At 51.6% G+C, this 71,423-nt stretch overlaps 1 long non-coding RNA gene and 1 other non-coding gene across 2 annotated transcripts; both read left to right on the plus strand.

Moving 5' to 3' along the window:
• Window positions 1-30,601: 30,601 nt before the first annotated feature.
• TRNAS-CGA lies at window positions 30,602-30,683 on the plus strand. Its single transcript has one exon. It is a non-coding gene; the product is annotated as a tRNA-Ser (tRNA).
• Window positions 30,684-33,127: 2,444 nt separating this feature from the next.
• Window positions 33,128-45,113, plus strand: LOC123378325. Its single transcript, XR_006582559.1, has 3 exons — window positions 33,128-33,191; window positions 44,221-44,309; window positions 44,875-45,113. It is a non-coding gene; the product is annotated as an uncharacterized LOC123378325 (long non-coding RNA).
• Window positions 45,114-71,423: the final 26,310 nt, after the last annotated feature.

Below are 71,423 nucleotides of genomic sequence, written 5' to 3' on the forward strand. Positions count from 1 at the left end.
ATGATAATAGTGGTGGCTAACGAATCAGGCGGGCAGGATTCCAAGCTATGACATTAGCTGACCCAGCATGGTGCAAATGGGAGAGTTAGAGCAGTGCCTAGCTTACAACGCTGCACACCTTCCTACTTAAAGCTTTGGTGCAGAATAAAGCAGGTTTGGCTTTAATTGTCTGGGAGAGGTTTTCATTTAATCTATTACCTTCTGTTACAATCCATTTTTTTTCCTCCTCATATTCAGGTAGGGATTCTTGGATAATTAACTTTATAGCAGAACTTAGCCTGTATAAAAGTTTTTCTTGTAGGACTATCACTGCAGATGTTGGGCCAGGTATTCAGCTGGTGTAAATTCAGTGTAGGTCCATTGAAGCTACACTGGTTTATGCTAGCTAATGATTTGATCCCAATTATTACTCTCGATAAATGAAAATTCTTCGGTTCTGGATTTCCTTGCAAAATTGCTAACAGTGATGAGTGCCATGCTCTGAAGACAGCTAATGAGGGACTAAGGGATAGATGTAATCATGCACAAGGCTTCCTATGTATAGATCTGATAAAATATAAACATAGAAATAAAAACCTTATTTCCCCATCAAAAATTCTGAACAAGAAAAATTTCATCTGAAATTTTTCATTTTTTTTTTTGTAAAACCCAATGAAATTTCCTTTGGTCCGAGTCAACTCAAAATGTTCATTTCATTTAGTTTCAAAGTGAAATGCTGGTTTCAATTTTCACAATCTGAAAAATGTTGGCACTTCGAAAAATGAAACTGTCTCTTCATCTCCTTTCAAAAAGTTGCACAGTGGTAAAAAGAAAAATGATGAAAAGAAAGATACGCATCATGACCTCATTCCCAAACTTTAAACATAATGAATATTAAGAATTTAAGGATGTCTATACTGGATCAGACCAATGGTCCATCTAGCCCAGTATCCTGTCTTCTGACAGTGGCCAATGCCAGATGCTTCAGTGGGACTAAAGGGAACAGGGCAATTATTAAGTGATACACCCCTGTCATCCAGTCCCAGCTTCCGGCAGTCAGAGATTTAGGGACACCCAGAGGACTGGGTGGCATCCCTGACCATCTTGGCTAATAAGTAATCATTGCATTTAATGGCATCATTAATAATCATTGAATTTAATGGCAAAAAAGGGAAGGGAACAAAAATTTGGAAAGTTTTTGGTTGTCCGAATCTGAAATTTCAGTTCAAAACTAAACAATTTTTGTTTCTTTTTTAAATTTACCAAAAAAGGGGGGAAAAGTAACTGAAAACCTTTTCCTCCTGAAAAGTTCAATTTTTCACAAAACCCCATTTTACGGTGGTAGAAAATTTCGGCTGAAAAATTTCAACCAGCTCTGTTTCTTAATCTGTGCATCATGCACCTGCTGTAAACCATGGGAGTTTGTTAGTACAGGAGGATGTACTAGAGGATTAGGTACTCTGTGGTTGAATGAGCTGTGGAGTCCCTGAACAATGATTTGCTCTGTTGTGGGGTCTCTCTCCTAAGTTCACTGCAGTTTCTCCATAACAGGGGCTGGCTTTATTTTTCTGGGTCAGATTATCCACTACACCTCTTATATGTATAATAAGTAAAGTACAATAAGGTAGGTGGATCCTAAACACACCAGTTTGCCCAGGCACTGTCCCACTTTGCCTCTTAAACTCTCAAGAGCACATTGTTTCTTTCAGTGTCTACTGAGTGTCTTTGGGTGGTTAACTTCACACTAGAGTCACCTCTATCTGTTTAGAACCTCAGAAAAATCCCATCTACTATGAAGGATGGGCAAGACTTAAGCCTGCTTGTTTTATGTGAACCAGATTATTTACCCTTAATTCGCACCATTGATTTAGATGTCTGTGCTGTTAGCTGCTGAAGTGCAAAGTTAGAACAAGGGCCAGCGCTTGCTACAGGTCTGAATTTGGCCCAGAATCCTGAATGTAGGGGCTGGCAGATTAGAGAAGAAGGAATTGCTTTTCAAATGTTTTGTTTTAAACTATGAGTATTCTCCATAGGTAAGTCTGCAGATACATTCTGTTCCTGATTTGGAATCTGAAGCAATTGTCTTTGTTTTAAAACTGTTCATTTCACCTTTAAAGGCTATCAAAGCTTTGTTATTACAAAGAGGCTGTCAGCAGCAGAATTTACTTGAAACAACAACTGAGGATTTGACAAGGGTGGCAGAGATGTTGATAAAAACTAATCTGATCTGGGTCAGTATCACATTAAGAAACTGGGTGACATTTGTTGGTTCTTGTACATTAAACAAAACTGTAGGGACATAAAATATCCTGAAGGACTGGGTTTGGGAATAAAGGATGCGTGTTGACTGTGTACTGTGAACGTTTCTCTCAAGTGGAAATGTGTGTTGATGCCTACTTCTGACTGGCAAATTGCTTTAAGCTTGATCTTTTTTATCCCTCTAAAATATTTATATTCATATCCTTACGCATGGTGTACGTTTTTAATAGTATCAGATTTTAGAGCCATCTCCTCAGTGCATCAGTCAATGAACAAATGGAAGCACCAACAAATGAGCAAGAAAATGTAACTCCTGGTGCAGCAAGATAGTGTGTTTCGGCTTGTAAATTATCATTGACTAAATGTCAATGCTGGTTTATGCCATCCCAAGTTAATGAAATTTCAGTGGAGTGTCGGTCGACACAGCATTTGGCCCGATCTGACAGCCATTGAAGTCAGAAGCGTTTACTGTTCACGTCAATTATAGCATGATAAGGATCATAATGACCCCGAAATTTCCACTGAACAATCAGAGCTCGATTCGGAAAGGCTCTTACATAGGTGCATAAGGGTTGGGGGTGTATACTGGGAGCCTGTGCACCCTGGTTCACCTCTGGCAAAAGAGCAGTACCTGTTCTGGGGAGAGCACTGGGACAGCTCTCTCCATACACCCCTGAAGTTGCACCCGGCCCCAGAGGAGGTTGTGCGGAGGTAGAGCCGTGTCCCTTCCCGTGTTCTGGCTCATGTGACTGGCATGTAGTGGGGAGTGTGTTGTGCTCCATGAAGGGGTAGCCATAGGTGCATACCTCCTGCACCCTGTGGAGCTCTGGGAGGCATTCTGAGCCACTCTCACTGCCGGCCTGTGCCTCCTTGACAGATAGAAGGCCCTCGTTGTTATAGTATCAAAGCTCCTAAGTATCATAAAAGAATTCAGAAATCCATCACAAACACATTTCCTACTCAGGGGACTTTTTGACTCTGATTGGGATTGGATTTAGAATTTGGATTGTGTGGAATTATGGGATCCCAGTGGGATGTTTGTTACAATCTTCTGCATGAACTTTAGAATATTATTGCAAAGCTCTGTATTTATTATTATTATTATTATTATTATTTTGTATTCCAGTAGCAAGTAGAGGCCACCAATTAAGGATCAGGACTCCACTGTATGAGGCACTTGTACAAACAGATGAGAAAACATTTCCTACCTGAAAAAGAGATGACAATCTACATAAGAGTATGGATTTATTTTCCCCCAGGATCCTCCTCCTTTTTCTTTTTCTAGCATAGCAAGTCATCTTTAAATGGCTTAGCAGTTTCACACTGTTTTGAAATAATTTTACAATTTTCTGTACAACAATGGATGTTAATGGCCGGACTTTGGGACATCATTTACTGTTCTCACTCAATAATTCCCCCGCCTTCCCCTGTAGGTATGAGTGGCATACACAACGAAATAACAATGGTAACACAAGATGATTAACAGTGAGTACTTGCTATAAAGAGGATGATAATGGGTAAACTTATTTTGCCTATTTGACCACACATGTGAACATCATGGGCTAAATCCTCAAGTGAGACAGATCCTGGGCATAGTGGAGACTGGTGTGTCCTCCAGCATAATTTAGGGGAGCCTTGGGGCTGCTTTAAATTGTAGTAGCCTCCTACACTATGCTGGTATGGATCTCCACCATTCAAAGTGTTTCTGTCACATGTTCTCTTGCTCCCAGCATGCACCAGAACTGTAGAAGAAAGACTAGCATGAGGGGAGCTGCGTGGAGGCAAACTGTCAGTCTTTCCATCAGGGCCGGCTCCAGACCCCAGGGCGGCAGGTGGCTCCGGCGGACTTTCCACAGTCAACGAAAGCCCTGGGACCAGCGCACCCTCCGCAGGCACGTCTGCAAGAGATCCCCCAGAGCCGCGGGACCGGCGACCGGCATAGCGCCCCCTGCGGCATGCCGCCCTGCTTGGGGCGGCCAAATTCCTAGAGCCGCCCCTGCTTTCCATTCACAGAGTTCCTCTAAAGTCATCTCTCACACAAGATGCTATTTACCCACTGCTAGAAGAAGCAGGGATTTGACCCCCGAGCCCTACAGATCTGAGGGGAATTCCTGATTGCAAAGAGACATGAACATAAAAGCCTTGTGCTTCCACAGAGATTCCTGGGGCCCTCCAGCTCTGCCCCAGCTCTCCGTCAGTGCAGCTTTAGTGAACCCATGTGGTCAGGGACTCCTCACTTGATGACTGATCCTGGTACCCTGTTTAAGGGAAATTCCCCAGGGCTCAGCCACAAAATTTCTTCAGAATTTCTTGTCCAGTTGGTGAGGGCATGATGCATATCTTCTCCAGAGCTTTCCCCTTCATGCCACCCTCAGCCCTCATGCTCCTTCCCTGGCCCTCTCCATGGAGCCACAGATCATGTGCTACAGAAACATCTGACTTGCCTTCTGCAGGAGGGACGAGATCCGCTCACGCAGTATCCCCATCACACCTGCATATAGAGAGTCTGGACCAGATCCTCAAAGATATTTAGGCAGCTAACTCTCCTTGATATTAATGCGAGTTAGCCACCTAAATAACCTGGAATATCTGGGCCTTCGTTCCTGTCAATGTAACTGCGGGAAAGCGTTTCTCTGTGTCTCATCTCTGGATATCCCCGTCTGCTCTTCCTCCTAGTTACAGTTCCTGATCCTCACCTTAGTTTAGATTGCTGAGAGCGGGCACCTCCGGCAGAAGCCATGTCTGCAGTAGGAAAAGCTTTATGGTTTAAAATAAGTTAAATAACATGAGGTGAATCATGATTTTGGCTTTATAGATTCATAGAATCATAAACTCTAGGATTGGAAGGGACTTCGAGAGGTCATCGAGTCCAGTCCCCTGCCCTCATGGCAGGACCAAATACTGTCTAGACCATCCCTGATAGACATTTATCTAACCTACTCTTAAATGTCTCCAGAGATGGAGATTCCACAACCTCCCTAGGCAATTTATTCCAATGTTTAACCACCCTGACAGTTAGGAACTTTTTCCTAATGTCCAACCTAAACCTCCCTTGCTGCAGTTTAAGCCCATTGCTTCTTGCTCTATCCTCAGAGGCTAAGGTGAACAAGTTTTCTCCCACCTCCTTATGACACCCTATTAGATACCTGAAAACTGCTCTCATGTCCCCTCTCAGGCTTCTCTTTTCCAAACTAAACAAATCCCATTCTTTCTGTGCCTGTATGACTGGGATGATAAAACTTCACAAGAGTATTGTGAAAATAAGCATTTGGAGAGTGCAGTGAGGCACTTGGCTAAAAGGTCTTCTATTCATGCAAAATACAGTCTCAATATTTTCCGTGGATTATATATGAATATAAAATGTGTGGTGAGCAAAATGCATTAAAAATGCTGCTGATTTTGATGATGCCCAGTGGGAGTTTGGGTTTGATTATGGCAGAACTTTGCCATTAGCCATAAATACGTAGAAATCTGGTTCAAAAGCATTGATGTTTTATAAATGTATGTATTTTTTTTTATTTTCAAAAGTAGCGTAGTTGTAGCAATTGCAATGATTGAAGTCTTTTGCTTCCATTCCAATATGCTAGTCCAGTGGTTTTCAAGCTGTGGTCCACAGCCCCCTGGCCGTCTGCAGACTATGCTAAGGGGTCCGTGAAAGGTCGTCATTACGGTAGAACAGTGTTTTTTCAACCTGTGGTTCTGGTGGTCGAATCCTAATTCAATCCCTGTTCTGTCAGCACCCAGGACAGTGTAGCTACACACTGTGTGCTTCATTCAGGGCAGATTGCAAGGTGCTGATCTAGGTCACAGAAACTAGGCAATATCTGGCACGATTGGGCCCACTGAGTTGCACCTGGGGAATCACAGCAAGTTATGATATAGTGTCATATTCTAGATGCTCTGTGCACTGTAGATATGTGCTCCTGCTATGTTAATGCCCCCTTAGAATCCTTTTGCTCCCACAGTATTCAGGTGGTGACAGCTGCAAAGTACCAAACTAATGACATAGTCACAAGCTTGCCATGACTCATTTATCCTTATGCAAGCTGGATGTTGTGCAAGTGCTGACCGAAAGGATGTTTAAGAACTTCTAGAGAAGTATTTATATAGGGCAACATTTTGAAATATGGCATGTATTTGAACACAGTATTTATGGAGGTGATAGTGAGCAGCTCTTAAAAATCTGCTGTATTTATAATCCCCTTATTTTATGACTAGAAAAATAAAGTACAGTATTTATAACGAAGCCTATGAGCTTTCCAGAGAGATTTATACTTGCACATATTTTTTTGGAAATTTACAAGTTTGGTTGATAAAAGTAATGTATGTAATATATTGAGACTTTAACTGGAAACTTTGTGACATTTTTGATTAAGAAACTGTAGTAGAATGACACCCAATCAATATGGCACATATTACATGGATTTAAAAACTGGCTAAACAATAAGTCTAAAAATGTAATTGTAAATGAGTAATCATCAGCAAAGGGGGTGTATTTCTACTGGCATTCCGTGGGGATCAGTTCTTGGTTCTATGCTATTTAATGTTTTTATCAATGACCTGCAAGGAAATATACAATCATCACTGATAAAGTTTGCAGGTGGCCCAAAAATTGGGGGAGTGGTAAATAATGAAGAGGACAGGTCATCGATAACATGATATCCTGGGACAGAGATAACTACAATTATATTGCACACAACAATTTGCAGACTGTAATATTTACCAAGCAAAAATCATATTTGAGTGCATTAACACCTTGGAAAATCCCCCATGTAGAAATGGAGCTTGCTGAAGCATTGCTGATCACTCATTAAACTTGCAAGTTATGCAACCACATTTGCCAATCCAGGATTTAGACTTGCTTCCCATGTGCAAAGCCATAAAAACAAAAACCCAGAACTCAAGTCAGCGCTAGCTGAACGCTCACCCACTGAAGCGACGGGGAGAATCCATTAATTATTGATCAGAAGGCATTAGAGATTAGCTGATGTGAGTGTAATGAATAAGAGCAGGAGATCTGCAGACACAGTATACTGGAATTTGCAAATGAGGATGTAAGCAGTGTCTGAATGAACTCTCCCCTGACAGCAGTGACGCACTGGAGGAAAAGACTTCAGGAGCAGAGCACATTTGCACGGACAAACCTACTCTGCCTAGGTTTTCAGTAGGCAGACCTGCTTTGCCAAGGTGATCAGTTTTGGCTGGTGTTGGGTTACAATTCGCTGAAGGTGTGACTTTAAACTGGTTTAGTTAAAGGCTGTGTGGACACACTCATGTTTAGACCAGGCAAATTTTGATTTAGGTTATAGGTTTAAACTGAAATAAGTGTCCACACAAGGGTCGGCACTTGTGCTGACTGCTACATCATGTAGGACTTTAAAAAAATGTTATCCACTATACAGTATTTTCTCTCTCTAGCTTTTATAAATCACTGCTGTGTGTAGTTAAAATGTGGCCTTCCACAGGCTTCCTTGAAAAACTGAGGGGAGTGGAGCAGGGACAGGAAGAGGCAGGGGGAGGGGGCAGAATGGGGTGGGAAGAGATGGGGTGGGGTGGGACAAGGCAGGGCAGGAGTGGAGATTTGGGGTGAGGGGGAGAGCCTGGGGCAGAGCAGGGGTCAAGCAACCAGATATGGCAGGACACCCCAGGATCTGCGAATAAATTTAAAGTCTGGGATTTTCAAAAGCACCTAAGGCAGTTAGGTGCTCACTTGCCACTGAATGTCAATGAAACCTGGGTCCCTTAAAACCTGGAAAATCCAAGCTCAGATCACAGCACCTAGCACAATGTTGATAAGTTGAGTACACCAGGTCCGGGCCTGCTAGGGACTCCATCACACCAGGGAAGCCTTCGGCTTGGGAGATCCAACTGCATTTTAGTCTAGACATCGAAGGGGCCCTCAAAGTAGCAGAAAATCCAGTCTTCTGCCTCAGCCACATCACTATTAATTATTGTTATAAAAATGCTAGAATGTGTTGCCCAAGCTGTAATCTTCGGCATAAGGTGTACAGCCGGGCTGGGGTGGGGTTCTTTCTTTTCTTTTCTTTTTTTTTGAGGGGGGGATTGTAAATTCACTGAAATATGTTTTTCAGGGCACTGAAACTATTTGCAAATTTGGGCTGAATTTACTGAATAATTTCAACGGAAAACACTTAAGAATTCAGAAATGGTAAAATGGTTTGTTTAAAAAATGTGAATTCAAATCAATGTTTCATTTCAAAAGTGTCAATCTGAATTGATATTTTGTTTCAAAATAGCCATTCAAATTGATATTCAAAACAGTTTGTTCAACCAAACTGTTTTGTTTTTTTCATTCCTCATTTTGTGAAGGAAAAAACAAACTGAAACACCAAACATTGGGGGGGGGGGGGGGGGGGCTATGGTCAATTTGGCCCCTGAACAGAAAAATCAACAATTTACTGAGTTAACAGCTGTGTAACAGCTCTTATTCTGTTAACAAGAAAAATAGAAAAACAAGCCATATCTTCAAATTGTTAGTAAAGTATGAGTGATTTTAAGGTCTAGTTTTTCATTCTTTCCACATGTATAACTCCCAGAGTAGTTAATAGGAGTTTGGAATGCACAAAAAAATGGAAAAAAATTCAGTAACAAGTGAGTAGACAAAAACATATTCCACCCATCAAAATCGTAATGCTTTTAAAATAATTTTAAGAGCTCGACCCTACACAGGATTACACATGTGAATAATGCTCTTCCTGTGCATAAAGATTTGCAAACTTGGGCATATCTAACACATTTCTGACATGTAACCTTAGGGGAAACGCATACAATACTGGGAACATATACAATAATACGTGTGAATACTTTTGTGCTTATAATGAAAACTGTATCTGTAGGCACCTGGACAGGAGCAGGGCATTATAGCTATTTGTGTCTGGTTTGCTTTTTCTTCTTTCCTTGGGGAGATTGCGGGCAGAAATTGGTAAGTTAGCTTTTTCCTCATCTTCCCTTTTGTAAATAGTCACTGTGATGGAGCAGGGACTGTCTGTGTGGGGGATGGGGGAGCCGGGGAGGACTTTAGGTGAGGGACAGGACCTGAGCCTGTAACCTGAGCTAGGCAGGGGGGAGGGGAGGTCAACACCTTTGCCCGGGAAGCTAGACAAAGGCAGAGAGCCGGCTGGAGAGGGTTGGGTCAGTTTCGGTTTTGGGCTGGGGGGTGCAGTGCAGGGAATCCCAAGCTGGGAACTAAGCTCCCTGCACCCCCAGAAGGACCAGTTTGAGGGGTCCTGGCTGTATCTCCAAGCTCTGCTGTAGCCTGCATTCCTGTGTCCAATAAACCTTCTGTTTTACTGGCTGGCTGAGAGTCACAGCGAGTCCCAGGCAGAGGGGTGCAGAGCCGGACTCCCCCACACTCCGTGACAGTCATCTCACATTAAGAATTTTAACTCTGTTCTCCAGCGCAGTCCCCCTCCCTCCCCAAGGTTCACTATGCACTAAGGTCACCAAAAGGCAATGGAAGAAACATGAAAGGGAACAGAAATAAAGTTTCCAACAGAAACTCTGATGCTGTTTTATTGTTCACTGTAGCATCCAAGTGATTATAGGCCGAGGCTCCAATTCAGCATAGCACCTAAGCAAGTGTTTAACTTTAGTCTTGAAACACATGCTTAAGTGTGTTTAAGCTTACTAAACTGCTCAAGACAGTTAAGACCAAAGCAGACTGTGAAGAACTTCCAAAAGATCTCACAAAACTAAGTGATTGGGCAACAAAATGGCAAATGAAATTTAATGTGGATAAATGTAATGTAATGCACATTGGAAAAAATAACCCCAACTATACATACAATATGATGGGGGCTAATTTAGCTACAACGAGTCAGGAAAAAGATCTTGGAGTCATCGTGGACAGTTCTCTGAAGATGTCCACGCAGTGTGCAGATGCGGTCAAAAAAGCAAACAGGATGTTAGGAATCATTAAAAAGGGGATAGAGAATAAGACTGAGAATATATTATTGCTCTTATATAAATCCATGGTACGCCCACATCTCGAATACTGTGTACAGATGTGGTCGCCTCATCTCAAAAAAGATATACTGGCACTAGAAAAGGTTCAGAGAAGGGCAACTAAAATGATTAGGGGTTTGGAGAGGGGCCCATCCGAGGAGAAATTAAAGAGGCTAGGACTCTTCAGCTTGGAAAAGAAAAGACTAAGGGGGGATATGATAGAGGTATATAAAATCATGAGTGATATGGAGAAAGTGGATAAGGAAAAGTTATTTACTTATTCCTATAATACAAGAACTAGGGGTCACCAAATGAAATTAATAGGCAGCAGGTTTAAAACAAATAAAAGGAAGTTCTTCACACAGCGCACAGACAACTTGTGGAACTCCTTGCCTGAGGAGGTTGTGAAGGCTAGGACTATAACAGCGTTTAAAAGAGAACTGGATAAATTCATGGAGGTTAAGTCCATAAATGGCTATTAGCCAGGATGGGTAAGGAATGTTGTCCCTAGACTCTGTTCGTCAGAGGATGGAGATGGATGGCAGGAGAGAGGTCACTTGATCATTTCCTGTTAGGTTCACTCCCTCTGGGACACCTGACATTGGCCACTGTCAGTAGACACAGCAAAGAATCCTGTGGCACCATAGACAGGATACTGGGCTAGATGGACCTTTGGTCTGACCTGGTACGGCCATTCTTATGTTCTTATGTAAGTGCTTTCCTGAATTGGGCCATAATGTAATCGAGTTGTGGCATACAAGGGACAGTCTAAACCTATTAGACTGGCATTATCAAAAGCACCCAGGACTGGCCTAAATTTGCTCTTACTGAAGTCAGTGGTGAAACTCCCATTAACTTCAGTGGGAACAGAGCTAGGAAAATACTGCCAGTAATCTTTATAGTAAAAGCAACAGCACTAATAAAGACCCAGAGAATTGTAGAAATGCAGAACTGGAAGGGACCTCAAGAGGTCTTCTAGTCCTGCCACTTCCCCCCATCCTGCCTTGGTACATGTGGGTGAAGCATACCTAGACCGTCCCTGACAGTGTTTGTCTGACCTGTTTTTAAAAACCTCCAGTGATGGAGATTTCACAACCTCCCTAGCTAGAGAAGCAAATAAATATTGAAGGCTCAAGTCATATCAACAAACTATTCGCATTTTAGGATTTGATCCTGCTGTCTTTGCACTCTCGATTACCAGTGAAGCCAACAGGAGATTAGGGTCTGTGAAGCAGGATTGGCCTGAATCCTACAAATAATTCAGAACTGTAAACCTTTGAAAGGATTGATCTGTATGTGTAGTGAATCCATAAGGGTAATACAACATGAAAGAAAATGTTAGTAGTGATGATCTTGATACTGGGAATTAATTTAAAAATGAAAAAAAAATCCTTGAAATTTTTATTCACTTAAAGTTCTTAAATAATTTAAATGAAAATATTAAATGAATGATATAATTTGTATTTGTTTTTGTTTTATTTTAGGGAAACACCATGACAATATCAGTAAGTTCTATTTTTCTTCTAATGAAACATCTTACATGAAGTTTTAGGCAGTAAAGAAAAATCCCATGTAATAACAATTGAACCCAGATATTGCAAAGACTTAAGCCAATATGTAACTTTGCGCAATTCAGTGGGACCACTACACATGAATAAGTGTTTGCAGGATCAGGCCTAAATCTGGATGCACTCGGATAAAATATTACAAGCGTCTAATTATTTATGTGGATTTCTTTCTCTCTCTTTTTAGGTGAACTCCATGAAGATATTAGTAAGTTATATTTCTCCCAGTTGAAACTTTTTTTGGAGGGTGTTACTTTCCATTATAACATAATTTTATTTTTCTACCCTCAAAACTCCTGCCACTTTAGATTAGACATACAGTGAATGATTTGATGTAAAGAGGCAATGTGAGAAAATGTTTAGGTGACTAGAAGTCAGGGGTACTGACTCAGAATGCTGACTGAGAGTTGCAGCAGCACCTGGGCAGAGAAGTTGGAGAGGAATCAGTAATAGCTCCCTGGCCAGTTCTACACAGACCCCAGTCTTACTGTAGAGTAGAGTAGAGGGGTGGAATTTTTCAACCAATTTTATTTTTAGGGGGAAAAAAGGAAATTCAGTGACCATTAAAATGTTTTGAGAATTTATGTTGAATTTGCCAAATTGTTTGGGTGTAAAAAATCTGAAGAAATTGAAACGTTTTGTTTTCACATTTTCAAAATGAAACATTGAGTTTTTGATTCAAAGTGACTTTTTGTTTTGAAAATTCCTTTATTTTTTTAAGAAGATGCTTGAAAACAGAACAAGACATTTCATTTCAGGTCAAACAAAATATTTTGGTCAACCTGGAACTAATTTTTTACTGAGCTTTTTATTCACTGAGAGTTAACTAAATAAAAAATCTTTGTGGTTCAACCCCACCAATTATTTGGAATTGCTTAGATCTGAAAAACATCTTATTCACCCAGCTTTAGATTACAGCAGCCTTTGGGCTATTCTAATCCATACCACCTGGCTGCAGCTAATATAAATCTTGTTCACCAGCCAGAGATTACCAGCAGGCAGTGCTTTCTAGCCACACTCACTCCTTATTTGTTGCATGGTCCCATTGTGGTGGGCTGCAGAGTGGTTGTGCAGAAGCTGGCCATGCTAGTTCAAATCCTGCTAGGGACTTGCCTGTGCTGGGGAAGACATCAGCTGCTTCCTGGCTCTTTTGAACAACTCACATGACATGAAGGCTCTAGACTGCATGACAAATGTCTCCCCTACCTCAGCCATATCAGCATTAGCCTCCAGATGCTATGATATTGTTATTTGGAGTACTGTGTCCAGTTTTGCCCTGACCCTCTATAGAAAGGATATGGACAAATTGGAGCGAGTCCAGCGGAGGGCAACAAAAATGATCGAGGGCTGGGGCACATGATCTATGAGGAGATGCTGAGGGAACTGGGCTTGTTTAGTCTGTAGAAGAGAAGAGTGAGGTGGGATTTGATAGCAGCCTTCAAGTACCTGAAGCGGGGTTCCAAAGAGGATGGAGCTCGGCTGTTGTCAGTGGTGGCAGAAGTGGCTACAACTTGGAAGAGAGAGAGGCAACACTGGAGCCAGAAGGAGGGGAAAGGGTATAATGGAGAGATGCCCCAGTTTAGAAGAAAGTTAAACCAATCCATATTAAGGATAAGGAAAGTAGAAAGACTAAAGACTGAGTTATAGAACCGAATGAATATTAACTGTTCAAGTGGTGTTAGTGGTTACCATTCTAGGGCCTACTCTTGCAATCTCTGCACACCTCGGACTCCCAGAAGCAGAACGGGGCCCCACTTCTAGAAACAGTTCAAACCTGTAAACCTTTGAATTTTTATTTTCACTTGTAGCCAGAAAATCGACAATATGGACAGAAATGTAATTAACGATTATCTAGACAATATAAAATGAGAATATAAATCTTTGTTAATTGAAAAAACTCTTAAATAGTTTGTATTTATTTCTGTTTGCTTTATTTTAGGGGCACATCTTGAAAATATTAGTAAGTTCAATTTTTATCCCAATCTAACCTCTCAGTTGAAGTTGTACACAGTTAAATTGTTGTTGTTTTTAATTCAAGGAATAATGTCAATTTGAAAATCAAATGCACGAACTTTGGCCACTGTTCAGAAGGCACAGCAGCTCGGTCATTTGCAGGATTGGGGTCTTTGTAATAAATCGTTGTCTATAAAATGGTACGTCAGAATAAAAACAGACTTTGATAATAATGTTACGGTCTGTCCTTTCATTTCTTGCACACATGCCACTCCCAGTGCAATCAAAAGGTGATGGGCTGGGAGGAACAGTAATCAAAGTATTCTGAATTTTGATTTTTCATCATCATCATCATCATTTTTATTTCCAATGACCAAAAAGGGGCAGGGAAAATGTCAACCAAATTGTCACATGCCCTCCCCACAACAAACACAAACTATTTTCTCACCAGCTCAAACAATTAATAATCAGACCTAAAGACACCTTGCTCTGCAAAACTGTAAATCTTAACAAAATTATATTGGAGCCCTGAGCCGACACATTCTTAAACTTATGCTTCATTTTCAGCACACAGATGGTCTTGTTGAAGTCAGTGGGAGTACTCACATGCTTAACATTGCGTACGAGCATCACTCTTTGTGTCGCCAGTGCCTTTGAGTCCAAGCCTGCAAGTGTTTACATGCATGAGTAACTTTATTCATGGGCCTGAGTGTTGGTCAGATTGGGTGTTTATAATGCATTTTTGACCTGTAATCTTAGCTCCTGATCCTGAGTTTGGAGCCATGCGAGTGAACTGTTGAATTCAGCCCCACTGATTGCAGTGTAGATTCAGGCCTTTAGAATACCACCAGGAAGGTACACGTGAATAGTAATGAATAGCCATGATCCTTCTGCATTATACAACCCACTGGTGAATGTGTTACAGGCCTGCCTGCATACTGCTCTACATACAATATGAGTCTGCTACAGACCCTTGCTAAATCTACAGCAATTTGGTCTTTCTTTTTAGCTCTGGAAGTCCCCACTTAAATCCCTGGTGAATCAGCCAAGATGGTGGCCATCACACTTGCATATGGTTAACTTTAAGTATGTGATTACTTCCACTGAAATAAATCAAGGCCTATGTACGTGAGCTGAATGACTATAATGAAAAGTGATCTATACATTTCCATATATGCTAAGAGAATTTTTAAATTGCCTTTTCCTTTTCTTTTTATTTAAGGTGAACTGAATGAAAAAATTAGTAAGTTATTGTCATAAATAAACAGATCAGGGTTAAGGTCTCTTTTACCTGTAAAGGGTTAACATGCAGTACCTGATGACCACCTGACCAGAGGACCAATCAGAGACAAGATTTTTTCAAATCTCTGTGGAGGGAAGCCTTTGTCTGTGTTCCTTGTTTTGCTCAGAGCTCTCTTTGGATCTAAGAGAGGTTAGTCATGTCTCCAAGTTCTCCTGGAGTAGTTTCTACTATTCAATAGTGAGTATTAATTAGAGAGGCGAATTAGTCTTATAATTTGATTTCTACATTTGCAATTGTGTGTTTTGCTGAAGGAAATTCTTTATTCCTGTTTGCTGTTACTTTGCTTTTACTGAGAAAGAAAGGAGGGGGGATTCTCTCCAGAGATTGATAAATTTAGACCCTGTATGGTTCTATCTTGGATTACAGAGACAAGTTACTTTCTTTTTATTCTTTAATAAATTCTTTTCTATTAAGGACTTGGTTGGTCTTTCCTTGGGTGGATTCTCAGGGAAAGAGAAGGGGGAGGTATCCCTCTGTAGTTAAATCCCGGTGTCTCTCCTAGGAAAAGGGAGGGGGGAGGAAGCAGGGGGAATGGTTTATTTCTCCTGGGTGTAAGAACTCCATGGATTTGGGGCTCTTGGAATCCCCTAGGATTTGGGGGAAGGACTGTGTCTCAATCCACATTTCCTGATTGAGTGGTGGCAGCTTTTACTAGATCTAAACTAGGATTTTAGTTTAGAGGGAAACCAAGTCAGGTCCCCACATTGGAACCCAACAGCTCCAAGTGGGGGTGAGACCTATGACATGGTGGGCAGCGGTGAGAGATTTTTCTGAACCAGACAGCCATTGCTATTCTCTTCTCCTAAAGCAGGACTGCAGGTTAGGAGGGAGAGAGACCCCGAAGGCAAACAGACACAGATTTTCTAACTGGTATTGTTAGAGGCAGTTTTTTTTTCAGCTGGGCTTAGCTGAAAAGAGCTATTCTCTTCTTCTAGAGCAGGAAAGCAACCTGAGAGAAGAAGAGATTTACAAGTATTCCTTTTCTAACTGGTATTGTTAGAAGCAGTTTCAGCAGTTTGGCTGGAGGGAATTAGTTTTGCTAACCAGGCTTTGTTATAAGGAAAACCCTGCTGAGAGGGTACTTAGCAATTTGCAAGACAGTGGCAAAACTTGGTAAGTGTTTCCCTCCCCCTCCCTTTTTCTGTAATGCATCCTTTTTTATTAATCAGATTCAGCTTAACAATGAACTTTATTTGATTTGCTTGGTTTCAGGATGGAGAAAAGCCCAAGTTTGTCCAAGTAAATAAAGTTTGTATTTAGTTAATGTCCAAATTTCACTTTCTGGAGAGATCCTTGCTCCCTTTCTTTGCAGAAATAGTTTAAAACAACACAAAACACAAATAGGAAATAATGCAATAGTTTCTCTGGTTGAAATTTGAATGGTGAAGGTGGTTCCCCAAGTGAGCTGTATTGCTGGGGAATCTTCCTTTGGGAACACGGAGAGAAGTGAATTAATATTTTTCTGGATAATACATGCTCAGGTAGTACTTGAATGGGATGCTGTCCTGATGTTATTCTGTGCACATTCATAGGGGAAGGACAGCCCAGTGGCTAGCGTGTTAGCCTAGAATTCTGAAGGCCTCAGTTCAGATCCCTGCTCCTGAGTGACATTGGACAAATCACTTAGTTTCTTTTTTGCCAGAAGCTGGGAATGGGTGACAGAGGATGGGTCACTTGATGATTGCCCGTTCTGTTCATTCCCTCTGGGGCACCTGGCGTTGTCAGAAAACAGGATACTGGGTCAAACAATATATGCCATTCAACCCAAAACAAACACCTTTTAAGATTTTTGGTTGACCCCAAATTATTATTTATTTATTTATTTTTGGTGTAAACCTAAAAATCAGTTATTTGCACAGTTCTGGGAGAAGAAGACAAAGATGCACAAAACTTCCCACACCGGTTTCACCTGCTGCTCTATGGGTCTGCTCTTATATACATCCAGTGCTTAATGTGTAATGAAAGAGGTTTCGGGGCTCAAGCAGTATTTTCTACATTCATAATTGATGAAGCAAGCCCAGAGGTACCAGATCTACAAACTGCCAAGCCTAGAGATGCTGGTGCTCAATGCTGGCACAAATTTAAGCACTGAACACATCCCCTTCCCCACACAGACCTCCTTATTCCTGATGTACGATTTGATAGGAATTTTTATTGTCAGCTATCCTAGTGATCAGGCTGTCCTGGGAGCTTTGTCTTCAGGGGGAAAGACGACTTTGTCAGTTTTTGTTAAAGTTTGAGTCTATAGCAGTTTCCTCTCCTCTGCTAAAAACAGAAGATGATCTTCTCCTTCCTCCTTAGATAATGTCGTGAGGACACCTGGGTGAAAAATGGATATTTCAGTTCATTGGCAATTTCAAAAAAATGAAGACAAATTTGTTTTGGGTCAGACCAGAAACGAAAATTTTTAGAAAGTTAAAAACATGATTTAAACAAAATGTTTTATTTTGAGCATTATAAACTCTTTTTTTTTGCTTTTTAAAAAATAAAATTAAGGGAAATTTTGAAATGAAAAATTGTTCCCAACCAAAAAAATCAAAATATTTCATTTTTAATATGTCAAAACAAAAGATTCTGATTTTTTTTGAATATTTTTATTTGTCTTAAACAAATAATTTGGCAAAATTGACATGGATTTGGAAAATGTTTGTGTTGTTGAATCTGCATTTTTCACCAACAAAAGTTTTGGCCTAACAATGTCACCAACTCTAGTTGTGAGAGCGACCCATTGTGTTTTATTTCACTTTAACCACTGTTTGGGCTAAAATCTCTTTCTGCTTCTTCAGACTGTCCTAACGCCCTTTCCTGGTGGCTCGCCACACTCTAGAGAGATGGCCTCTTGGCTGGTAGCCCTTTCTACCTGGCCTTCATTATTCCCCATGGAACTTAAATTAGGGGTATATCAAATCATGCTATGGTGTGACCTGACTTTAAATATTAGGAAGGAGGAGCACAGCAGGGGTTCTGTTCATGAAAAAGAAATGGGAATAAAATCTGCTGGGGCTCCCCAGCGTTCCTGGGTCTCTGATCCCCTCTCTGGTGAGAGGCATCTGCAGGCAGGGCTGCCCAGAGGATTCCGGGGGCCCCCGCTTCGGCGGTAAGTCGGCGGCGGGGGGTCCATCCATTCCGGGACCCGCCGCCAAAGTGCCCCGAAGGACCCCCGGCCAGCGAAGACCGGGAGCGAAGAAGTTCTGGGGGCCTGGGCCCCGCGAGAGTTTTCCGGGGCCTCTGGAGCGAGTGAAGGACCCCACTCCAGGGCCCCCAAAAAACTCTCGTGGGGGCCCCTGCTGGGCCCGGGGCCTGGGGCAAATTGCCCCACTTGACCCCCCCTCTGGGCGGCCCTGTCTGCAGGAGAGGAAAGATTCTGCATCTCAGACCTGGCTCAGATGGCCTTTCGCTTGTGTTACTGACCTGTTCCTGCTCGGGTTTGTGACTCTGTCCTGCACTCTGCTGAGGGGGAGATATGATTGCTCTTTATAAATATATCAGAGGGATAAATATCAGGGAGGGAGAGGAATTATTTAAGCTTAGTACCAATGTGGACACAAGAACAAATGGATATAAACTGGACACTAGGAAGTTTAGCCTTGAAATTAGACGAAGGTTTCTAACCATCAGAGGAGTGAAGTTCTGGAACAGCCTTCCAAGGGGAGTAGTGGGGGCAAAAGACATATCTGGCTTCAAGACTAAGCTTGATAAGTTTATGGAGGGGATGGTATGATGGGATAGCCTAATTTTGGCAATTAATTGATCTTTGGGATTATTAGCAGGTAAGTATGCCCAGTGATCTGTGATGGGATGTTAGATGGGGTGGGATCTGAGTTACTACAGAGAATTCTTTCCTGGGTGCTGGCTGGGGAGTCTTGCCCACATGCTCGGGGTTTAACTGAATTTTCCTCCAGGGCAGATTGGCAGAGGCCCTGGAGGTTTTTCGCCTTCCTCTGCAGCATGGGGCATGGGTCACTTGCTGGAGGATTCTCTGCAGCTTGAGGTCTTTAAATCACGATTTGAGGACTTCAGTAACTCAGACATAGGTTAGGGGTTTGTTACAGGAGTGGGTGGGTGAGGTTCTGTGGCCTGCGTTGGGCAGGAGGTCAGACTAGATGATCATAATGGTCCCTTCTGACCTTAAATCTATGAATCTTGGAGCTCCTCCCCATTCAGAGCTGGGTAAATCCTGAAGGAAGGACCCGGGGCAGATGGAACCTTCCCCGAGAGATGAGCTCTGCCCAGGGGTGATGGATTCCTCTTCCTAAAACTGGGGGTGGGGGGAGGTGGGTATGAGGCCCCACCCCGCTCCATGGCCCTGCCCCTGCCCCTTCTCTTCCTCCGGAGGTCCCGCCCCCTTGGCCTAGCCAGAAGCTGGAGCCCATTCTGCCTGGGATGGGGGAGGGTTGAACGCAGCCCCTGGCTAGGGTGACCAGACAGCAAATGTGAAAAATCGGGATGGGGGTGAGGGGTAATAGGAGCCTGTATAAGAAAAAGACCCAAAAATCGAGACTGTCGCTATAAAATCAGGACATCTGGTCACCCTACCCCTGGCCCATGTCCTCATCCCCTGGGTCCCCACCAAGGCAGGTGGAGGGTCTGCAGCTCCCCACGGCTGCCCGCATGGCTCTTACCCTGACCCAGATCCAGCTTCCAGCTTGGCCTGGGGACAGGGCCTCGGGGGCCAAAGAGCTGCAACCAGGCCATGGTAAGAGACACCCGGGCAGCTGCTGTGGAGAGCCACAGACCCTCCATCAGCCCTGGGTGGGGGGTCATCTGGGGGGCAGGGACATGGGCCAGGGGCTGCTCTCGCCCCCCACCCCACCCCACGGCTCCCCACAGCTGCACAGGTTCCCCGGTCAGGCTCCAGCTTCTGGGCCTTTGGGGGAGCAGAAGGGGCAGGGGGCAAGGCCCGTGGGGAGTGGGAGGGCCAGTCCCTCATTCCTGCACCTCTGGCTCTGCCTTTAGCATCATGATTCTCTCTTTCCACTGCAGCGAATGTGACCCTGGATCCAAACACAGCAAATGCCCAGCTCATCGTGTCTGAGGATCGGAAAAGCGTGAGGCGTGGAATTGCACGGCAGGAGGTGCCGGACAATCCAGAGCGATTCCATTCTTTCTGTTTGCTGGGCTGTGAGAGGTTCACCTCAGGGCAACATTACTGGGAGGTGGAGGTGGGAGATGGAGGGTTTTGGGCTGTGGGTGTTGCCAGAGAGTCTATGAGGAGGAAGGGAGGGATCAGATTTAACCCTGAGCAGGGGATCTGGGCTGTAGAGCGGTGTGGGGATCAGTACCGGGCTCTCACCTCCCTGGAAACTCCCATGCCCCTGAGTGAGAGACCTAAGAAGATTGGGGTTTATCTGGACTATGAAGCGGAGTGGGTGGCATTTTATAATACTGGTAATGAGACCCTGATCTTTACTTTCATGTCAGCATCTTTCACTGGGGAGACAATCCTTCCCTTCTTCTGGGTGGGGATTGGAGTCCTGCTCAGAGTCTGCCCCTGAGGCCTGGAGATGGAGAGGTAGCAATATCCCACTGGGGTTCACTCTGGTTATGGACCAGAAATGGACTGAACTAGTTGTTGTCCTGGGGACAGCTCAGATGGTTTAAAACACACTGCTGTGGTTCTAGAGAGGGGGATTGAGGAGACAGAGAAGATGGGGGGGTTGTAGGGAGCATAGGCACCGACTCTGTGGGTGCCACAGGGCTTGAGCACCCACAAGGAAAAATTAGTGGGTGCTCTGCACCCACTGGAAGCCAAGCTCCCTTCACTCCCCACCCAACTCACCTCCTCCTCCTGCCCTGAGCACGCCGCGTCCCCACTCCTCCCCCTACCTCCCAGTGCTTCCCGCCGCCACACAGCTGTAGCAAGCTCTGGGAGGGAGGGGGGAGGAGGCAAGAGCGGGGCGGGGACGGAGATTTGGGGAAGGAGTTGGACTCGGGGCAGGGGTGGAGTTGGGGTGGGGCCGGGGCCGAGGGGGGTTGAGCACCCACTGGCGCCAGTAGAAGGTGGTGCCTATGGTAGGGAGAGGAGAAGCTGAAGACTGGAAAGGGAACGTGAGGCTTTACTGGGGAGGGAGATGCTGGAAGGAAATGGAGGGTGAAAGACAGGGAAAGGGGGTAAGGAAAGTAGAGAGAGAGGGAATAAAACTGTTCAATATTATGGAAAGTGATTGTGTTTTCTTAACTCAGTCCCTTTGTTCATGAAAAAAACTATTTTGAGGCCTTAAATTATTCTTGCAGATTTTGGACACTCTCTTCTCAGTGTTCTGATTATTACACTATCATTGAATTGTTTGGAATTCTCACATTTCCTGCCTGTAAATATAGCATGTATTTTAAATGCTGTTATTTCTGTTCGGTATTTTCTTTTCTCTCTCTTTCTTTCAAGCTGTTTGTTGTTTAAAGGAGCAGCACCTTTTTTTCCTGCATAAGCTCTGGACTGTGTGCTGGGCATCCCAGGTCTGCAGGATGATGTGATCTCACCAGTCTGTGCTTGTGGCCCTGTGCCAGTCTACCTAGGGAATACCAGCAGCTATGCCAGTTATACTGAGCAGCATATGCCAGTGTGAGTCTGCCATGCCAGGGTCCTCCTTCTCCTCCTGCTCCATCATACAGTCCATCAGGTACCTTTGGTGGGGCAGAAAAGTCCTCTCAAATGTTCACCAGCACTTCAAGGAAGCTCTGTCCTTTTTCTGATGCAGGAGTGAAAGTGCAAGCGAGAGGATTTCTTCAAAAGGTGCCTTCTCCATGTTGCTGGCTCTGGTAGCTTGGCGCACACAGACCAAAATCACTCCTCGGCTGTCTGTGTTGGCGGGCTGTGCAAACTTCCTGTAACAAGAAGGGTGGGCAGAAAAGTTTTGCTGCACTGTAACATGCTCAAAGGGCCACAGCGGCCACATTTCAGGCTGGTGTTGGGGAATCTGGGCTAGGGTTGGTTGGACTCAGGTCTACATGCTGCAGTGTGGACACCAGAGCCCCAGATTTGAGCCTAGGTTAGAAATGTCTTAATGTAGGGTTAAGAACCAGTATAGATGCTCAAGCCCAGGGTTCTCCAACATGGGCCAGCTGACGCCAGACCCAAAAACCTTGGGCTTACATTGCAGTGTAGACAAACCCAGAGTGACATACATGCATATCCTCATTAGAGTTCAGTGACACAACCAGTTCAGGAGAAAAAAGATTCCATGACTATCTTCAAAAATCACATCTGGAAAATGAAAGGGAAATAAACAAGGAAACACTTTTATATGCTTTATTTGCATAAAGATCCTCTGCCCCAGCCAGAGCCCTCATCCCCCCTGCACCCTAATCCTCTGCCCCAGCCCTGAGCCCCCTCCTGCATCATGAATCCCTCATCCTCAGCCCTACAGCCCTCACCCCTGTACTCCCTCCTATCCTCAAACTCTCTCCCCAGAAGGTGCACCCCCTCCCCCTTCCCACACACCCCTTCCCAACCCCAAACTCCCTCCCAAAGCCTGCACCCTGCACCCCTCCTGCACCCTAATCCCCAGCCCAGGATCTGCACCCCAGACCTCCCCGCCCCAAACCCCCTCCCAGAGCCTTAGGCAGGTGGGGGCAGAGTTTGGGGGGGTGGAGTTGGGGTGCGGGTTCTGGGCACCACCAACATTTCTACAAACTTGCCACCCGTGGCCCTAGGAGCACAAGCAGCGCCAGTGGTGGGGGTGAGTGTGCTGCTGGGGGGAGCAGGAAAGGGGGGCTCCTCCCCCAGAACTTGCTGCTGCTGGCAGGGAAAGGGCCGAGGGGAGTCGTCCTCTCTGGTCCCTGTCCCAGAGCAACACCCTGCACCCCAAACTCATCCCCAGCCCTGCCCCACCCCAGAGCCCACACCCCCAGTCAGAGCTTTCACCCCCCACTGCACCCTCTACCCCCACCACAAACCCTTCATCTCCGGTCCCAACCAGAGCCCTTATCCCCCCGCACGCTGACCCTCTCCCCCAGCCCTGAGCCCCTCCCAGCCCCAGCCAGAGCCCTCACCCTGAGCCCCTCCCACACTCCAAACCCCTCAGCTTCAGCCACAGTCCTCACCCCTGCACCCCCTCCCTCCGTACCCCCTCCCGCCGTACCCCTTCCCACCCCCAAACTCTCTCCCAGAGCCTGCCCCCCATTCCCCTGCCCCAGCCTAGGGCCTGCACCCCAGACCACCTCCCTCACCCAAACTCCCTCCCAGAGCTGTTGGCAGAGTTTGGGCGGAGCGGGTTCTGGGCACCACCAACATTTCTACAAACCTGCCCCCCCTGCCCCGCCTCAGGGTTATGACTGATCCAGCCTTTCCCCCTCACAGACTCTCTGGCCACCCCCACAGCCCAGCGTTCCCCATCCCCCACCTCCATCCCCCAGGAATGTCTCCCCAGGGTGAATCCCTCACAGCCCAGCACACAGAGCTCAGTGTCAAATCGCTCAGGATTGTCAGGCAGATCCTGCCGGGCGTGTCCCCATCTCACATGTCTCCGATCCTCAGACAGGGCGAGCTGGGGATGAGCCGTGTCTGGATCCAGAGTCACCGTCACTGGGGACAGAGAGAATCGGAGCGTGAGGGGCAGAGCTCAGCCCTGGGGGAGGCTGGGACCATTTCTCACACTCCCCAGCAGCCCTGGTCGGGCTGTGACAGGCCTGGATCCCAGGGAGCTGCCTCTGTCCTGGGCGCCTGACACTGAGCAGAGACTTCACTGCAGTTCTCAGCCTGTGCAATGGGACCCACTTTTGTACATTGGCATTTGGTTACAGACATAGGCGGCAGGTTCGTATAATTTTTGCTGGGGCCCAAAATGGTGGTGTCCCCCCCCCCCCCGCTCTCACCCTGTAAGCTGATATAAAATGAAGCTACAATGCGTCAGCACCACAAGATTACAAGGGTCAATTAAAAGTGGAAAGTCAGAAGCAGCACTTGCCTATTAATACCTAATATACGGTATTAAATTTTGTTGCACCTGTTGTGACAAAGTGGGAATGTTCTTAATGTTTTCTCTGAATACTGTGTGGGTGCCTCAGTTTCCCCTGCAAAGTGCCAACTGACGGTGTTGGGGACAAAGAGATCAGGTGGCCTCCTTGTACGGAAGAGACACAAAGGCCAGAGGAGGGAGTGTCAGTTTGGAGCTGGCTGGGGAAATTGGGAGAGGCCCAGAACTTGGGTCTGGGCTCCCCACCCCCCAAGATGGACCTGACTGAGGGGTCCTGTTTTCTGTACTTACAAGCTCTGTTTTAGACTGTATCCCTGTCATCTAATAAACCTTCTGTTTTACTGTCTGGCTGAGAGTCACATCTGCCTGCGGAGTTGGGGTGCAGGGACCTCTGGTTGCCCCAGGACCTGCCTGGGCAGACTCGCTGCGGAAAGTGCACAGTGTGGAAGGGCATGCTGAATGCTCCGAGGTCAGACCCAGGAAGGTGTAAGCTTCTTGCCTTGGAGACAGTATGCTCAGAGAGGAGGCTCCCCCAGAGTCCTGACTGGCTTTGTATGGAGTTGTTCCAAAGCATCCCAGCATCCCCTTCCACACCATGCGCTTCCAGAAGTCTGCACAGGCACTGACACTCCCTCCTCTGCCTTTGTCTCTTTTCCAAGCATTAGGAGGCCACCTGATCTCTTTGTTCTCCAACACCTTCAGTTGGCACCTTGCAGGAGAGTGGCCCAGGCCATCAGTTGCCTGGAGGCAGGGTTCCAGCCATTCTCTGTGCAGAGGGCATCATACTGGCCCTCTAGGGCTTTACAACAATCACACCCCCTTATCCCACCATCTAGAGCCTTAAGAAATGCATTGGGGAAACTGAGGCACACAGACAGTATTCAGAGAAAACACCTGTATATGACCAGTTACATACTTTGAAGGGTGTAAAATAATCAAATATTGTGCTAAATACAATGATACTCCAAACACCTTCAGTTGGCACCTTGCAGGAGAGTGGCCCAGGCCATCAGTTGCCTGGAGACAGGGTGTCAGCCATTCTCTGTGCAGACAGCATCACACTGGCCCTCTAGGGCTTTACAACAATCACACCCCCTTATCCCACCAACTAGAGCCTTAAGAAATGCATTGGGGAAACTGAGGCACACAGACAGTATTCAGAGAAAACACCTGTATACGACCAGTTACATACTTTGAAGGGTGTAAAATAATCAAATATTGTGCTAAATACAATGATACTCCAAACTGACCACCAAATTTAAGTTGCATGTTTTTCCCCTCAGGTGAGGGTTCTGGGGTGGGGCTGGGGATGAGGGGTTCACAGTGCAGGAGCGTGCTCGGTGCTGGGGGTGCAGGCTTTGGGGTGAGGCAGGGCTGAGGATGAGGAACTTGGGGTGCAGACAGGCTGCCCCAGGGCTAGGGCCAGAGAGGACTCCCCATCACCACCACTGGCAGCAGCAAGCTCCAGGGGAGGGTCCCCTCCTGCCCCCCATGGCACACACACTCTGCACATGCTCCTAGAGCCCCTCTCAGGTCCAGAAAGCTCACTCCCCTCCCCTATGATGGGTACTGGGGGGGGGCACAGGTGGCCTTCCATGTTGCTGCCCCTCACCATAACTTCACTGTGGATGGGGGATGGGGCTGCCCCTTGCCCAGCATGGGGCAGAAGTGGGGTAGGCAGGGTGGTGGCTGGCTATGGGGTGGGGGAGCAGGGTGTCATAAAATTCACCCAAGCCCCAGCTGCTCAGGTCTAGGAAGCCTCCCTCTCCCATCCCTCCTGTGGCGGGTGGGTTGGTGGGTGCTGGGGGAGGGGGCACTGCCTTCACATGTGGCTTCCTGCCTCCCCTGTGCAGCCTGCTGTGCCTCACTGGGGGTAGGAGTAGGGGCTGGGGGGAATCATAGGGTCAAACACTCAAACATAATAAAAAATCATAGGGTCAAACACTCATGGAAGCCCCAACAGGCAACAGCTGCTAAGGTGAATGTCTGTCTGTCTCCTGGCCCGTTTGTGTCTCCTCCAGGTAAGGGCAGGAGAGGAGAGGGGAGGGGAGGGGAAGCCCCCTCCCCTCCCCTCCCCTCCCCTCCCCCTCCTGAGTGCTTCAGCAGTCATTAGCACATTCCTCTTATGCTAATACTTAGCACATTCCTCTTATGCTAATGCTGCAGCCCTTAGGCTACCGGCAGCAGCAGCAACTGTGGGCTCTCTTTACATTCAGGCAGGGAAACTCTGGGAAGGGGGAAAAATCTAATATTTCCAAATATTGGTGGAGCAGAGCCCCTGATTATGAATATTCCTGGGGCTTTAGCTCCAAGAGCCCATATAAGTTGGCACCCATGGTTACAGAGGCTGCAGCTCCCTGTTCCCCAGCTGGCTGTAGCTCAGATGGCAGAGTCTGGAGCATAGGTGCCGAGTCCGTGGGTGCTCCGAAAAATTGGGCAGCTCCCCGGCCCCCCGTTCAGCTCACCTCCACCTCTGTTCCGCCTCCTCCCTGAGCGCACCGCGTGCCCGCTTCCCCCCCAGCTCCCAGCACTTGCACCTGTTTCGCTCGGCCAGGAGGGAGGGGGCAGGAGGGGGAAGGCAGCACGCTCGGGGAAGGGGTGGGGCTGGGACGGGGATTTGGAGAAGGGGTTCAATAGGGGCAGGGAGGGGGCTGAGACTTTGGGGAAGGGGTTGGAATGGGTGTGGGGTAGGGGTGGGGAAAGGGTGGACTTGGGGGGGGGCCGGGGGGCGCGAGCACCCACCGGCACTGGGGGAAGTTGGCGCCTATGGTCTGGAGAGGAAAAGGGTCACAGAGATGAGAGCACCTGGTCTCTGATTTACAACGCCAGCCTGGGAAGCTGCTCCTCTGCCCTGAGTGCCTGGGACCCAGCAGAGCTGCCCTGGCAGCTCCTCTCCCCCTGCTGGGACCTGCCTTGAGGGCTGCAGAAACTGCTGCATCTCCCTGCTGGGGCTGCTCCTCGGAGGGTTAGAGAGGAGGAACCTGACGTTGTGCAGAGGGGAGTGAGAGGAGGGAGGCACCAGATATAAACCCAGGGGGAAGCTGCACGCTGAGCCCATCAGTGCAGGTTCTCAGCATTTAGTGTTTGTGTTTCTATTTCTTGGGTGGGTGGGGGGTGTCACAGTCGGTGTTGGTTTGGTTTGTGTCTTTACCTACTCGTTTATAAAACTGTCTTCATGCATTTTTTTTCTCTGAAGTGAAAAGCTTAATCCTTTCTCAATAAGCTGGCCAAATGCTTCACTGATACAACTCAGAAGCAAACAGTGAAATACAAGTACAGAGCCAATATTCATAACTTGAAATACAAGAATGATACACACAGCATAAGCATAACCAGCAAATGACAACCTTTTCATAGACACCTCACTTCACCATCTTTGTACAAGATTTGTTGCAAGTATATGACAGTGGTTGCAATAATGGTCTATATGGTCATAGTTCAATTAGATAAGGTCACACCCCTATCTGCTCTCAATGGACTTGCCTGGGAACGTTCCATCTGGAGTCTAGGTCATGGCTTCTGCTGTGACTAAGCGAAATCAGGCATGGACGTGGGACGTGCCCATGTGACTCCAAACACCATCTCGTTACCTGTCATTTTCCACTCTCTCCACTGAGGGCTTTGTTTGAAACAATGGGGGTTTCCATCCACAAGCTCTAAAAGGCCCAGGACACATCTCCATTTGGCCTCTTTCCTGCTCAGACCTCTTGATGATGACCTTATACTAATGGGAGCGTTCTAACCAAAGGACTGAGGACCTTCCAATGATTCAGAAGCAACCAGAGACTTAAAAAGCCACCAGTTTATTCCATCACTGCTATAAGCGTGATTCAAGAACTTTGCAATTCTTGTATGTATTTGATTCCTTCAACCAATTTTAACTCTCACCTTCCTTCCTTTCCAGAAACAAACCTTTATATTTTAGATACTAAAGGGCTGGCAACAGCATGATTACTGGGCTCAGATCTGAGTTGTATATTATTGACCTGGGTATGTGGCTGGTCCTTTAAGATCAGAAGAACCCTTTCGGTTGAGGTAATTGGGTTCCAATAACCACTCATCAGTAATTTCAGTGGTTTTGGTGGCGATATAAAGCCTGGAATGACTAAGGGGGCTGCTTTTCTGACTTCTCGTTAGCCAGTGTGGTGAAACAGAAGTTAACTTTTGTTGCTGGTTTGATTTATCTTATGGGAGCAAAATCACCATTTTGGGGGTATGTCTGCCCCATTTCTCAGCACTTTGGCCTGAATTTGGTATTCTCAGTTGTGACCCACTAAGGCACAGTGAGAGATGGCTTTTGCTCCTCTGCCTACTGCTAATGACAGTGAAGCCGCAAGACAAAGTCAACAGCAGAGCCAGAGCCAGAAGCTACATCTTCTATCTTTGCTGTTCTCTTCTTTCCCCGTTTGTGTGCGTTTGCCTTATCTTGCCACCTAGGAAATGGGATTGGACTTTAACAAGAGACACCACAACAATGACAGCTCCAGCCCATCTCAGCTGATCTCTCTGATTTCCCCAGGACAGCTGTTACCTTCTTCAAAACCATCCAAGAGACTGTCACATAAGGAACTTTCCTTCTAAAAACTCTCCCAGCTAAAGAGAAAGGGCACAGGGGATGCTGTTAACGACAATTCTTACTGACTACTTTACATTTCCATTGCTTTAACTCTGTCTCTTTTTCTCTCTGTGTTTCAGTAACACACTAGCAGGGATGTGAGAGGTGTGTTTGCCATGGGATTAAGCGGGCTGAAGTCTCTCTCTACCAAACCGCAAGCCTTGTTTCACCCGTTCAGTGTTGGACGGTGACAGGGGCACGTTAACACCTTTCACTCTTTCGGGGACCTTGAGCCTGTTTAAATGACCACAGAAGTTCCCGCCCCCTGTGTGAGTGGCATGGGGGACTGAGCGTCTTTTCTCCTTTCTCCCCTCTAGGATGTCAGAAGCCCCATAGACGGGGCGTGGCTCCTCCCCCTGCACACGCCATTAGTCTGGCCACAGGCTGAGACAACACAACTGTCCCAGGGCACAACTGCAAAGTGGTGAAGGTGACATGTGGGTCGGAATCTCCTTTGGTTTATTACAAACCCGGGTTTCTGCATTTCCTACAAAACTAAATCTGTTTTCTAAATCGCTTCTCTGCTCAGGCTGCGGCTATGCCCCCTTGTGTCGGTAGAACGTATGTCGCTCAGGGGTGTGAATGAGCCACCCCCCGAGCGACACAGTTACACTGACCCAAGCGCCGGTGTGGGCAGGGCTATGTCGCTGGGAGAACTTCTCCTGCCAACATGGCTACGGCTCTCGCTGGGGGTGGGGAGTCTCAGCGGCTACACTCAAGAGCTAACGGCGGGGCCGCTGCACCGGTGCCAGCGTGAGCTCCCCAGAGCAGCCACCACCTCAGGGCAGGGACGATGGCCCTGACTGGGGACACAGTACGGGCCTGTCACCTCCAGGGCACTGGGTTCTCTTCTGCCCCCGGCAGGAGTGAACAAACGTCTGTATGACGTGGTGACCATTCACAGACAGGTGAGGAATGAGCTGGTGTGAGGGGAGCTGATCTCAGTCCAGTGGCAGGTGGGCAGATGGCCACAGAGCAATGACCAGCAGGAACACTGGAATCTATTGGCCATCAAAGCATGGAGGCCGAGGAGTGAATTGCCCACTGGACCGAACTCATCCTGTCCCCAGAGCTGGTCTCGGTAAATCGGTGTGAAGCACATTGACGGGACACCTCGGGGAAGCTTGCACAGCCATTGCTGGGGCTGCAGCTATTCTGTGGCTGGATACACAGAGACTCATTCTCCAGTCCCTCAATTCAGCATTTGTCACGGGCAAGAAATTCAGAGTAAAATACGACAATAAAATATGATAATGATTAATGGGGAAAAACCTGTTTCTTTCTAGGTGTGAAACAGGGAAGTTCCAGCAGCTGGAGGACACGTCTCCTGATCTGGAAATCAGTCTTGGTTATTGGTGCCAAGAAAACCAGTGCTCTGAAGGAGACTGAGGAAAATCAAAGTTACCGAGAAGGGAGCTGGGGGGAAACGTTTCGGACTTCCGGAAGTGAAGGGCTCCGACCAATTAGTGGCAATAGATGCTAACATAAAACTGAAACAAATCAGAGTGAACCAATAAATTATCATTCCTGACTCAGGGGAAAAGGCTGGGTGGGGCCATGTGCCAAGGCAACAGCAAACGGTTCATAATCTGTAGTCATTTGAATGTGATTCATTTTTCCACTAACAAGTTTCTCTGAAGTGGTGAGAAATCCAGGGTCCAGGGGAAGAGAGCCATGGCCCATTCTCCTGTCAGACAGTCCAGTCGTGGCTTAGTCCTGTTTATACATAGAGAAAAGAGTCCAATACAAACAGTTTAATCCAGCGAGAAAGTCAGTCCATTGGCGGATAGAGCCGGGAGCTGGTGGGGGGGCCGAGCTGGATTCTACCTCACTGTCTGACCTCTCCCTGTCTGGATGGTTACAGTGTGGAGAGGAACAATGACAGACCCCACAGGAGGGTGCTGGTTTGGTGCTTAACCACACGGCGAAGGAACGAGAGCCCCAAATTCCCCCTGGTGCTTTGGGAGCCAGGTTTGCTGTTTGAATTCTGCAGTTCAGATGACGTCAGGCCTGGGCGTTTCTCTGGCCTTAGGGGCCTGCTTTGCTCACAGCTGTGATGGCCGAGTGGCTAAGGTGTTGGACTCGAAATCCAAGAGGGTTTCCCTGCGCAGGTTCAAATCCTGCTCACAGCAAGGCCAGTGTTTTAGCCACAGCCCGTCTAAGAGGCCAGGGGTGGCTGAGTCTCCCCCAAACGGCCACCCATGCAGGGGGGGGGAACACTGGGGATGTGGGGCGAGTCACCCCTCCGTGGGCCCATTGTCATCTTTCGAGTGCTGGAAGCGAAGCTCCAGAGAAGTGGGGGCCCAACCTGCACCCCTTTCCGCTCTGCCTCTTAACCCGATGGCCTGCGCTGCCTCCTCCCATCCCCCCTCCGCCTCTTCCCCCAAGGCCTGTGCCCCACCCCCGCTCAGCCTTTTCCCCCGAGCCCCCTCCCTCTCTCTGCCTCTTCCTGCCCCTGCTCCGCCTCCTTCCCCAGGGACCCCCCACCCCTCGCTCACCTAAGGCAGGAAACAGTGATGGGTGCCTGGCCCCATGGCCCGCTGGCAGCCCCCCTTAAGGGAGGAGCAAGCAGCAGGTGAGTGGCGTCTTGGGGGAAGAGTGAGGGGCAGGTAGGGGGTCTGGGGGAGGGGGCAGAGGGCAGTGAACAGCAAGTGGGCGGGGCCTTGGGGGAAGAGGATGAGCAGGGGCGGGGCCTCTGTGGCCGGGCCATGGTCTAGGCACCGGTGGCCCCCCAACTTCTAGGGGTCACTCATCTGAAACCCAGGATGAAAGTGACATGGGCCTGAGTGTTGTTGGGGCTGAGGCTACATCACACCTTTACCTTCGGGGCTCTACCGGGGCATGAAGCCCCCAGACACGGCCAGAGACAGGGCAAGGGGCCTCAGCATGGGAGAGCGTCAGGCCCAGAGTTAGACGAGGGGGGCAGAGAATATTCTTCATTCTGGTTAGTTACACGTCGCCCTTGCTAGAAATCCTTCCTGTATTTTCTCCAGTTCACTCCCTGACGCTGTATCTCTGCCCCGTTCCCCTGTTTGTGCCATTGAATTCTCAGGTTCTGTCAAATAATAGCAGCAATCCCGCCATAACACAGCAGCCTGAAATCTCAGCTCTCCCCCTCCCCTCGCGCTAACGAGAGAGAGGAGACCCAGGCAGCCAGTTTCTCTGGGACAGAAGACAAAGGACAGAGGCTTGTGGGAAGATGAGATCGGATGCTTGGCTGGAAAGAGGGGGCGTCTGGACTGGGGAGAGAAAACAGCCAGAGCCCACATGGATGCAGGAGAGACCTAGCTGGACTGTGCAGAGGGAGGTTAGTCTTGAGGCCCTGAGAGTTTCCTGTGCTATGTTCAGATGCTCAATAAACCCCTCTCTTACACTGGCTGAGCGTCACTGCAGTCTAGACATCGGGGTTGCATTCTTCCTCTGGGAGTAGAGGCCCCAGGGTCCAGAGGGAGGGGACTCCCTGAGGGGCCCATGGCAGACAGGCATGCTCAGGTCTCAGAGAAGTGCCTTTCACGGAGGCAGAGGGGCCTTTACCCTCGAGAGAGAGTGACTCTCCAAGAAGGGCTGTCACACTGAAGGGGGTTCCTTCCAAGGACTGTACGGGGCTGAGAGACTGCACAAGTCCTGGGAGGCAGTGACACCATCCATGGATAGATAAACAGAGGCTGGAAAGGGAAGTGATTCAGCTGTAGTGAGACTGATACTGGAACACTGCATCCCGTTCTGGTGTCCACATTTCAAAAATAACGTTTTAAAAACTGGAGAGGGTGCAGAAAAGAACCATATTTGAGGGATGGAGAAGATGTCTTATAAGGAGGCATTGAAAAGCTCAATCTGTTTAGAGGAGAGCTGATTGCAGTGTGCAAGTGCCTTCGCGAGAGAAAACACCAAGTATTTAAAGGGCTCTTTAGTCTTGCAAAGAAAGGCATAACAAGAACCAATGGCTGGAAGCAGAAATCAGAAAAATTCTCATTGGAACAAGGCAGAGATTTGTAAGAGGGAGGGTGATTCATCACTGGAACAAGCTGCCAAGAGAAGTGATGGATTCTGCATCTCTTGATGTCTTCCAATGAAGACTAGAGGCCTTTGGGAAGGTGCTTTAGTCAAAAAGAAGCTATTGTGATACACAGATGGGCTGGATATGCAGGGAGTCAGATTAGATGCTCTAATGGTCCCTTCTGGCCTTAAGGCTACTAATTTATGAAAAACTGATGTTTTATTGTGTAGCGGCTCCATCCACAGACTGAACAGTCATTGAGTGCGGTGATCCAGGGGAAACAAGTCAAACACCCAACGAGGCTGGCCAGGGGCAGGACATCAGCTTTGAGGGGAGGGGTGGGTGTGGCAGTGACATCACAAAGGCCTTTTGCAGGAACTCGGCCTATTGGGCAAAGGTGGTGGGGAGGGGGTGACCTCACAGAGAGAGAGACCCTGACATCAGCCGGGCAGAACCGAGGTGCAGGGCCAGGCCAGTCTCTGAGACCCCCCGGCTTTGCTGCCGCAAGTCTCCTTCACGAGGTCTCTCCTCGGGGGCTGAGAGAGAATTAGGATTCACAGCTGTGAGCATGAAGAGGAACCTCTGTGGAGTTTTCTCCTTTCCTGCCACTGACTGTGCCGAAAACAAACTTCCCTTTGACAAGGTAAGAGGCTGAGAGAGGTTTGGAACCTGTTCAGTCTGATCCACCTGGCACAGGCAGCATTCTAGGCCCAGGAAACACTGGCTTTAGGTGCCAGAATTTGATTTCCTACCTAGGATTTGATGGTTGGAATCCCTGGGGACATTGGGGTTTGTCCTTTTTGGTTTCCCTTTTCCTCTTTCCTCCCTCCTTTCGCCTCTTCTCCTGCTTCTTTTCCCCCTTTCCCCTGCTTCCCTCCCTCTACCAAGGAGGGGTGTGTGGAGTGTGGGCGGGGGAGGGAGGTTGCTCTCATTGCGGGAGGTCCTCACCAAGAGGTGGGGCTGGATCTGAGAGTGATCTCCTCTGATGGTGACCTGGGCCATCCTTTGGCACATCTGGTGAGACCCTTCAGCCTCGCGCCACTCAGAGTCTCAGTGCTGATTGGCCGAGCAGGGGGCTATCGACAGTGAGGAGACTCAGGGTACGTCTACACTACGGGACTATTCCGAATTTGCATAAACCGGTTTTGTAAAACAGATTTTATAAAATCGAGTGCGCGCGGCCACACTAAACACATTAAATCGGTGGTGTGCGTCCATGGTCCGAGGCTAGCGTCGATTTCTGGAGCGTTGCACTGTGGGTAGCTATCCCGTAGCTATCCCATAGTTCCCGCAGCCTCCCCCGCCCCTTGGCATTTCCGGGTTGAGATCCCAGTGCCTGATGGGGCAAAAATCATTTTCGCGGGTGGTTCTGGGTACAGCCTCACCCCTCCCTCCCTCCCTGACAGCGGCAGACAACCGTTTCGCGCCTTTTTTGCTTGGTGAACCGTGCAGACGCCATAGCACAGCAAGCATGGACCCTGCTCAGCTCCATACCGCAATCGTGGATGTTTTAAACACCTCGCGCACTCTCGTGCAGTATATGCTGAACCAGGACCTTCGAACCGAGGCGAGTAAGAGGCGGATACGGCAGCGCGGCGATGACAGTGATGAGGACGTGGACACAGAATTATCTCAAACCGCGGGCCCCGGCGCTTTGGAGATCCTGATGGTAATGGGGCAGATTCTATCCATTGAACGCCGATTTTGGGCCCGGGAAACAAGCACTGACTGGTGGGACCGCATTGTGTTGCAGGTGTGGGACGATTCCCAGTGGCTGCGAAACTTTCGCATGCGTAAGGGCACTTTCATGGAACTTTGTGACTTGCTTGCCCCTGCCCTGAAACGCCATAATACCAAGATGAGAGCAGCCCTCACAGTAGAGAAGCGAGTGGCGATAGCCCTGTGGAAGCTTGCAACGCCAGACAGCTACCGGTCAGTCGGGAATCAATTTGGAGTTGGAAAATCTACTGTGGGGGCTGCTGTGATGCAAGTAGCCAAAGCAATCACTAAGCTGCTGCTACGAAAGGTTGTGACTCTGGGAAACGTGCAGGCCATAGTGGATGGCTTTGCTGCAATGGGATTCCCTAACTGTGGGGGGGCGATAGATGGAACCCATATCCCTATCTTGGCACCGCAGCACCAGGGCACCCAGTACGTAAACCGGAAGGGGTACTTTTCAATGGTGCTGCAAGCACTGGTGGATCACAAGGGACGTTTCACAAACATCCACGCGGGATGGCCAGGGAGGGTTCATGACGCTCGCGTATTCAGAAGCACTACTCTGTTTAAACGGCTGCAGCAAGGGACTTACTTCCCAGACCAGAAAATAACAGTTGGGGATGTTGAAATGCCTGTCGTTATCCTGGGGGACCCAGCCTACCCCTTGATGCCATGGCTCATGAAGCCATACACAGGCAGCCTGGACAGTGGTCAGGATCTGTTCAATTACAGGCTGAGCAAGTGCAGAATGGTGGTGGAATGTGCATTTGGCCGTTTAAAGGCGCGCTGGCGCACATTACTGACTCGCTCAGACCTCAGCCAAACCAATGTCCCCTATGTTATTGCTGCTTGCTGTATTCTCCACAATCTCTGTGAGAGTAAGGGGGAGACCTTTATGGCGGGGTGGGAGGCTGAGGCAAATCACCTGGCCGCTGATTACGCGCAGCCAGACACCAGGGAGATTAGAAGAGCACACCAGGAAGCGGTGCGCATCAGAGAAGCTTTGAAAACGAGCTTCATCAATGGCCAGGGTACAGTGTGACTGCTGTGTTTGTTGATGAACACCCAACCCCCTTGATTGACTCAGTCCCTGTAAGCAACTCCCCCTCCCCCTTCGAGTACAGCTTACTTATGCAAATAAAGTCACTCTCATTTAAAAAGCATGAATTCTTTATTGATTCATTATAAAAAGAGGGAGAGAAGTAAGGGTGTGCTTTGGGAGGAGGAAAGGAGGGATGGAGAAGGCCATTAAAAAAAAAATTCAGAGTAACGACATCCTTCTGGTTGGGCTGTCCACGGGGGTGGAGTGGGCGGGTGCACGGAGCCTCCCCCCACGCGTTCTTACACGTCTGGGTGAGGAGGATGTGGAACATGGTGAGGGTTGAGGGTGGTTATACAGGGGCTGCAGCGGCACTCTGTGATCCTGCTGCCGTTCCTGAAGCTCCACCAGACGCCGGAGCATGTCAGTTTGATCACGCAGCATGTCAGTTTGATCACGCAGCAGCCCCAGAGTTGCATCCCGCCACCGCTGATCTTCCTGCCGCAACCGCTGATTTTCCTGCCGGTCTTCCTGCCGCCACCTCTCATCTCGGTTGTCCCTCCTGTCCTCACGTTCACTGGCCTCTTTCCTGTAATTTGAAACCACGTCCTTCCACTCATTCAGATGACCTCTTTCATTGCGTGTAACTTCCATAATATCCGAGAACATCTCATCTCGCGTCTTCTTTTTCCTCCGCCTTATCTGTGCTAGCCTTTGGGATGGAGGAGGGACGCTTGAAAAATTTGCAGCTGCATGAGGGAGATAAATATTTAGAAAGATACATTTTACAGAACAATGGTTATACTCTTTCACAGTGAAAAGCACTATTCACCTTACATAGCACATGTGATTTCCCTACAAGGTCGCATTTTTCATCTTAATAGTGACTGCTTGCATCTCTGGGGTTACAGATCTCAGACACAGGTCCAGGCATCAGGATTCAGCTTGCATGCGGCCATGGTAAGCCACTGTCTCAGTGATTTACCCCTCCCCCCCCCAACGCATGGCTAATACCACGCTAGCTCCCTGCTAATCAACAACCTTCCCCCTCCCCCCCACCCACTGCTTGTCCGGTAGCTTGGGGAAGATCGCCTCGCCGGTGACCAAACAGAAAAGATCATCGGCATTTCACTCCTCCCCTCCCCCCGCTTCGCTACGTGCAGGAAAGTTTTTTTTTTACGCTGCTGCATTCCACGAACCCAGTAGAAAAATGGCCACCCCCCTTACTTAAATTCCTGATTTTTAACCAGGTTATCCTGAACGATATCACTTTGCTGAGGATAACAGAACAAGATAAAGAGCGGATGCTTCTTGAATGCCAGCAGTCACCGGGACCATACGCTGCGATGCTTTGCCACGCAATGATACCTGATTACTTGCTACATGCATGGCATGGTAAAGTGTCCTACCATGGTGGGCGGAACAAGGATGCCTTGCCCAGAAACCTTCTGCAAAGGCTTCTGGAGTACCTACAGGAGCGCTTCATCGAGATGTCCCTGGAGGATTTCCTCTCAATCCCCGGACATGTTAACAAACTTTTCTAAGTAACTATACTGTCTGCGAATGCATCCCAAGTCCTCTGGGCAAATCAATCATTAAAAAAGGCTTGCTTAAAAAACACTGTTTGCTATTTGCAAAGGTACACTCACCAGAGCTCCCTTCCAGGGCGTCATTCTCTGGAATAGTTGCTTGTGAGGGCTGGGAGCAGGGTAATTCCGTCAGGGTGATAAAAAGCTCCTGGCTGCTGGGGTTCACGGAGTGCTGTGTGCTCTCTGCGAGGTCTTCCTCTTCTTCTTCCTCTTCATCTTCCCCGTCTGCATAATCCTCAGACATGGCAGAGATTACAACCCCCACCTCGGAATCCACGGTCAGGGGTGGGGTACTTGTGGCGCAGCCCCCTAAAATTGCATGCAGCTCAGCATAGAAGCGGCATGTTTTTCGACCTGCCCCGGACCTTCCGTTTGCTTCTTTGGTTTTCTGGTAGGCTTGTCTGAGCTCCTTAACTTTCACTCTGCACTGCACGGAGTCCCTGCTGTGGCCTTTATCCGTCATAGCCTTAGAAATTCTTTCAAATACTTTTTCATTTCGTCTTTTGGAACGCAGTTCTGTTAGCACTGAATCATCTCCCCATATAGCGATCAGATCCATTACCTCCCGAGCGGTCCATGCTGGGGCTCTTTTTCGATTCTCAGGAGACTGCATTGTTAACTGTGCTGATGAGCTGTGCGTGGTCACCTGTGCTGATGAGATGAGATCTACACGCTGGGGAAGCAGGAAATGAATTTCAAAAGTTCGCGGGGCTTTTCCTGTCTACCTGGCCAGTGCATCCGAGTTGAGAATGCTGTCCAGAGCGGTCAGTGGTGCACTGTGGGATAGCTCCCGGAGGCCAATACCGTCGATTGCGGCCACACTAACCCTATTCCGATATGTTAATACCGATATTAGCGCTACTCCTCTCGTCGGGCAGGAGTACAGAAACCGATTTAAAGAGCCATTAAAATCGATATAAGGTGCCTCCTAGTGTGGACGGTTGTGGCGTTAAATCGGTTTTAGGCTCCTAAAACCGATTTAAACGCCTAGTGTAGACCAGGCCTCAGGTCCTTTTGGTCTTTTTTCAGATCAGGCAAAGAAGTCACAAGCAATCCAATGTTGGTCTGTAGCTCACTTGAGAGCACTTTATTCTGATCAGTCAATGTATGAAATTCAAGATGTGACAGGTAGATTGAAAGTCAGGAGCAGTGTTTCCTCTAATTTGTTGTCCGTGTGCGGAATGAATTGTGTTGTGCACACCAATATGGAGGTGAGGTGTGACACATCACCTGTATATTGGTGCACGTTACAAAATTCATTCTGCACATGGATGTGTGACGAGGCGGTTCTGGCGGGACTCAACTGAGAGTGCCAAATCAGGACCAATTGCTGAAACAGGGCAGTCACAGCCCTAGGCTGGGGTTTTTCCACCTCTAAGGCAAACCAAACCAAACCAGCCAGACAAAGAGGACTTCGGTCTCACCCGACTGGCTAACCACAAGTCACACGAGCAATTTCCTTAGACACTCCAGTCTCCCAGGATCACCACCAGTGCACTCGTCCTGGGGATGAATGGTTATGAAAACCAACACCCCAATAAAAGAAAAAGGTTCTCTCGATCCCAAAGGACCAAGCCCCAGACCCACGTCAATATACACATCAGATCTTACCCACAAATCACACTGTTGCCAATCCTTTAGAATCTAAAATCTAAAGGTTTATTTGTAAAGGAAAAAAGGTAGAGATGAGAGCTAGAATTGGTTAAATGGAATCAATTACATACAGCAATGGCAAAGTTCTTAGTTCAGGCTTGCAGCAGTGATGGAGTAAACTGCAGGTTCAAATCAAGTGTCTGGAACATCCCCCGCTGGGATGGGTCATTCAGTCCTTTGTGCAGAGCTTCAGGTTGTAGCAAAGTCCCTCCAGAGGTAAGAAGCAGGATTGAAGACAAGATGGAGATGATGCATCAGCCTTATTAGGGGTGAGCTGGAGCCGGTTCGCACTGTTAAGTCCTTGGGGCAGCCAGTGTAGGAAACAATCACTTGAGGCCAGAGAGCAGACAGCTAACCAAAACCTCCATTTTATTTACAGAAACAGAGAGCTCACTCAGCCGGTTGAAACCGGCTGAGCTATCCCTTAATAGTCTAACTCAGTTGCCATAGTAACAAAACCCATGACAACCAAATACACAACACGCACGAACCGGCTGTTAAATTTAGAAGCGGTTTTAGAACCGCTTGTTAACTGGCTTCCCTGCGAGGGAAGCTGTGATGGGCTCTGGCGGAGAAGGGTGTAATTCCTCCTCCCGGCCGCCGGGGGGCGCTGTGCTGGGCTGCGGGAGCCATTTGGGCTGCCTCCTGACCCGGTTGCTGCTGCTGCTCCTCGGACCTCTGGCCCTGGGGCTCCTGCTGCTGCTGCCGGGTGAGTCCCCGGGGGGGGGGGGCTGCTCCCAGCCGGTCCCCCCGTGTGTGTGAGTGTCTGTGTCTCCCGCCCACAGCCCCTCCCCACAGCCCCCCCCGCCCCCGCCCCCCTGCCACAGCCCCCCTCTGCCCCCCCTGCCCCCGCCGCAGCCCCTGCCCCAGCCCCCCTCTGCCCCCCCTGCCACAGCCCCCCCTGCCCACAGCCCCTGCCCCAGCCCCTCCCTCCCCACAGCCCCCCCCGCCCCAGCCCCTGCCACAGCCCCTGCCGCAGCCCCCCCTGCCCACAGCCCCCCCCTGCCCCCCCTGCCCACAGCCCCCCTCTGCCCCCCCTGCCCCAGCCCCTGGACCAGCCCCCCCTGCCCTCCGCCCCCCCCTGCCCCCAGCCCCCTCGGCCACAGCCCCTGCCACAGCCCCCCCTGCCCACAGCCCCTCCCTCCCCACAGCCCCCTCTGCCACAGCCCCCCCGCCACAGCCCCTGCCACAGCCCCCCCTGCCGCAGCCCCTGCCTGCAGCCGCCCACAGCCACCCCCTGCTAGCCCCTGTCTGCATCACCTACCCACAGCCAGCCCCTGTTGCAGCCAGCCCATGTCACACTCCCTGCCTCCAGCTAGCCCTGCCACACGCCCCTGTCTGCAGCCAGCCCCATGTCCACTGGTGCCCTGCAGTTCCCAGGGCAGTAACCCTGCACACCTGCTTTAATGAGGGGGGCAGGGAGCAGCTGGGACCCGCACATGTGCACACCCTAGGGTGACCAGACAGCAAGTGTGAAAAATCGGGACAGAGGGTGAGGGGTAATAGGAGCCTATATAAGAAAAAGACCCAAAAATTGAGACTGTCCCTATAAAATAGGGACATCTGGTCACCCTAGCAACCCCAAGGGAGTGGCGGGGACCCACACATGTGAAAAGGAGCTCATTGCTAGTTCAGGCCCATCTTTTTAAAACAGAACTTTAGGTCGGGTTAACATACATCAGTATTTTCCTGGACATGTCAGGCTTTTCGGTTCTTAAATCGCTGTCTGTCCTCCCGGGAAAATACGGACGTATGGTAACCCTATTGGTAAAAAAAATACATGCTCTGGCACATCCCTTAAATCAGAATTTTATAGAGAACCGGTTAAGATTTTAGCAGCTCATCACTGGCCTTATATAGGCTTTTCCAGGTGTAAGAACCTCTTTGTCCTTACTGTGGAAAATTACAGCAAAATGGAGTCTGGAGTCACATGGGCCAGTCCCTGCATACGTCGCTGAGTCATAAGGCGTGTTTGCCTTCTCTCCATGGGTCAATTGTGTAGCTGATGGTCCTTAATGGGCCATCAAGCAGGCTAAGCAGAGCTAACACCAGCTTGTCTGGGATATCACCCAGAAGCACCTCACCAACTTGAAATACAGACAGCATAGAGCCAACATTTATAACTTCAACTAAAAATGATACAGACATACAGACAGCATAATCATAACCCATAACCTAGTCTTAGACACCTTATATTACCCCTTTTACCTAAGATTTGGTGCCACTACAGGACCTTGGTTGCAACCCATGTTCTATATGGTCCCAATTTATATCAATAACGTCACAGGATGGTGTGTGGCAACGCTGCTGCCGGCTCCAGGCCCCAGCACAGGACCATGGTGGTGCAGCCCAGGACAGCGGCAGCACTACCAGCCCTGCTCTGCGGACTCCTGGCATCGCTCAGGGGTGGGGCACGGGCAGAAGGAGGCAGGACCTTGGGGGAAGGGGGGTGGGATAGGACCTGGGCCGCACCCCACTAGGGATGGCCCTGGTGGCAATATCAGGCCCACCCCCGTGGCAGGGCCAGGCTGGAACCAGGTAAGGCCGGAGATGGGGGGAAAAACTGCACAGGCAGGAGCCCCTCCCTGGCCCCTGCCTGTGTGGTGCTAAAGAGGGAGCTATGCAGTTTACCAGAATCTTTTTTTTTTGTGGGGGGCGGGGGAGTGGGGGTGGCAAAGGGGGATTTGAACCCTGGTCTCCCACATCCTGGTCAAATACTTTAAATGCTGTAAGAGAGCCAGCAGCACCGTGACCTCTTCCTGCTCTGGTGGATTGTTTTGTACCGAATGGCCTAAGCACCTAACTCCAGGTGAGGGGCTCCCAAGCAGACCAAGGTCCCTCTCTCCAACTCATACCTGGGTGCCTAAGCGCCAGAGAGGGGTGGGGCTCAGGACACACCCCTCATCAGCATTTCCCATTGGGGTGGAGATGCCCAGCATGCTGGGTTTTGTGGGTCCTACTTTCAGGCACCTCCTTCTTCCCATTGATTGTACAGGAGCCTGGGTGCCTAACTCAGGCTTTGTGGATTCTAGTGACTTTTAGCTGCCTAAAAGTTTGGTGCTGTGAGGTTCCTTTGTGGATCCAGGCCTTAGTTCTTTTACTCCGTAGCTGGGGTGGGTGAGTTTCACCCCAGCTGCCAGGAGCTGCATCACTGCCTAGGACAGGGGTCGGCAACCTCTCAGCAGTGGTGTGCTGAGTCTTCATGTCGACACTCGAATTCAAGGCTTCGCGTGCCGGTAATACATGTTAACGTTTTAGAAGGTCTCTCTCTAAGTCTGTAATATAGAACCAAACTACTGTTATATGTAAAGTAAACAAGGTTTTCAAAATGTTTCAGAAGCTTTATTTAAAATTAAATTAAAATGCAGATCTTATTAGTTTAGTGTGACCCTTGCCCTTGCTTTTCCTCGCTGAGTTTTCCAATGTCTGGCACGGATTTGGATACTTGAAGCTGCGCACAGGCTTCTGAGTGATCACTTGTTAACCGGCTCTGAGGGGGACAGATTTCATGTGTGAAAATACCTGTTCACACAGGTATGTGGATCCAAATGCTGAAAGCATTGCAAACACAATTTTCTTCAAACAGTTAAATTTCACAGGCCGTGACGTCCAGCAGGTCAGACTAGAGGCCCCGTGATCTCTCTCGGTAGCTTCAAGTGCACTCCCCAGATCCACAAACTTTGATGTCCACAATTCTGAGCTTTTTAACTGAATGAGCTGCATTTTGAAATCTTCAGCACCCATCCACTGAAATACAGATAAATCCAAGTCGCTTTCGTTGAACTTTTCAGATTTAATTAGAAAAGAAAGCATTGGGCCAAATCGCTGGAAATCTTGAAATCGGTCAGAAAATTCTGATTCCAATTCTTGCATGTACTTTCCTATCTCATTGACACTGACAATGCAACGTGTCAATAGCTCTTTTATGAGTTGGAAGTAGCGGAAAGTAGAAGTTTGAATATCCCTGGAAAAAACTGCTAGTTTCACAAAAAATGCTTTCCAAGCTTCATAAAGATCCAGAATTGTTTGCCCTGCACCCTGGAGACAGAGGTTGGCTTCGTTTAGGTGAGCGGTGATATCAGTTAGAAACATGAGCTTACACAGCCATTTGTCATCCAGTTCGGGGTAGTTTTGTTCTTTTTCCGACAAAAAGGCCTTGATTGCATCAAAACAGTTTACACAGCCCACCAAAACCTTGCCACAACTTAGCCACCGAATGTTGCTGGGAAGTGGGAATTCGTTATAAGCACTGTCCATCTCTTCTAGCAGTGCTTGAAATTGTCTGTGAGTCAAAGCAGATCGAGCAACAAGAAATTCACAATTCACACCACTGTATTCATCACATTATTAAGTTCTGAATTAGAAATTTTAGCACACAGGTTTTCTTGATGGATGATACAGTGAAATTTGACTGTCCGACGGTCAATTTGATCTTCAAGTAACTTTACAAATCCCTTCTGTTTTCTGACCATGGCAGGAGCACCATCTGTTGTCACACAGAATATTTTTCTGATGTCAACTCCTCGTTCTTTCAAAACTTTCCAGTATATCTTCCCCCTTTGTTGTGCCACACAGGGGTTTAGGCAACAAAGTTCCTCTTGGATTTCATTGGAAGCACAACTGCCAAACGTGGAACGTTGTTTATATCCACGCTCTCATCAACTGCCACACTAAACACTGCTGTGTCTTTCAATGCAGTCGTCTGCTTTTCCTTATTGTTTTCTGCCATCTCACTTATGCGTCTCTCAACCGTTCTGGCAGAGATGGGCTCAGCTCGCCCCCGCTCTGGGGTTTCAGCCGCTGGCTCCTGCCAGCTGGGGTCTCAGCCCCCTGCCAGCCTGAGGTTCCTTCCCCCAGGCCAGCAGCAGGTGCTGAGTGGGGCTGCGGCAGGGGCCAGCAGCGGGAAGGAACCCCAGAGTGGCGGCAAGGGGCCATCAAAAATTGGCTCGCGTGCCGTAGGTTGCTGACCCCTGGCCTAGAGTCTCGCTCCAGTTGAACAAGTGCTGGGGCCAGGCTGGAAAGTGACTCTGCAGCAATGGCTCCTGCTCGCCCCATCTCTGCCCCTGAGTGTCTGCGCGGCGCAGAGCTGCTGCCCCAGCGCCCCCAGGCTCCCCCCCCCCATTAGCAGTGGCTGTAGCTACTGGGGAGGACACGCCCACGGGACTGCAGGACAGTGAGCGGCTCTTCATGCAGGAGGGAGAGGGGGAGCCTGGAAGGGGCAGCTGGAGCAATCAGTGGGGAGGGAGGTGCCGGGCACCCAGCCTTGCCCAGCTCCATTCCCTGCAGCGCCCCCCCCCACCCCCGGGGGCAGACTGACTTGCCTGGGAGAGGGGAGGGGCAGGGAGAGGAAAAGCCAGGTCCTGCCTCTGCCTGGTGCCCGCACTGCTGGGGAAAGGAGCTGCTGGGGGGACAGTGTCGGGGGATCCCCCAAAGTGGCTCCTTTGATTCTGCTCTTTTCTGGCGTTTGGCTCAGAAACTCTGTTCCTGGGAGAGTGTAATAGTGTCTGGTGGGTTTCGTCCCGGTGGGAGAGGTCGGGTCTGTGCTGTAATAGCGTCACTGAGGCTTCTCCCAGCATGGCAGAGTCTAGAGGGACAGAACCTGGCGGCTCGGGGTGTGAAATGGACTAACACTAATTCAGAAACCTCCCGAATTTCCCTTCTCACCCTGACAGGCTGCAGAATAACGACCCCGTTTTTCTCCAGAGCGTCCCATCTTCCCAGGGGCCGGGCCAGGGAAATGGCTGTGGTGGATCCAGCTGAGGTAGGGGATGTGGGGGGAGCTGCTGGGGAGGGTGGTTGTTGAGGGGGAGGGTCAGGAAACACTCAGGGTGAGGTGGGGGGGACAGAGACTGATAAACCTGCTGGGACATGCCCAGCCTAGGGCCTGGTTTTGAACAGACCCATTGGGAGTGTGTGAACATTCCCCCATTTCTGAAGCTGGAAACACCCCCTTGGGCGGGGCTGGGAAAACAGAGCAGAGCACTGGAGCCTGAACCCCCCAGGCAGAGACTGCGATGAAATACAAAGGGGAGGTGCTGGGATTCCTGTCCCTGTTCTCTGCACTGAGCTTTGCCTCCCACCTCAGCCTGTGGCTAGCAGGTGGGTGGGAAATGGGAAGACCCTGCCCTCCTCCGCCTGCTGGGGGGGACAAGGAGCTCTCCCCTTCTCTCTGTTCCCTGCAGCCTCCTGGCCCCTCTGGGCAGGGTGGGGTGGGATTCTGCTCCTCTGGCCCTCCCAGACCCATCCTACTGTGCTGCTTCCCCCATGAATGGTGGGGCTGTGGCGGGAGCAGCAGGCACTGAGTGGGGGGGCACCTGTTATTTCAGGGGCCAGTGAGCTTCGAGGAGGTGGCTGTGTATTTCCCCATGGGGCAGGGGGCTCTGCTGGACCCCGCTCAGAGAGCCCTCTACAGGGACGTCCTGCAGGAGAACTATGGGACTGTACTTGTGTGATGGAGCGGTGTGACGATGCAGTTCTGGCGGGACCCAACTGAGGTGCCAAATCAGGACCAATTGCTTAAACAGGGCAGTCACAGCCCTAGGCTGGGGTTTTTCCACCTCTAAGGCAAACCAAACCAGCCAGACAAAAAGGACTTTGGTCTCACCCCACTGGCTAACCACAAGTCACACAAGCAATTTCCTTAGACACTCCAGTCTCCCAGTATCACCACCAGTGCACTCGTCCTGGGGATAAATGGTTATGAAAACCAACACCCCAATAAAAGGAAAAGGTTCTCTCAATCCCAAAGGACCAAGCCCCAGACCCCGGTCAATATACACATCAGATCTTACCCACAAATCACACTGTTGCCAATCCTTTAGAATCTAAAATCTAAAGGTTTATTTACAAAGGGAAAAAGGTAGAGATGAGAGGTAGAATTGGTTAAATGAAATCGATTACATACAGTAATGGCAAAGTTCTTAGTTCAGGCTTGCAGCAGCGATGGCATAAACTGCAGGTTCAAATCAAGTCTCTGGAGAACATTCCCCGCTGGGATGGGTCATTCAGTCCCTTGGGTAGAGCTTCAACTTGCAGCAAAGTCCCTCCAGAGGTAAGAAGCAGGATTGAAGACAAGATGGAGATGAAGCATCAGCCTTATATAGGCTTTTCCAGGTGTAAGAATCTCTTTGTTCTCACTGTGGAAAATCACAGCAAAATGGAGTCTGCAGTCACATGGACAAGTCTCTGCATACCTTGCTGAGTCACAAGGCGTGTCTGCCTTCTCTCCATGGGTCAATTGTGTAGCTGATGGTCCTTAATGGGCCATCAAGCAGGCTAGGCAGAGCTAACACCAGCTTGTCTGGGAGGCTTCCCCCAGAAGCACAGCACAAACTTGAAATACAGACAGCATAGAGCCAACATTCATAACTTCAACTAAAAATGATACAGACATACAGACAGCATAATTATAACCAGCAACCCATAACCTGGCCTTAGACACCTTAGATGACCCCCTTTATCTAAGATTTGGTGCCACTGCAGGACCTTGGTTGCAACCCATGTTCTATATGGTCCCAATTTATATCAATAACATCACACCCCCAACGCAAAATTGATGCAGGAAGGGATGTCACAAACATCGCTGACTGCATCCCAAGAGCCCCCTTTCCTTGGGTCTGTCTCACTACAGCTAGTGTTGGGCTAGAGGCCGTACCAGTGTATAACAGAAATGGTTTATCAAAGTCATGTTCAATAACATGATTGAATCTCTTTACAAACTCAAGGTATAACTTGGTTAGCTTTTGCAGCATGGTTCCTGTATGTTTCATGTGATCTTGCCAAGAGCTAAAGAAAACAGCTACTTTATCCATACCAGCTCTGGCCAATGTTTGGAACCCAATTAACATTAAACCAATGTAGATATTGATGTTGTTCATAGTACAGGAATCTTGGCATTTAGCCATGAAAGCAATATGGTCGTGTGCCTCAGTTTTCCCTTTCATACAGCACATCAGGTCTGGAATGTATTTTCCCCTATGAAAAGTTCCAAAACTGTTTACAGGCATTAACTGTGAAACATCAGTATAGCAAGGCCCTTTAACATAAAGTGTGTTTTCATGTATTCCTTTCAACATGTTCAAGGGATTTTCCAAAAGATTAGGCACATTGTACATTTTTACAGTTCTTGGCAATAGCAACACATTAGTTACAAAAATTAGCATTAGCAATAACAACAAATTTATTGCAAGTGTCCATTTACAATCATGTTTGTCATGCCACATCCTTGGCTCAATACCATTGGAGTTTGGGCATTTTAGGGTTAACCAGTGGCTTCCCTTTGCAAAATTCAGTCTTCTCTTTCCTTCTTGTTCTGCAGGATTAAACCCTGATTTCTTTTGCTTATCAGAATTCACTGGCTGATGGGGTGGGCCCTCTGTGCTAACAGCTATTAGCAAGTCTTTCTTCTCCCTGCCAGCCAAGTAATTCGCATCAATACAAACACTAGCTTTTAACTTCTTAGCTGCTATGGATTCCAAGGCTGGATTTTGTTTTACGGAGATATCCCACAAATCCAAAGAGTCTGAGGGCTTGGCTACACTTGCAAGTTGCAGCGCTGGTAGAGGCTTTCCAGCGCTGCAATTAGTAACCGTCCACACCTGCAAGGCACATCCAGCGCTGCAACTCCCTGGCTGCAGCGCTGGCTGTACACCTGGCCAGGTTGGGGTGTAGCGATTGCAGCGCTGGTGATCCAGCGCTGCTCATCAAGTGTGGACACACACCAGCGCTTTTATTGGCCTCCAGGGAATAAGAAGATATCCCAGAATGCTTTTAACTAAATTACTCTCTTTGTTTTGTTATGCAGCCTCTCTTTGTTTTGTTGTGAACTCCGATTGGAGCTCCGTTGAACTGCTTATCTAAAAACAAACACTGATCACAGCAAACAGGAGCTATCTGTACCTGGCTGTGAACGATCAAATGAGAGGCAAGCAGTTTGCTTGAGAGAGAAACAGCATTGGATGCAGGCTGTTTGCAATTAAGACTAAGGGTTCGCGAACATTTTGTGATTTTTCAATCCAGGGAAGCTAACACACAGTGTTGGCTCCAAAAATCCACTCTCTCTATCTTCCCCGCTCCCTGTCACAGTCCACCCCCCCTCCACCCTCCTCTTTTGAAAAGCACGTTGTTGCCACTTGAATGCTGGGATAGCTGCCCATAATGCAGCACTCCCAACAGCACTGTAAATGCTGCAAATGTGGCCACACACCAGCGCTGGTAGCTGTGAGTGTGGCCCAAACCAGCGCTGGCCCTGCACAGCTGCACGACCAGCGCTGTAACTCCCAGCGCTGCAACTTTCAAGTGTAGCCAAGCCCTCTGGGTGAGAGCTGGCTTGCTCTCCCCTGCCTCCTTACGCATTCAGCCATAAAACTGTTTTGCTCTGAAACACCAGTAACTGAATCTGTCCTCAGATCCTGAAGCACAGACTGCTCACTCACATAATCAGCATGGAGACATTCCTGTCTCAACACCATTGTCTTCCCAACAGGCTGGCCACACACAGCCAGGTGGTTATAGGGCTGCTCAACTTCCTTAACAACTTCTACTCCATCTGAGACCTTTTCAAAGCTGCCCACACTGGATCTCTCAAAAGGAAAGTCAGTGGATCCATTCACAACAGAAAATTTCTGGCTGTTAGGAACTAAAACTTTCTTGATTAAATCACTTTCACACCCTTCAGTTGCAGTAAACTGCTTGCACAGGCTACCATGAGGATTCCTTTCCTTGTGAGCTTTTCTAAGCAGCAATTCACCCCTCACAGAAATTCTGCCCTTCCCTGCTTCACCTAGGGCTTGCTCTAAAGGAACACTTCCCTGAGCAACCCCAGATTCTTTCTGGGTCTTACTTACATTCATAATCACCTCAGGCCCATCAGGCAAATCTCTACACAATCCCCTTTCAGGCCAACTGATAGACTTCCTCGATAACAGGTTAGAAGCACTCTCCTTCCCTTGGCCATGAACAAGTTCAGGAATCTTTTCCTTTTTGCTACAAGTTGTCAACCTGTCAGTAGGTAACACAATTAAATCACCTTTTTGCTCCCCTTGTGCCCTGGCTAGGGTATCACCCTGATCAGACAGAGTTGCTACACCCTTTCCCAACCACACATTAGCAACTGGCAAACTACGAGCACCAGAATTGTCTGTTCTCTGGGATTTTGCTAAGACACTAACTGGATGCAACCTAGTTACAGTGCCATTCTCCCCATCAGACACAAACTTAGGACCATTCCCTTCCTGGGCTTTAGCTGTATTTACAACCAACTCCGAGACAACTGAATCACCCTCAACCATCACAGGCTGAAAGGCACCTTCTGTCTGCTCCACAGACACAGAAGAACCGGAGACACATTCTCCTTCACCAGACACACAGCTTGGGATCTCATTTCCCTTGTCCCAGCACACAGGGCTGTTCACAGACAACTGCTTGGAGACTGGGGTAGCTTCCTCCACAGGCAAGTCAACACCCCTGACCGACACAGGCACATTCCCTTCACTGTCACATTTCTCCACACAGGAAACAGGTAAGGGACAGGGACACTCATTTTCCACTACCCCTGTCTTCCCAAACTGCTGATTGGACAAAGCCATCAGCTCACAAGGCTGCCTAGGCTCCTCCGAACTTTCCCTACCAGGCACACTGCCTCTCCCAATAGATAAGCTGCTGCTTTTTTCACTACACTGAGCTACTTCCAGCAAATCACAGTTACCCATTTCAGGTTCACTTTTACAAGCTGCACTAGCCAACAATCCATTACCCATTATAGATCTACCCTCGTCTTCTTCAGTTAGGGCTTTAACCTGACCATCTACTTTAATCTGCTTCTGAGAAACATTTTCCTCATCCATGAGATCTTTCTGCTCTTGATCTAACTGCAGATTTCCTTCTGAGACATCAGACAGACATTCAGAAACTCCACTCACAGACACATTGCTTTTTGGCACAGACAAACCTTTGGAGCAACCCACCTCAGGCAAATCATTGCTCACAATAGACACAGGTTTAAGATCACTCCTCTCCTGTGACTGGCTACCGGGACTGAACAAAGCTTTAACATTTTCCCCAATTAAAAGATCTTTAGGCAATAACTTCCTGACGCCAGCTATCACTTCATGCTGAGCCCCATTCCACTCAAGGTGGATTCTGGCCAAAGGCACACGGACAGTAAACTCACACTCTGATTTGGTAAATAATCTTCCTCTTTGATCAGATCTGCTTTAACAAGAGTGATGTTAGAAGCCATAATTTGCCCTAAACAGCTTTTACCATTGACTTTTACACTCTTTATGAATTTTTCATTACCACTCCCATACATAGGACTGGCACAATTTATGGGGTCACCCTCTAATGAACACACAGTAACAGCATTGACATAAAAGGTGGCATTGTTGGGGTACATTTGGTTACTCCCAGACAACTGCTCAGAGTTATACAACATACCAACATTGTTACAAACTGGACTTTCAAGAGGATACAATTTCTGATGTTTTTCCCTTGCTTTTTTGACTTGGAGCTGAAGTCTGGCAGTTTCTTGTTGCATCTTGTGAGGTTCCTGCTGCATCTGTCGAGTTTCCTCCTCAGCAGCCAGCAGCTCCAGACGCCCTTTTTCTTCTCTCTTAGCAGCCTCTTTCTCCAGCTGGGCCAAGACTTGCTTCTCTTCCATTCGAATTTCTGCCAGTTTTTGCTCATATTCAAACCGCAGGCTGTCTCTCAAGGCTCGCAGTTTCCTTGCTTTTCCTGACGCTTTCTGTCTCATGGTCACTGATCTTTAACCAACCAAACTCTCAATCCCAAGTTTAAAATTTGGACAGCGTGGGGTTCTGACCCAAAGCTTAATTGACCTGGTTCTGTGGATCCAAGCACGACTACGCCACTGTGACGGAGCGATTCTGGCGGGACCCAACTGAGAGTGCCAAATCAGGACCAATTGCTCAAACAGGGCAGTCACAGCCCTAGGCTGGGGTTTTTCCACCTCTAAGGCCAACCAAACCAGCCAGACAAAAAGGACTTTGGTCTCACCCCACTGGCTAACCACAAGTCACACAAGCAATTTCCTTAGACACTCCAGTCTCCCAGCATCACCACCAGTGCACTCGTCCTGGGGATGAATGGTTATGAAAACCAACACCCCAATAAAAGGAAATGGTTCCCTCGATCCCAAAGGACCAAGCCCCAGACCCAGGTCAATATACACATCAGATCTTACCCACAAATCACGCTGTTGCCAATCCTTTAGAATCTAAAATCTAAAGGTTTATTTACAAAGGGAAAAAGGTGGAAATGAGAGGTAGAATTGGTTAAATGGAATCAATTACATACAGTAATGGCAAAGTTCTTAGTTCAGGCTTGCAGCAGTGCTGGAGTAAACTGCAGGTTCAAATTGAGTCTCTGGAATGCATCCCCCACTGGGATGGGTCGTTCAGTCCCTTGTGTAAAGCTTCAGTTTGTAGCAAAGTCCTTCCAGAGGTCAGAAGCAGGATTGAAGACAAGATGGAGATGAAGCATCAGCCTTATATAGACTTTTCCAGGTGTAAGAATCTCTTTGTCTTCACTGTGGAAATTTACAGCAAAATGGAGCCTGGAGTCACATGGGCCAGTCCCTGCATACTTTGCTGAGTCACAAGGCGTGTCTGCCTTCTCTCCATGGGTCAATTGTGTAGCTGATGGTCCTTAATGGGCCATCAAGCAGGCTAGGCAGAGCTAACACCAGCTTGTCTGGGAGGCTTCCCCCAGAAGCACAGCACAAACTTGAAATACAGACAGCATAGAGCCAACATTCATAACTTCAACTAAAAATGATACAGACATACAGACAGCATAATTATAACCAGCAACCCATAATCTGGCCTTAGACACCTTAGATGACCCCCTTTATCTAAGATTTGGTGCCACTGCAGGACCTCGGTTGCAACCCATGTTCTATATGGTCCCAATTTATATCAATAACGTCACAACTTGGCATTGTATGATGGAGGGGCTCACCCTCAACTAAGTAGCACTCTGTCATAGTTTTATTCCCCACTTTGAACTTTAGCGTCCACAAGATGGGGACCTGCATGGACTCCTCTAAACTTAAATCCTAGTTTAGATCTGGTAACGCTGCCACCAGCCAGGTTTTTAGTGTCTGGCACACTCCCTGTTCCCCCAAACTTTCCCTGGGGAACACAAATCCAAACTCCTTGAATCTTAACACAAAGGGAAATAATCCATTCCCCCCACCTTCTTCCCCCACCCCTAGTCCTTGAGAGAGATACCTTGATTCAAACTCCTTGAATCAAACAAAGAGGAATTCACTTTTCCCCCCTCCCCTTCCCCTGAAAATCCAACCAAGGGAAGAAATCAATCAAGTTCTGAAAAGAAAAGATTTTAATAAAAGAAAGAAAGTACACTATCTCTGTAACACCAGGATGAAAAATATACAGGGTCTAGCTTATAAACCTGGAGAGACTTCCCCCCTCCTTCCTCAGAATAATCAAAGTAACAGCAAACAGAAATAAAGATATTTCTTCAGCAAACACACAATTGCAAATGCAGAAATTAATTATAAGACTAATATGCCTTTCTAATACTCAGTATACTGGATAATAGGAAATACTTCAGGAAAACTTGGAGAGCTTGAAGATATGTCTGGCCTCTCTTAGATCCAAAGAGAGAACAACGACCCAAACAAAGAACACAGACAAAGACTTCCCTCCACAGAGATTTGAAATTATCTTGTCCCTTGATTGGTCCTCTGGTCAGGTGTTCATCAGGTTACTGAGCTTGTTAACCCTTTACAGGTAAAAGAGACCTTAACCCTTAACTATCCGTTTATGACACACTCGCTAGGCAAGGGACATGGGTTCCAACCCCTCTTCCCCCAGCCAATGAATTGAGAGAGGCTGAGGATAGGTATTTGTGTCTGGTATCATGGGCCCCTTCTGAGAGCCCTAAACACCCCTTTTACTCCTCTTCTCTCCAGCGTGCCATAGTAGAGTTAATTTTGACTACTGAGCTGAAGTCCCTGATACTTGGTTTAAGCCTTAGACCTACTTTGCGCTAGTGCTGCACTACTGCTGAGGCTCCCTCACTAACAGCTAAACTCACTGAGAGCTGAAGTCACTAAAGAGCTGAGATCACTGAGAACTGTGTTAAGTGGGGGGAGCCTGGAAGACAAGTTGGTGAGTGGCTTGGAGAGCAGAGAAGCATGGTGAATGGAGTAAATAGTGGAGAGGCTTGGCGAGTGGCGCGGAGAGCAGATTGGCTGGCGGAGAGGAGCGGATAGCAGATTGGCTGGCGGAGAGGGACGTATAGCAGGGTGGCTGGCGGAGAGAAGCGCATAGCAGATTTGCTGGTGGAGAGGAGCGGACAGCAGGGTGGCTGACACGGGAGCGGATAGCAGATTGGCTGGCGGATAGGAGCGGATAGCAGATTGGCTGACACAGGAGCTGATAGCAGGGTGGCTGGCGAAGAGGGGCGTATAGCAGGGTGGCTGGCGAAGAGGCGAGGATAGCAGATTGGCTGGCGGAGAGGGGCGGATAGCAGGGTGGCTGGCGGAGAGGGGCGGATAGCAGATTGGCTGGCGGAGAAGAGCGGATCGCAGATTGGCTGGCGGAGAGGAGCGGATACCAGGGTGGCTGACACAGGAGCGGATAGCAGATTGGCTGGCGGAGAGGGGCGGATAGCAGGGTGGCGGGCGGAGAGGGGCAGATAGCAGGGTGTCTGACACAGGAGCGGATAGAAGATTGGCTGGCGGAGAGGAGCGGATAGCAGATTGGCTGGCGGAGAGGGGCGGATAGCAGGGTGGCTGCCGGAGAGGGGCAGATAGCAGGGTGGCTGGTGCAGAGGGGCGGATAGCAGGGTGGCTGACAGAGGAGCGGATAGCAGGGTGGCATGCGGAGAGGGGCGGATAGGAGATTGGCTGGCGGAAGGGGCGGATAGCAGATTGGCTGGCGGAGAGGGACGGATAGCAGGGTGGCTGGCGAAGAGGGGTGTATAGCAGGGTGGCTGGCGAAGAGTCGAGGATAGCAGATTGGCTGGCGGAGAGGGGCTGATAGCAGATTGGCTGGCGGAGAGGGGCTGATAGCAGATTGGCTGGCGGAGAGGGGCTGATAGCAGATTGGCTGGCGGAGAGGTGCGAATAGCAGATTGGTTGGTAGAGAGGAGCGGATAGCAGATTGGCTGGCGGAGAGGGGCGGATAGCAGATTGGCTGGCGGAGAAGAGCGGATCGCAGATTGGCTGTTGGAGAGGAGCGGATAGCAGATTAGCTGTCGGAGAGGAGCGGATAGCAGGGTGGCTGACACAGGAGCGGATAGGAGATTGGCTGGCGGAGAGGAGCAGATAGCAGATTGGCTGTCAGAGAGGAGCGGAAATCACACTGGCTGGCGGAGAGGAGCGGATATCAGGGTGGCTTACACAGGAGCGGATAGAAGATTGGCTGGCGGAGAGGAGCGGATAGCAGGGTGGCTGACAGAGGAGCGGATAGCAGGGTGGCATGCGGAGAGGGGCGGATAGGAGATTGGCTGGCGGAGAGGGGCGGATAGCAGATTGGCTGGCGGAGAGGGGCGGATAGCAGATTGGCTGGCGGAGAGGGGCGGATAGCAGATTGGCTGGCCGAGAGGAGCGGATAACATATTGGCTGGCCGAGAGGGTCAGATAGCAGGGTGGCTTGTGGAGAGGGGCGGATAGCAGATTGGCTGGCGGAGAGGAGCGGACAGCAGGGTGGCTGACACAGGAGCGAATAGCAGATTGGCTGTCGGAGAGGGGAGGATAGCAGGGTGGATGGCGAAGAGGGGCGGATAGCAGATTGGCTGGCGGAGAGGGGCGGATAGCAGATTGCCTGGCATAGAGGAGCGGATAGCAGATTGGGTGACACAGGAGCGGATAGCATATTGGCTGGTGGAGAGGGGCGGATAGCAGGGTGGCTGGCGGAGAAGAGCATATAGCAGATTGGCTGACACAGGAGCTGATAGCAGATTGGCTGGCGGAGAGGGGCAGATAGCAGGGTGGCTGACAGAGGAGCAGATAGCAGGGTGGCAGGCGGACAGGGGCAGATAGGAGATTGGCTGGCGGAGAGGGGCTAATAGCAGATTGGCTGGCGGAGAGGGGCGAATAGCAGATTGGCTGGCGGAGAGGGGCGGATAGCAGATTGGGTGGCGGAAGGGGCGGATAGCAGATTGGCTGGCGGAGAGGGACGGATAGCCGATTTGCTGGCGGAGAGGAGCGGACAGCAGGGTGGCTGACACAGGAGCGGATAGCAGATAGGCTGGCGGAGAGGAGCGGATAGCAGATTGGCTGGTGGAGAGGGGCGGATAGCAGGGTGGCTGGCGGAGAGGGGCGGATAGCAGGGTGGCTGGCGAAGAGGCGAGGATAGCAGATTGGCTGGCGGAGAGGGGCTGATAGCAGATTGGCTGGCGGAGAGGAGCAGATAGCAGATTGGCTGGCGCAGAGGAGCGGATAGCAGGGTGGCTGACACAGGAGCGGATAGCAGGGTGGTTGACACAGGAGCGGATAGCAGATTGGCTGGCGGAGAGGAGCGGATAGCAGATTGGCTGGCGGAGAGGGGCGGATAGCAGGGTGGCTGGCGGAGAGGGGCGGATAGCAGGGTGGCTGGCGGAGAGGGGCGGATAGCAGGGTGGCTGACGGAGAGGAGCGGATAGCAGATTGGCTGACGGAGAGGGGCGGATAGCAGATTGGCTGGTGGAGAGGAGTGTATATCAGGGTGGATGAGACAGGAGCGGATAGCAGATTGTCTGGCGGAAAGGAAGGGATAGCAGATTGCCTGGCGGATAGGAGCGCATAGCAGATTGGCTGGCGGAGAGGGTCGGATAGCAGGGTTGCTGGCGGACAGGGGCGGATAGCAGGGTAGCTGGCGGAGATGGGGGGATAGCAGATTGGCTGGCAGAGAGGAGCGGACAGCAGGGTGGCTGACACAGGAGCGGATAGCAGATTTGCTGGCGGAGAGGAGCGGACAGCAGGGTGGCTGACACAGGAGCGGATAGCAGATTGGCTGGCGGAGAGGAGCGGATAGCAGATTGGCTGGCGGAGAGGGGTGGATAGCAGGGTGGCTGGCTGAGAGGGGCGTATAGCAGGGTGGCTGGCGGAGAGGGGCGGATAGCAGATTGGCTGGCGGAGAGGGGTGGATAGCAGATTGGCTGGCGGAGAGGGGCGGATAGCAGGGTGGCTTCCGGAGAGGGGCGGATAGCAGACTGGCTAGCGGAGAGGAGCGGACAGCAGGTTGGCTGACACAGGAGCGGATAGCAGATTGGCTGGCGGAGAGGAGCGGATAGCAGATTGGCTGCCGGAGAGGGGCGGATAGCAGGGTGGCTTGCGGAGAGGGGCGGATAGTAGATTGGCTGGCGGAGAGGAGCGGACAGCAGGGTGGCTGACACAGAAGCGAATAGCAGATTGGCTGGCGGAGAGGGGCGGATAGCAGGGTGGATGGCGAAGAGGGGCGGATAGCAGATTGGCTGTCGGAGAGGGGCGGATAGCAGGGTGGCTGACAGAGGAGCAGATAGCAGGGTGGCAGGCAGAGAGGGGCGGATAGGAGATTGGCTGGCGGAGAGGGGCTAATAGCAGATTGGCTGGCGGAGAGGGGCGGACAGCAGATTGGGTGGCGGAAGGGGCGGATAGCAGATTGGCTGGCGGAGAGGGACGGATAGAAGGGTGGCTGATACAGGTGCGGATAGCAGATTGGCTGGCGGAGAGGAGCGGATAGCAGATTGGCTGGCGGAGAGGGGCGGATAGCTGGGTGGCTGGCGCAGAGGGGTGTATAGCAGGGTGGCTGGCGAAGAGGCGAGGATAGCAGATTGGCTGGCGGAGAGGGGCTGATAGCAGATTGGCTGGCGGAGAGGGGCGAATAGCACATTCGTTGGCAGAGAGGAGCGGATAGCAGATTGGCTGGCGGAGAGGGGCGGATAGCAGATTGGCTGGCGGAGAGGAGCGGATAGCAGATTGGCTGGCCGAGAGGAGCGGATAACATATTGGCTGGCCGAGAGGGTCGGATAGCAGGGTGGCTGGCGGAGACGGGCGGATAGCAGATTGGCTGGCGTAGAGGGGCGGATAGCAGGGTGGCTGACACAGGAGCGGATAGCAGATTAGCTGGCGGAGAGGAGCGGATATCAGGGTGGCTGACACAGGAGCGGATAGCATATTGGCTGGCGAAGAGGGGCGGATAGCTGGGTGGCTGGCGGAGAGGAGCGGATAGCAGATTGGCTACCAGAGAGGGGCGGATAGCAGATTGGCTGGCGGAGAGGAGCGGATAGCAGATTGGCTGGCGGAGAGGAGCGGATAGCAGATTGGCTGGCGGAAAGGGGCGGATAGAAGGGTGGCTGGCGAAGAGGGGCGGATAGCAGATTGGCTGGCACTGAGGAGCGGATAGCAGATTGGCTGACACAGGAGCGGATATCAGATTGGCTGGCCGAGAGGGTCGGATAGCAGGGTGGCTGGCGGAGACGGGCGGATAGCAGATTGGCTGGCGGAGAGGAGCGGATAGCAGATTGGCTGGCGGAAAGGGGCGGATAGAAGGGTGGCTGGCGGAGAGGAGCGGATAGCAGATTGGCTGACTGAGAGGAGCGGATAGCAGATTGGCTGGCGGAGAGGGGCGGATAGCAGATTGGTAGGCGGAGAGGAGCGTATAGCAGATTGGCTGGCGGAGAGGGGCGGATTGCAGATTGGCTGGCGGAGAGGGGCGGATAGCAGGGTGGCTGGCGGAGAGGGGCGGATAGCAGGGTGGCTGGCGGAGAGGAGCGGATAGCAGGGTGGCAGGCGGAGAGGAGCGGATAGCAGGGTGGCTGGCGGAGAGGAGCGTATAGCAGATTGGCTGGCGAAAAGGACCGGATAGCAGGGTGGCTGGCGGAGAGGGGCGGATAGCAGGGTGGCTGGCGGAGAGGACCAGATAGCAGATTGGCTGACACAGGAGCGGATAGCAGATTGGCTGACGGAGAGGAGCGGATAGCAGATTGGCTGGCGGAGAGGAGCGGATAGCAGATTGGCTGGCGGAGAGGAGCGGATAGCAGGGGGCTGGCGGAGAGGAGCGGATAGCAGATTGGCTGACACAGGAGCGGATAGCAGGGTGGCTGACTGAGAGGATCGGATAGCAGATTGGATGACACAGGAGCGGATAGCAGATTGGCTGGAGGAGAGGAGTGGATACCAGATTGGCTGGAGGAGAGGAGTGGATACCAGATTGGCTGGCAGAGAGGAGCGGATAGTAGGGTGGCTGGCGGAGAGGAGCTGATAGCTGGGTGTCTGGGGGAGGAGCGGATAGCAGATTGACTGGCGGAGAGGAGCGGATATCAGATTGGCTGGCGGAGAGGAGCGGATATCAGATTGGCTGGCTTAGAGGGGCGGATAGCAGGGTGGCTTACACAGGAGCGGATAGCAGATTGGCTGGCAAACAGGAGCGGGTCGCAGATTGGCTGTCAAAGAGGAGTGGATAGCAGATTGGCTGACAGAAAGGAGCAGATAGCAGATTGGCTGGCGGAGAGGAGCGGATAGCAGATTGGCTGACGGAGAGGAGCGGATAGCAGGGTGGCTGGCGGAGAGGAGAGGATAGCAGATTGGCTGACGGAGAGGAGCGGATAGCAGATTGGCTGACGGAGAGGAGCGGATAGCAGATTGGCTGGGGTAGAGGAGCGGATTGCAGGGTGGCTGGCGGAGAGGAGCGGATAGCAGATTGGCTAACACAGGATAGGATAGCAGATTGGCTGACGGAGAGGAGCGGATAGCAGGGTGGCTGACGGAGAGGAGCGGATAGCAGGGTGGCTGACACAGTAGCGGATAGCAGATTGGCTGGCAAAGAGAAGCGGATAGCAGATTGGCTGACGGAGAGGAGCGGAAAGCAGGGTGGCTGGCAGAGAGAAGCGGATAGAAGGGTGGCTGGCGGAGAGGAGCGGATAGCAGGGTGGCTGGCGGAGAGGAGCGGATAGCAGATTGCCTGGCAAGGAGGAGCGGATAGCAGACTGGCTGACACAGGAGCGGATAGCAGATTGGCTGACGGAGAGTAGCGGATAGCAGATTGGTTGGCGGAGTGGAGCGGATAGCAGGGTGGCTGGCAAAGAGGAGCGGATAGCAGATTGGCAGACACAGGAGCGGATAGCAGGGTGGCTGGCGGAGAGGAGCGGATAGCAGATTGGCTGGCGGAGAGGAGCGGATAGCAGATAGGCTGACGGAGAGGAGAGGAGAGCAGATTGGCTGGCGGAGAGGAGCGGATAGCAGATTGGCTGACAAAGGAGCGGATAGCAGATTGGCTGACGGAGAGGAGCGGATAGCAGATTGACTGAGGGAGAGGAGCGGAGAGCAGATTGGCTGACACAGGAGCGGATAGCAGATTGGCTGACGGAGAGGAGCGGATAGCAGATTAGCTTGCGGAGAGGTGCGAATAGCAGGGGGCTGGCGGAGAGGAGCGGATAGCAGATTGGCTGGCGGAGAGGAGCGGATAGCAGGGTGGCTGGCGGAGAGGAGCGTATACCAGGGTCGTTGGCAGAGGAGTGGATAGCAGGGTGGCTGGTGGTGAGGAGCGGATAGCAGGGTGATTGGCAGAGAGGAGCAGATAGCAGATTGGCTGGCGGAGAGGAGCGGAGAGCAGATTGGCTGGCGGAGAGGAGCGGATAGCACGGTGGTTAGCGGAGAGTAGCGGATAGCAGATTGGCTGGCGGAGAGGGACGGATAGCAGGGTGGCTTACACAGGAGCAGATAGCAGATTGGCTGACTGAGTGGAGCGGATAGCAGATTGGATGACACAGGAGCGGATAACAGATTGGCTGGAGGAGAGGAGTGGATACCAGATTGGCTGGCACAGAGGAGCGGATAGCAGGGTGGCTGGCGGAGAGGAGCGGATAGCTGGGTGGCTTGTTGAGAGGAGCGGATAGCTGGGTGGCTGACGCAGGAGCGGATAGCAGATTGGCTGGCAAAGAGGAGCGGATAGCAGATTGACTGGCGGAGAGGAGCGGATATCAGATTGGCTGGCGGAGAGGGACGGATAGCAGGGTGGCTTACACAGGAGCAGATAGCAGATTGGCTGGCAAAGAGGAGCGGGTCGCAGATTGGCTGCCAAAGAGGAGTGAATAGCAGATGGCTGACACAGGAGCGGATAGCAGGATGGCTGACACAGGAGCGGATAGCAGGATGTCTGACACAGGAGCGATAAGCAGGGTGGCTGACGGAGAGGAGCGGATAGCAGATTGGCTGACACAGGAGCGGATATCAGATTGGCTGGCAGAGATGGGCGGATAGCAGGGTGGCTGACAGAGGAGCAGATAGCAGGGTGGCTGGCGGAGAGGAGCGGATAGCAGATTGGCTGGCGGAGAGGGGCGGATAGCAAGGTGGCTGACACAGGAGCGTATAGCAGATTGGCTGGCGGAGAGGAGCGGATAGCAGATTGGCTGACACAGGAGTGGTTAACAGACTGACTGGCGGAGTGGAGCGGATAGCAGGGTGGCTGACGGAGAGGAGTAGATAGCAGATTGGCTGACGGAGAGGAGCAGATAGCAGGGTGGCTGGCGAGAGGAGCGGATAGCAGATTGACTGGCGGAGAGGAGCGAATAGCAGATTGGCTGGCGGAGAGGGGCGGATAGCAAGGTGGCTGACACAGGAGCGTATAGCAGATTGGCTGGCGGAGAGGAGCGGATAGCAGATTGGCTGACACAGGAGTGGTTAACAGACTGACTGGCGGAGTGGAGCGGATAGCAGGGTGGCTGACGGAGAGGAGTAGATAGCAGATTGGCTGACGGAGAGAAGAGTATAGCAGGGTGGCTGACACAGTAGCGGATAGCAGATAGGCTGGCAAAGAGGAGCGAATAGCAGATTGGCTGGCGGAGAGGGGCGGATAGCAAGGTGGCTGACACAGGAGCGTATAGCAGATTGGCTGGCGGAGAGGAGCGGATAGCAGATTGGCTGACACAGGAGTGGTTAACAGACTGACTGGCGGAGTGGAGCGGATAGCAGGGTGGCTGACGGAGAGGAGTAGATAGCAGATTGGCTGACGGAGAGGAGCAGATAGCAGGGTGGCTGGCGAGAGGAGCGGATAGCAGATTGACTGGCGGAGAGGAGCGGATTGGCTGGCGGAGAGGGGCGGATAGCAGATTGGCTAGTGGAGAGAAGCGGATAGCAGATTGGCTGGCGGAGAGGAGCTGATAGCAGATTGGCTGACACAGGAGCGGATAGCAGATTGACTGGCAGAGAGGGGCGGATAGCAGGGTGGCTGACACAGGAGCGGATAGCAGGGTGGCTGACTTAGAGGAGCGGATAGCAGATTGGCTGACGGAGAGGAGCGGATAGCAGGGTGGCTGGCCGAGAAGGGCGGATAGCAGATTGGCTGGCGGAGAGGGGCGGATAGCAGATTGGCTGGCGAATAGGAGCGGATAGCATATTGGCTGCCGGAGAGGGGTGGAAAGCAGATTGGCTGGCGGAGAGGAGCGGATAGCAGATTGTCTGGCTGAGAGGAGCGGATAGCAGATTGGCTGACACAGGAGCGGATAGCAGGGTGGCTGACACAGGAGCGGATAGCAGGGTGTCTGACACAGGAGCGGATAGCAGGGTGTCTGACACAGGAGCGGATAGCAGATTGTCTGACGGAGAGGAGCGGATAGCAGATTGGCTGGCAAAGAGGAGCGGATAGCAGATTGGCTGATGGAGAGGAGCGGATAGCAGATTGGCTGGCGGAGAGGAGCGGATAGCAGGGTGGCTGGCGGAGAGGAGCGGATAGCTGGGTGGCTGGTTGAGAAGAGCGGATAGCTGGGTGGCTGGCGGAGAGGAGCGGATAGCTGGGTGGCTGACGCAGGAGCGGATAGCTGGGTGGCTGGCGGAGAGGAGTGGATAGCAGGGTGGCTGACGGAGAGGAGCGGATAGCATATTGGCTGACACAGGAGCGGATAGTACATTGACTGACACAGGAGAGGATAGCAGGGTGGCTGGCGGAGAGGAGCGGATAGTAGATTGGCTGACGGAGAGGAGCGGATAGCACACTGGCTGGCAAAGAGGAGCGGATAGCAGGGTGGCTGGCGGAAAAGAGCGGATAGCAGGGTGCCTGAGGGAGAGGAACGGATAGCAGATGGTCTGGCAAAGAGGAGCGGGTCGCAGATTGTCTGTCAAAGAGGAGCGGATAGCAAGGTGGTTGGCGGAGAGCAGCAGATAGAAGATTGGCTAACACAGGAGCGGATAGCAGATTGGCTGACGGAGAGGAGCGGATAGCGGATTGGCTGGCAAAGAGGAGCGGATAGCAGGGTGGATGGCAGAGAGGAGCGGATAGCAGGGAGGCTGGCGGAGAGGAGCGGATAGCAGATTGGCTAACACAGGAGCGGATAGCAGATTGGCTGACGGAGAGGAGCGGATAGCAGATTGGCTGGCGGAGAGGAGCGGATAGCGGGGTGGCTGGCGGAGAGGAGCGGATAGCAGATTGGTTGACGGAGAGGAGCGGATAGCAGATTGGCTGGCGGAGAGGAGCGGATAGCAGGGTGGCTGGAGGAGAGGAGCGGATAGCAGGGTGGCTGGCGGAGAGGAGCGGATAGCAGGTTGGCTGACGCAGAGGAGCGGATAACAGGGTGGCTGACACAGTAGCGGATAGCAGATTGGCTGGCAAAGAGAAGCGGATAGCAGATTGGCTGACGGAGAGGAGCGGAAAGCAGGGTGGCTGGCAGAGAGAAGCGGATAGAAGGGTGGCTGGCGGAGAGGAGCGGATAGCAGGGTGGCTGGCGGAGAGGAGCGGATAGCAGATTGGCTGACGGAGAGTAGCGGATCGCAGATTGGTTGGCGGAGTGGAGCGGATAGCAGGGTGGCTGGCAAAAAGGAGCGGATAGAAGGGTGGCTGGCAAGGAAGAGCGGATAGCAGATTGGCTGGCACAGGAGCGGATAGCAGGGTGGCTGGCGGAGAGGAGCGGATAGCAGATTGGCTGGCGGAGAGAAGCGGATAGCAGATTGGCTGGCGGAGAGGAGCAGATAGCAGATTGGCTGACACAGGAGCGGATAGCAGATTGGCTGACGGAGAGGAGCGGATAGCAGATTGGCTGACACAGGAGCGGATAACAGATTGGCTGACGGAGAGGAGCGGATAGCAGATTGGCTGGTGGAGAGGAGCTGATAGCAGGGGGCTGGCGGAGAGGAGCGGATAGCAGATTGGCTGACACAGGAGCGGATAGCAGGGTGGCTGACTGAGAGGATCGGATAGCAGATTGGATGACACAAGAGCGGATAGCAGATTGGCTGGAGGAGAGGAGTGGATACCAGATTGGCTGGCAGAGAGGAGCGGATAGCAGGGTGGCTGGCGGAGAGGAGCTGATAGCTGGGTGGCTGGTTGAGAGGAGCGGATAGCTGGGTGGCTGGCGGAGATTAGCGGATAGCTGGGTGTCTGGCGGAGGAGCGGATAGCAGATTGACTGGCGGAGAGGAGCGGATATCAGATTGGCTGGCAGAGAGGGGCGGATTGCAGGGTGGCTTACACAGGAGCGGATAGCAGATTGGCTGGCAAACAGGAGCGGGTCGCAGATTGGCTGTCAAAGAGGAGTGGATAGTAGATGGCTGACACGGGAGCGGATAGCAGATTGGCTGACGGACAGGAGCGGATAGCAGTGTGGCTGACGGAGAGGAGCGGATAGCAGGGTGGCTGACACAGTAGCGGATAGCAGATTGGCTGGCAAAGAGGAGCGGACAGCAGATTGGCTGACAGAAAGGAGCAGATAGCAGATTGGCTGGCGGAGAGGAGCGGATAGCAGATTGGCTGGCGGAGAGGAGCGGATAGCAGGGTGGCTGGCGGAGAGGAGAGGATAGCAGATTGGCTAACACAGGAGCGGATAGCAGATTGGCTGACGGAGAGGAGCGGATAGCAGATTGGCTGGCGGAGAGGAGCGGATAGCAGGGTGGCTGGCGGAGAGGAGCGGATAGCAGATTGGCTAACACAGGAGCGGATAGCAGATTGGCTGACGGAGAGGAGCGGATAGCAGATTGGCTGGCGGAGAGGAGCGGATAGCAGGGTGGCTGGCAGAGAGGAGCGGATAGCAGATTGGCTGACGGAGAGGAGCGGATAGCAGATTGGCTGGCGGAGAGGAGCGGATAGCAGGGTGGCTGGCGGAGAGGAGCGGATAGCAGGGTGGCTGACGGAAAGGAGCGGATAGCAGGGTGGCTGACACAGTAGCGGATAGCAAATTGGCTGGCAAAGAGAAGCGGATAGCAGATTGGCTGACGGAGAGCAGCGGAAAGCAGGGTAGCTGGCAGAGAGAAGCGGATAGAAGGGTGGCTGGCGGAGAGGAGCGGATAGCAGGGTGGCTGGCGGAGAGGAGCGGATAGCAGATTGGCTGGCAAAGAGGAGCGGATCGCAGATTGCCTGGCAAGGAGGAGCGGATAGCAGACTGGCTGACACAGGAGCGGATAGCAGATTGGCTGACGGAGAGTAGCGGATAGCAGATTGGTTGGCGGTGTGGAGCGGATAGCAGGGTGGCTGGCAAAGAGGAGCGGATAGCAGATTGGCTGACACAGGAGCGGATAGCAGGGTGGCTGGCGGAGAGGAGAGGATAGCAGATTGGCTAACACAGGAGCGGATAGTAGATTGGCTGACGGAGAGGAGCGGATAGCAGACTGACTGAGGGAGAGGAGCGGAGAGCAGATTGGCTGACACAGGAGCGGATAGCAGATTGGCTGACGGAGAGGAGCGGATAGCAGATTGGCTTGCGGAGAGGTGCGAATAGCAGGGGGCTGGCGGAGAGGAGCGGATAGCAGATTGGCTGACAGTGGAGCGGATAGCAGGGTGGCTCACTGAGAGGAGCGGATATCAGATTGGATGACACAGGAGCGGATAACAGATTGGCTGGAGGAGAGGAGTGGATACCAGATTGGCTGGCAGAGAGGAGCGGATAGCAGGGTGGCTGGCGGAGAGGAGCGGAAAGCTGCGTGGCTGGTTGAGAGGAGCGGATAGCTGGGTGGCTGGTTGAGAGGAGCGGATAGCTGGGTGGCTGACGCAGGAGCGGATAGCAGATTGGCTGGCAAAGAGGAGCGGATAGCAGATTGGCTGACACAGGAGCGGATAGCAGGGTGGCTGGCGGAGAGGAGCGGATAGCAGATTGGCTGGCGGAGAGGAGCGGATAGCAGATTGGCTGGCGGAGAGGAGCGGATAGCAGATTGGCTGACACAGGAGCGGATAGCAGATTGGCTGACGGAGAGGAGCGGATAGCAGATTGGCTGACACAGGAGCGGATAGCAGATTGGCTGACGGAGAGGAGCGGATAGCAGATTGGCTGGTGGAGAGGAGCTGATAGCAGGGGGCTGGCGGAGAGGAGCGGATAGCAGATTGGCTGACACAGGAGCGGATAGCAGGGTGGCTGACTGAGAGGATCGGATAGCAGATTGGATGACACAAGAGCGGATAGCAGATTGGCTGGAGGAGAGGAGTGGATACCAGATTGGCTGGCAGAGAGGAGCGGATAGCAGGGTGGCTGGCGGAGAGGAGCTGATAGCTGGGTGGCTGGTTGAGAGGAGCGGATAGCTGGGTGGCTGGCGGAGAGGAGCGGATAGCTGGGTGTCTGGCGGAGCAGCGGATAGCAGATTGACTGGCGGAGAGGAGCGGATATCAGATTGGCTGGCGGAGAGGGGCGGATAGCAGGGTGGCTTACACAGGAGCGGATAGCAGATTGGCTGGCAAAGAGGAGCGGGTCGCAGATTGGCTGTCAAAGAGGAGTGGATAGCAGATGGCTGACACAGGAGCGGATAGCAGATTGGCTGACGGACAGGAGCGGATAGCAGTGTGGCTGACGGAGAGGAGCGGATAGCAGGGTGGCTGACACAGTAGCGGATAGCAGATTGGCTGGCAAAGAGGAGCGGATAGCAGATTGGCTGACAGAGAGGAGCAGATAGCAGATTGGCTGACGGAGAGGAGCAGATAGCAGGGTGGCTGGCGGAGAGGAGCGGATAGCAGGGTGGCTGGCGGAGAGGAGAGGATAGCAGATTGGCTAACACAGGAGCGGATAGCAGATTGGCTGACGGAGAGGAGCGGATAGCAGATTGGCTGGCGGAGAGGAGCGGATAGCAGGGTGGCTGGCGGAGAGGAGCGGATAGCAGATTGGCTAACACAGGAGCGGATAGCAGATTGGCTGACGGAGAGGAGCGGATAGCAGATTGGCTGGCGGAGAGGAGCGGATAGCAGGGTGGCTGGCAGAGAGGAGCGGATAGCAGATTGGCTGACGGAGAGGAGCGGATAGCAGATTGGCTGGCGGAGAGGAGCGGATAGCAGGGTGGCTGGCGGAGAGGAGCGGATAGCAGGGTGGCTGACGGAGAGGAGCGGATAGCAGGGTGGCTGACACAGTAGCGGATAGCAGATTGGCTGGCAAAGAGAAGCGGATAGCAGATTGGCTGACGGAGAGCAGCGGAAAGCAGGGTTGCTGGCAGAGAGCAGCGGATAGCAGGGTGTCTGGCGGAGAGGAGCGGATAGCAGGGTGGCTGGCGGAGAGGAGCGGATAGCAGATTGGCTGGCAAAGAGGAGCGGATCGCAGATTGCCTGGCAAGGAGGAGCGGATAGCAGAGTGGCTGACACAGGAGCGGATAGCAGATTGGCTGACGGAGAGGAGCGGATAGCAGATTGGCTGGCGGTGTGGAGCGGATAGCAGGGTGGCTGGCAAAGAGGAGCGGATAGCAGATTGGCTGACACAGGAGCGGATAGCAGGGTGGCTGGCGGAGAGGAGAGGATAGCAGATTGGCTAACACAGGAGCGGATAGCAGATTGGCTGACGGAGAGGAGCGGATAGCAGACTGACTGAGGGAGAGGAGCGGAGAGCAGATTGGCTGACACAGGAGCGGATAGCAGATTGGCTGACGGAGAGGAGCGGATAGCAGATTGGCTTGCGGAGAGGTGCGGATAGCAGGGGGCTGGCGGAGAGGAGCGGATAGCAGATTGGCTGACAGTGGAGCGGATAGCAGGGTGGCTCACTGAGAGGAGCGGATATCAGATTGGATGACACAGGAGCGGATAACAGATTGGCTGGAGGAGAGGAGTGGATACCAGATTGGCTGGCAGAGAGGAGCGGATAGCAGGGTGGCTGGCGGAGAGGAGCGGAAAGCTGCGTGGCTGGTTGAGAGGAGCGGATAGCTGGGTGGCTGGTTGAGAGGAGCGGATAGCTGGGTGGCTGACGCAGGAGCGGATAGCAGATTGGCTGGCAAAGAGGAGCGGATAGCAGATTGGCTGACACAGGAGCGGATAGCAGATTGACTGGCGGAGAGGAGCGGATATCAGATTGGCTGGCGGAGAGGGACGGATAGCAGGGTGGCTTACACAGGAGCGGATAGCAGATTGGCTGGCAAAGAGGAGCGGGTCGCAGATTGGCTGGCAAAGAGGAGCGGGTCGCAGATTGGCTGCCAAAGAGGAGTGGATAGCAGATGGCTGACACAGGAGCGGATAGCAGTGTTGCTGACGGAGAGGAGCGGATAGCAGGGTGGCTGACACAGTAGCGGATAGCAGATTGGCTGGCAAAGAGGAGCGGATAGCAGATTGGGTGACGGAGAGGAGCGGATAGCAGATTGGGTGACCGAGAGGAGCAGATAGCAGATTGGCTGACGGAGAGGAGCGGATAGCAGGGTGGCTGGCGGAGAGGAGCGGATAGCAGGGTGGCTGGCGGAGAGGAGCGGATAGCAGGGTGGCTGTCGGAGAGGAGCGGATAGCAGATTGGCTGACGGAGAGGAGCGGATAGCAGATTGGCTGGCGGAGAGGAGCGGATAGCAGATTTGGGGTCGGAGAGGAGCAGATAGCAGATTGGCTGACGGAGAGGAGCGCATAGCAGGGTGGCTGGCGGAGAGGAGCGGATAGCAGATTGGCTGGCGGAGAGGAGCGGATAGCAGATTGGCTGACGGAGAGGAGCAGATAGCAGGGTGGCTGGCGGAGAGGAGCGGATAGCAGATTGGCTAACACAGAAGCGGATAGCAGATTGGCTGACGGAGATTAGCGGATAGCAGATTGGCTGGCCGAGAGGAGCGGATAGCAGGGTGGCTGGCGGAGAGGAGCGGATAGCAGATTGGCTAACACAGGAGCGGATAGCAGATTGGCTGACGGAGAGGAGCGGATAGCAGATTGGCTGGCAAAGAGGAGCGGATAGGAGGGTGGCTGGCAGAGAGGAGCGGATGGCAGGGTGGCTGACTGAGAGGAGCAGATAGCAGGGTCGCTGACACAGTAGCGGATAGCAGATTGTCTGACGGAGAGGAGCGGATAGCAGATTGGCTGGCAAAGAGGAGCGGATAGCAGATTTGCTTATGGAGAGGAGCGGATAGCAGATTGGCTCACGGAGAGGAGCGGATAGCAGGGTGGCTTGCGGAGATGAGCGGATAACAGGGTGGCTGGCGGAGAGGAGCGGATAGCAGGGTGGCTGGCTTCTACTTTACTGGCTGGCTGAGAGTCCTGGTGAATCGGCAGGGAGACCGGGGGTGCAGGACCTGACTCCCCCACAGTCCGTGACAACTGGTGGTAGAGGTGGGATCGGCTGCACCCCGTGGACGGCGCTTCCTGCAGTAAGCGACTTGGGAGCAGTAAAACGAAGGGGCGATTAACCCCTGGGAGAGTGTGACCAGAGAGCAGGACTTTGCAGTGACAGGGTCCCCCGGGGGATCGCAGTGAGTGGTCCCAGGGGCGGAGGAGTCTGCAGCTCGACCCTGGCAGAGAGGGGGTGACCTCAAGGACTGGCACACTAGGAGTACCCCTGGAACCTGTGGGGAGCGGCGAGCACCCCGGCCTGCGAGTGGCCAGCAGGAAGATGTATGCCAAGCAGCGCAGGTGCGACCTGGTGGAGATTTGCAAGCACAGGGGCTTCGCAGTGGGAAGCTCACCAAGGACCAGCTGATTGCCCGGCTGGAGGAGGAAGATCACAGGAATGAACCGATCCCTGTCTCTGAGGGAAGCAGCCAGGCAGATGCAGCCCAGGTACCAGGGTCTGGCCCGGCTGGGAGTGGTCAGCCGGCTGCTGAGGGCGTCCCGAGACCCCCCATTCCTATGCCTAGGGGGAGGGGGAGGAGGAGCCCAACGAGCACCGAGGGCGCCGTGACCCCCCCAGCCAGCAGGGGATCCTCCCGGCGAAGCTCCCCCCCCAGCAGGGAATCGTCCCGGCGACGCTCATCCGTGGAGCGCCAGCGGCTGGAATGGGAGAGAGAGATAAAACTGAGAGAGCTGGAGGATCGTAAGGAACAGAGGGAACAAAAACGGAGAGAGCTGGAGGATTGTAAGGAACCGAGGGAGCATGAGGAGAGACAGAGGGAGCATGACCGGAAGGAGAAGGTGCGACAGCGTCAACATGAGCTAGACCTGGCGAGGCTCGGGGGCAGCAGGCCCCAGGCTGCGGTGAGTGAGGGGGGGCCCAGGACGGCGCGGAGCTTTGATAAGTCCATCCTGGCCCCGCGCAAGGAGGGGGAGGACATGGATGACTTCCTGGATGCCTTTGAGACGGCCTGCGAGCTGCACCAGGTGGATCCTGCGGACAGGCTCCGGGTTCTCACCCCCTTACTGGACCCCAAGGCCGTGGCATTGTACGGCCAGCTGGGAGAGGAGGCGAAAGGGAACTACGCACCATTCAAGCAGGCCCTGCTGCGTGAGTTTGGGCTGACCCCTGAGATGTACCGGGAGAGGTTCCGGAGTCAGGATAAAACCCCTGAGGTCTCCTATCTGCAACTGGCCGTCCGCATGGAGGGACACGCCAGCAAGTGGGCAGATGGGGCCCAGACACCAGGGGACGTGATTAAACTGCTGGTATTGGAGCAGCTGTATGAGCGGTGCCCATCCGACCTGAGGCTGTGGTTAAGGGACCAAAAGCCAGAGAACCCGCGACATGCAGGGCGGCTGGCCGATGACTATGTGAAGAGCCGGTTGGGGGGTGGCAGGGAGGAGCCCCAAAGGAACAGGCCCGTCGCGACGCAGAGAGAGAGTCATCCTGAGACCACCCAAAAGGGGAATCGGGAGAACCCCCTCCCAAAGGGAACGGCCAGTGCCAGGTCCAGCCGTCCCACTTGAGGGGACGTGGGCTGCTATCAATGTGGCCAACAAGGCCACATACGGGCCCAGTGCCCCAAGCTCCGGGACGAACTGAGCAGACCAACCCCATACCGGGTCAACTTGGTAGAGACCCAGCCGGATGAGGGGCAGCGTTCGCAGGAAAGGGGGGCTGGCCGCGTACCACCTGCGAGGGAGGGAGGGGGGCCCCGGGTCGGCCCCTCCGAGGGGCTGGATGCTCCCCGCCCTGAGTTTTGGGTTTACAGGGTGGGCCCAGGGCTGCCACTCCAGAGCGAGTGCCTTGTTCCCCTGGAGGTAGACGGGAGGGAGGTCACTGGGTACTGGGACACGGGCGCAGAGGTGACGCTGGCCCGGCCCGAGGTGGTGGGCTCAGATCGGATGGTGCCCAACACCTACCTGACCCTGAGGGGTGTGATCGGGACCCCATTCAAGGTGCCTGTGGCGAGGGTACACCTGATGTGGGGGAACAAGGAGGGCCCCAAGGACGTGGGGGTGCACCCACATTTGCCCACGGAGGTGTTAATGGGGGGGGACCTCGAGGACTGGCCCAGTAACACCTGGGGTGCCCTGGCCGTGAACCGTAGTCAGAGTCGAGGCAGGGCTCTGCACCCTGACACCGGAGGAGATAGTCTGCCCGAGGCACAGGACCCTGACCCGGTGGGGAGGGACCACCCAGGAGGATAGGGGACCTGGCCAGCAACGGAGGGGGGAAAGACCATGGGACGAGGTGGACGGAAAAGGTTCCTGTGGGAGAAGGGGTTCCTGTACCGAGAATGGGCCCCCTCAGGGAAGATGGAGTCAGGGGGGATCAGGAGGCAGTTGGTGGTACCCCAGGAGTATCACCACCAGCTGCTATCCGCTCCTCTCCGCCAGCCAGTCTGCTATGCGCCCCTCTCCGCCAGCCAGTCTGCTATTCGCCCCCGTCCGCCAGCCAAACTGCAATCCACTCCTCTCCGCCAGCCACCCTGCTATCCTCTCCTGCGTCAGCCACCTGCTATCCACTCCTCTCCGCCAGCCAATCTGCTATCAGCCCCTCTCCGCCAGCCAATCTGCTATCCGCTCCTGTGTCAGCCACCCTGCTATCCGCTCCTTCCCGCCAGCCAATCTGCTATCAGCTCCTCTCCACCAACCCATCTGCTATCCGCTCCTCACCGCCAGCCAATCTGCTATCCGCTCCTCTCCGCCAGCCAATCTGCGATCCGCCCCTCTCCGCCAGCCAATCTGCTATCCGCCCCTCTCCGTCAGCCACCCTGCTATCCGCCCCTCTCCGCCAGTCACCCTGCTGTCCGCCCCTCTCCGCCAGCCAATCTGCTATGCGCTCCTATCAGCCAGGCAATCTGCTATCCCCTCCTATCAGCCAGTCAATCTGCTATCCGCTAGTGTGTCAGCCACCCTGCTATCCGCTCCTCTCCGCCAGCCAATCTGCTATCCACTCCTCACCGCCAGCCAATCTGCTATCCGCCCCTCTCCGTCAGCCAATCTGCTATCCGCCCCTCTCCGCCAGCCACCCTGCTATCCGCCCCTCTCCGCCAGCCACCCTGCTATCCGCCCCTGTCCGCCAGCCAGCCTGCTATCCGCCCCTCTCCGCCAGCCAATCTGCTATCCGCTCCTGTGTCAGCCAATCTGCTATCCGCTCCTCTCCGCCAGCCAATCTGCTATCCGCCCCTCTCCGCCAGCCAATCTGCTATCCGCTTATCTCCGTCAGCCACCCTCTGCTATCCGCTCCTGTCCGCAAGCCAATCTGCTATCCGCTCCTGTGTCAGCCACCCTGCTATCCGCTCCTGTGTCAGCAACTCTGCTATCTGCTCCTCTCCGCCAGCCAATCTGCTATCCGCTCCTCTCCGCCAGCCACCCTGCTATACGCTCGTCTCCGCATTCCACCCTGATATTCGCCCCTCTCCGCCAGACAATCTGCTATCGGCTCCTCTCCGCCAG

Source organism: Mauremys mutica, chromosome 10 (genome assembly GCF_020497125.1).
Source record: "Mauremys mutica isolate MM-2020 ecotype Southern chromosome 10, ASM2049712v1, whole genome shotgun sequence".
Classification (NCBI taxonomy): Eukaryota; Metazoa; Chordata; order Testudines; family Geoemydidae; genus Mauremys; species Mauremys mutica.